Below are 72,089 nucleotides of genomic sequence, written 5' to 3' on the forward strand. Positions count from 1 at the left end.
AAGCCTTTGGGTTGCCGTGGAGAAGACCTTGATAGCAAAGGAGATTTAGGTTAGGCCATAGGACATGAGGGATTAGTTTTGAGAACCGAAACCCAAGACCCCAGTCTTTCAGGTTTCAGAAACCCCACTAGAAAGGCAACCACAGAAATGCATCGGGGTCCTATAAACCCCCTCCTCCACAGCAGTCACAACAGAGTCAGAGGCAGAGGCCCCCTTAGGGATAGCAGGGCTCTAAGCCCAAGCAGTGGCATTCACAGGGTCCTAGGCGTGACTAGAGAGCACATGGTACATACACACCTCCGGTACGGACTCAGCAGTCCTCTAGGGGTGGGTACAGTGGTTCAAGCAGGATAGGTGGGCAGCCTTCCTCTAGGCCTTAGGGCGCACAGTTTCAGGCATGCAATGCTTGTTTCACATGTGGGGCCATGGGGCACATGGCAAGAGAGTGCTCGCAGGGTCAGATGGCAGGTAGTTAGAGGATGACAACATCAAAATCTACAGTTGGAGATATGGGCAAGTCCCATAGGGTCTTCGCAGCGGTTGACAACTGCCAGGTAGAGCACCAGGCCATAGTTATTGAGGTTGCAGGTATGATCAGAGGTATTAGTATTTTTATATTGTTTGACTCAGGAGCTACTAACTCCTTTATATCTCCATTGGTTGTGGACCGTTGCGGGCTAGTGATAGTCAGGAAAGATGCCAGTCGAGAAGTGGAGTTAGCTTCAGGGGCTAGAGTGTCAGTGGATTCAGAGGTTAGGGGATGTCCGCTCCAGATTGGTAATACCACCAACTTAGTAGACCTTAGAGTTACACCACTCAGATCTTATGGCGTCATACTTGGCATGTATTGGCTTTACACCCACATAACCAAGGTGGATTGTCGCTTGAAAAAGATCGAGTGTGAGGATGATCATGGTGCTCCCATAGTAATCACTGGGATTCAGAGGCCCCTGTCCTTTAGTATGATTTCTGCTATGTAGCTTAAGCGGAGCATGTGAAAGGGATGCCAATTGTTTGCTATCACCATTAGTGATAGAGAGGAAGAAAGTGAGAAGGAGTCTACCCTAGATGATCATCCCATCCTTGAGGAGTTTGCAGATGTGTTTCCTGCTGAGTTACCTGTTATGCCACCTAGCAGAGATATTGACTTCCACATAGATCTGGTACCAAGAGCTGAGCCAGTTTTGAGAGCACCTTATAAGATGACCACACATGAGCTTAATGAGCTCAAGATGTAGCTAGAGGAACTCTTAGAGAAGGGTCACATTTGTCCTAGCGTCTCCCCTTGGGGCGGACTAGTCATCTTCGTGAAGAAGGATGGGTCCCTTCAGTTATGCATGGATTACAGATAGCTGAACAAAGTAACCATCAAGAACCGTTATCCCTTGCCCAGGATCGATGTTTTGTTTGATCTGCTTTAGGGTGATAAAGTGTTTTCCAAAATAGATCTGAAGTCAAGATACCATCAGTTGAGGATTGTGGAGAGTGATATCCACAAGACCACGTTTCGCACCAAATATGGCCACTATGAGGTCACTATGGTCCCATTCGGTCTTATGAATGCTCTAGCTATATTCATGAGTCTCATGAATGGGGTATTCCACACTTTCCTTGACTGATTTGTGATTGTATTCCTCAATGACATATTGATATATTCTCGAAATGAGAAGGAGCATGAGGAGCATTTGAGGAAGGTTTTGTAGTGTTTGAGGGACAACCAATTGTTCGACAGTTTGTCAAAGTGTGCTTTCTTTAGATCAGAGGTCAAGTACCTTGGGCATGTTATATCTGGTGATGGGATCTCAGTTGACCCATCAAAGATCAGAGCTATTATGGATTAGCCAATGCCAACTAGTGTGACAGAGGTCAGGAGTTTCATGGGTCTAGCAGGGTACTACAGACGCTTTGTTGAGGGGTTTTCCAAAGTTGCACACCCCATTACATCCCTTCAGTGAAAGGGAAAGAAATTCAAGTGGAAAGAAAGGTGTGAGAGGGCTTTTCAGGACCTAAAAAGGGCACTCACTAGTGCACCCATTCTTATTATGCCAGACCCCATGATTGATTTCATGGTATGCACGGATGCTTCCTTGGATGGTTTAGGAGCAGTCCTTATGCAGGAGGGTCAAGTTATAGCTTATGAGTCTAGGAAGCTTAAGAATCATGAGATTAACTACCCTACGCATGACCTAGAGCTTGCAGTAGTAGTACATGCACTTGTGAGGTGGAGACACTTTCTTTTGGGTCATCATTTTGAGCTTCTTTCAAACCATCAGAGTTTGCAGTACATCTTCACCCAACCTAATCTTAATGCCTGTCAGAGGAGATGGATGGAGTTTCTATGTGAGTATAATTTTGATGTCCACTACATCCAGGGGAAAGAGAACGTAATTGCAGATGCCTTGAGTGTCAGAGAGTCAAGGCGGAGCACCACCATCCAGGTGGGTTGCTCTAGTCTCATGCTATACTAGAGTGGAAGTGGGATACTATATCCATGGATTTCATCATTGGTCTTCCCATGTCATGTTGTCACCATGATGCTATCTTGGTGACAGTTGACAAGTTGACCACAGTAGCCCACTTCTCACCAGTCTAGACTACCTTCACAACACCAACAGTAGTACAGGTGTTCTTGCAAGACATTGTTAGGCTTCATGGTGTTCCACGCAAGATTATTTCTGACAGGGATTCCCTCTTCACTTATTCCTTTTGGAAGGCATTACAAGCAGCAATGGGCACCAAGCTCAATTTTAGCACAGCCTATCATCTGGAAACAAATGGATAGATAGAGCGGGTTAACTAGGTGTTAGAGGATATGCTCCACATGTATGTCATGGATCATCAGACTAGATGGGAGGAGTACCTTCATTTAGTAGAGTTTGCCTATAATAATGGGCATCACACTTCTTTGGGAATGCCACCTTTTTAGGCTTTGTATGGTAGACTGTTGGTATTTTGGTATGGTTTTGTCATTGATGTCAACACCTACTAAAACTCTAGCACTTTGGAGATCCAGCCACATTCACTGGAAAGCAAGTGACTTTTGCACAGTAACCGATATATGCTACACCGGCAGGAGATAATATTCACCGACACTTGGAATGGCATGAAAAACACCTGGTAATGTCAAAGACATTGTTTGGACATCTTATCTTGGAGAATTGTTTATTGGTATATTCGTATTTGCATATTTGTTGTTACCGACAAATAGGTCCAGGGTTACACCGATAGGTTTATCTTTTCCAGATCAACATGGAACGCTATGGAGATGATTAATTATTGTTGTAAATGCATTAAGCCGACATGTTCAATCGATTATTGCATCGAATATTGTATTGTTTGTCAAATGATTTTATTGTAATATCTTGTAGAGCCGACCTACTAAAATTGGTCTTAGGTTATGCTATAAATGTAAGATCTTATTTGTAAGATCATGTGTGGAATGCGAAAAGGATAAGTGTGAAGGTATATGCGAGGTTAAGCAGAGCTATACACGAAGACATCATTTGAAGGTGAAGCTAGGTTTTTATGAAAGCATATTAGAACTACGCTGGCACTGAATCCAACATATGAAGATGCTATTTTGTGTAGTACATTCTTATTGGATTTAACCATCCAATTGTAGTTAGTGTGACTCCCATTTGTGATTGAGTAGTGAGCTCTAGGCACTTGGCCTTTCTGCATGTGCAGACCCCATTTATGTACACTTACTATCTGTAGTAGTATCATCTGATTGTGGGTAAGGTTTCCCACTATGGTTTTTTCCCTTATAGAGTTTCCACATACAAATATTGGTGTTATGTGTTGTGGATGACTTTGTCTTTTTGATTCATGCATTAATCTTTACCGGTACTGCATTTATCTGTTAAAACTATCTACCGGTATAACAGACTGGTTCACCGGTATTAAGTAATAATTTGGTTAATTTGTTTTGGTTTAAATTATATTGGTCAACTGATTCACCCCCCCTCTCAGTTACATTCAGGACCTAACAATTGGTATCAGAGCAGAGTCCTCTTTTTGCAGAAGTTTAACAGCTTGAGGAGATCCAATGTCTACTAACTATTTCAGGAAGGATAGTCCTAAACTTGATGGAACCAACTATGGCATTTGGAAGATCAAAATGGAGACACATCTGAATTGCATTGGAAAGGACATTTGAGAAGTTACAAAGAATGGTTATATTGCTGCTACTTACAGTTAGCCTAATCCAGCTAACTTGACTAAAGATGACAAAAATGATCGCAAAGCAAGAGAAGCACTTTTGAGCGCATTAACAGATCAACAAATCATGGGATTATCAGATAGATCAACTGCTAAAGCTATTTGGGAGCATTTGGAAACACTGAATGAAGGAGATTCCACTATCAAACTTGCAAAACCTGAAAGCTTCCGGGTTAGGTATGAAAATCTGAAAATGGAAGAAGATGAAAGAATTTCTGCTTTTATGGAAAGAGTTAATGAAATTGTTTTGGGTATTAAATGTTGTGGAGGAACCTTAAGTGAAGATGAAATTGTTTCAAAAGTTTTAAGAGGATTGCCACCGACATATAAAATGAAGGTTACTACAATAAATGAGTTAAGAACAATGCCTAATACATCAGTAACTAGGGATACATTGATTGGGAAACTTTCAGCCTTTGAAATTGAGGAATTTGGTCCTGTTGCTACTATAAAGATAGATTTAGCCTTTAAAGCATCAACATCACCTGCATCATCATTTGACAAATCTGATTGGAAAACCTTTTATGCAAGAGAACTTAAGAAAAGCAAGAAAGAAAATGAACAACTTGAAGAGCTTGAAGCACTATTTGCAAGAAAAATGCCTAAAGGTCCAGTTGGAAGTAAGTATGAAGGTAAAGAACCCTTTAAATGTTTTAAGTGTAATAAGATTGGTCATATGGCTTCAAGATGCCCTGATAGACATGCTAGACTAAGAGAAGAAGCTAGAAGGACATATAAGCCTAACCCTGAATATCAGATATACAAATTTAAGAAGAACAAAGATAAAACTTGTTATGTAGCTAATGAAGGAGTGACTGATGAGTCTGATGATGATCCGACAGACAATGGATGGGTTTTTGTTGCTATAACAGAAGATCAACTGGCACCTGCAGTCCAACTGGTAGAGCAGGCCTTGGCAGCTAAGATTGAAGTAAAAGATGAATTGATCATTGATTCTGGATGCTCACATCATATGACAGGAGACAAAGGTAAATTCTTGAACTTTCAAGAATATAATGGAGGCTTAGTAAGATTTGGAGATGGCAAAGCTTGTCAAATCAGAGGTAAGGGTTCAATATCTCTTGATGGTAAGCATAACACTGACAATGTCTACTATGTTGAAGGTTTAAAACATAATCTTTTGAGTGTTGGTCAATTAGTTGAGAAAGGATTTCAGTTACAATTCAAAAATGGAAAATGCAAAATCATGAATAGAACTGGTTTAGAAATTGCAACCGGTAATCAGACTAGAGGTAATATCTTTCATTTGAATAACAGTGAAAAGACATGCTTGATTGCACACATTGATGAAATTTGGCTATGGCATAAGAGACTCTATCATGTAAACTTTGATTGCATGGTAAAAATTAGTACTACTAAGGCAGTTAGAGATTTACCTAAAATTGTAAAACCTCACAATACAATATGTAAGGAATGTCAATTTGGAAAACAAGCTAGGGCTAGCTTCAAAAGTATTCTAGAAAAATCCAATAATACTCTTGATTTAATTCACACTGATTTATGTGGTCCAGCTAGAACTAAAAGCTTACAAGGTGATAGATATTTCATGCTAATCATTGATGACTATTATAGAATGTGTTGGGTTACTTTCCTCAGAGAGAAATCAGAAGCACTTGGAAAGTTTAAATTGTTCAAAGCAATGGTTGAAAATGAAACCGCTAAGAAAATCAAATGTCTAAGTTCAGATCAAGGAGGAGAATTTACATCTAAGGAGTTTAATGCATTCTGTGAAGTGAATGGAATTAGAAGACAGCTATCAGTACCTCAGACACCATAGCAGAATGGAGTTGTTAAAAGGAAAAATAGAACTATCTTGGATGCAGCTAGAAGTATGTTATCAGAAGCAAACTTGCCACATGTATATTGGAGAGAAGCAGTATGCACAACGGTCTACACATTCAACAAAGTTATCAAAGGTGAAACCGGTAAGACCCCTCATGAACTATATTGGTAAAATGGTCAGCGCTCCCCTCGGGGTTCGTGACAAGGGACTAACCGCCTCTCACGTGATCCATATATCTATAGTTTGTATCGGGCGTTGATAGATCGGTCTTTTGACGCAATGACAAACTGAGCCAACAAATGGTATCAGAGCATTGGGTCATGGGTTCAAATCCCCTCAGGTAATGCTGAGGGGGAGATTGTTAGTAAAATGGTCAGTGCTCCCCTCGGGATTCATGACAAGGGACTAACCGCCTCCCGTGCGATCCATATATCTACAGTTTGTATCGGGTATTGATAGATCGGTCTTTTGATGCAACGACAAACTGGGCCAACAAACTATGGTTTGGTATTACTCCTACTCTTAAATATTTCAGAATATTTGGAAGTAAATGTTACATTAGAAGAGATGAGTACATTGGGAAATTTGATCTTAGAAGTGATGAAGGAATATTTCCTGGTTATTCATCTAAGATTAAAGCATATAGATGTTTTAACAAGAGATTGCAGAAAATTGTTGAGAGTACAAATGTGAAAATTGATGAACAATTCAGAGGAACTTCAAGGTACATAGATTCTAAACCGGCAATAGAAATTATAAATGAACCTACATTGAATCCACCGGTACAAAGTGAAGATCTAGTTACACCGGTATCATCTGAAAATTTCACTATGACTGAGGAACAACAACAAACAAAGACACCCCGATATATAAGACTGAATCATTCTAAAGATCAAATAATTGGAAACAAGCATAAAGGAGTTATGTCTAGAGGAAGATTGGAAAATGAAGAGGTATGTCTTATTTCTCAAATTGAACCATCATCAGTTAATGAGGCATGTGAAGATAAGTATTGGACTAAAGATATGGAAGAAGAATTAGAACAAATTGAGAAAAATAACACTTGGACATTAGTTCCCCGGCCTAAAGATAAAAAATGTAATTAGAACCAAATGGGTATTCAGAAACAAACTTAATGAAGATGGTAAGGTTATCAGAAATAAAACAAGACTAGTGTGTAAGGGATATTCTCAGAAAGAAGGAGTTGACTATAATGAAACCTTCGCACCAGTAGCCAGAATTGAGGCAGTTAGACTATTTTTGGCTTTTGTAGCACATAAGAACTACAAAGTATATCAAATGGATATTAAATGTGCATTTTTGAATGGAGATCTTGAAGAGGAAGTCTACATTGAACAACCTGATGGATTTTCCTTGACAAATAACAAAGATATGGTTTGCAGGTTAAGGAAAGCTTTGTATGGATTGAAGCAAGCTCCAAGAACTTGGTATGCAAGACTAGATAAGTATCTTTTGAAGGTTGGTTTTTCTAAAGGTAATGCTGATAGTAATTTATACTATAAAGTGACTAATGATGACATCTTGGCCATAGAAGTTTTTGTTGATGATATAGTTTTTGGAGGAGAAGATGGATTGTGTAAAGACTTTTCTACTAAAATGCAGCAAGAATTTGAAATGTCTATGATTGGTGAGATAAGATTCTTTTTAGGATTGCAAATATCTCAGAGTGATAAAGGTATATTCTTGAGTCAATCAAAATACTTAAAAGAGTCACTTAAGAAATTTGGGATGGAGAACTCCAAACCGGTAAGCACACCTATGACTACAAATGACAAACTATCCTTAAGAGATGAATCTACACATGTTAATCAAACAAGGTACAAATCTATGATAGGAGGTTTACTGTATTTGACACAAACTAGACCTGATATCATGAATGCTATATGTATTGTTTCAAGATTTCAAAGTAATCCTAGAGAAAATCATGAATCAGTAGTAAAAAGAATTTTTTGGTACTTACAGGACACCCCAAATCTTGGATTATGGTATCCTAGAGATAAAAACTTTGACCTATGTGCATACACAGATGCAAATTGGGCAGGAGACATTGATGATAGAAAAAGAACCACCAACAGAGTATTTTTTCTTGGAAGCAGACTAGTTTCTTGGTTGAGTAAGAAACAAAGATGTACATCTTTATCAACAACAAAATCAGAATATGTTGCAGCAACAACTAACTGTACACAGGTACTATGGTTTAAACAAATGTTGAAAGATTTAAAGGTAAAATGCAAGGAACCTATAACTATCTATTGTGACAACACAACAAAAATTGATATATCTAAGAATCCAGTACTACATTCTAAAACAAAACACGTTTCAATCAAATTGAATTTTCTAAGGGAGAATGTTGAAGCAAAAGAAATAAAACTGGTTTATGTGAATACTAAAGAGCAGCTTGCAGATATTTTCACTAAACCTTCTCCTAAGGAGACCTTTGAGTATTTTAGAGAATAGCTTGGGGTCATACCCCCACCAGTAGACACTTAGAGAGTTGATGTCTATCATCAACCGACAAAATTAACAGAGATATATTCTTACTCCGGCTTTGATGAGGAAGCTACTTCTCAGGGGGAGTAGTTGGTATATTGAAATTGATTGGTATTTTGTATCTAAACTTGTCTTTGTTGTAACTTTGGAATTTGATGTCAAAGGGGGAGAGATATCTATGGAAAAACACATTATCTTTTGGGAGAGATTGGTACAAAAAATTATAAGGAAACTCATGTTACTCTCAGGGGGAGAGATTGTTACTTTAGGAAGATTGTTGGTTTTTATATTTGGCATTTCTGTTTTGGCACTTTGATGGTTTTCCCATCTTGTGTTGCCATCAATGCCAAAGGGTGAGATTGTTGGTATTTTGGTATGGTTTTGTCATTGATGTCAACACCTACTAAAACTCTAGCACTTTGGTGATCCAGCAACATTCACCGGCAAGCAAGTGACTTTTGTACAGTCACTGGTATATGCTACATCGGCAGGAAATAATGATCATAGACACTTGGAATGGCATGGAAAGCACTTGGTAAAGTCGAAGACATTGTTTGGACATCTTATCTTGGAGAATTGTTTATTGGTATATTCATATTTGCATATTTGCTCTTACTGGCAAATAGGTCCAGGGTTACACCGGCAGGTTTATCTTTTCTAGATCAACATGGGACACTATGGAGATGATTAATTATTTTGTAAATGCATTAAGCCGACATGTTCAATCGGTTATTGCATCGGATATTGTATTGTTTGTAAAATGATTTTATTGTAATATCTTGTAGAGCCCACCTACTAAAATTGGTCTTAGGTTATGCTATAAATGTAAGATCTTATTTGTAAGATCATGTGTGGAATGTGAAAAGGATAAGTGTGAAGGTTTATGTGAGGTTAAGCAGAGCTATACATGAAGACATTATTTGAAGGTGAAGGTAGGTTTTTATGAAAGCATATTAGAACTACACCGGTACTGAATCCAACATATGAAGATGTTATTTTGTGCAGTACATTCTTATTGGATTTAACCATCCAATTGTAGTCAGTGTGACTCCCATTTGTGATTGAGCAGTGAGCTCTAGGTGCTTGGCCTTTCTGCATGTGTAGACCCCATTTATGTACACTTACTATCTGTAGTAGTATCATTTGATTGTGGGTAAGGTTTCCTACCATGGTTTTTTCCCTTACAGGGTTTCCACATACAAATATTGGTGTTATGTGTTGTGGATGACTTCTTCTTTTTGATTCATGCATTAATCTTTACCGGTACTGCATTTATCTGTTAAAACTGTCCACCGGTATATCAGACTGGTTCACCGGTATTAAGTAATAATTTGGTTAAGTTGTTTTAGTTTAAATTATATTGGTCAACTAATTCACCCCCCCTCTCAGTTGCATCCGGGACCTAACATAGACCTTGCAGGACACCTTTGAGTTGGGACTGTATTGAGGATAGAGTGGCCATAGGTCCCGAGATGGTTCATGATATGGAGCAACAGGTAATTTTGATTAGACAATGCCTTAGAGAGGCACATGATAGGCAGAAGAAGTATGTAGATGCAAAGAGGATAGACCGGAGTTACATGGTTGGGGACAAATTTTTTCTGAGAGTGCGGCTACATAAGAGTCCAATCCATTATGGAAAGGGTTCTAAGCTCGCACCTCACTTTGTCAGACCATTTGAGATTCTTGAGAGGATAGGACTAGTTGCTTATCGCCTAGCTTTGCCACCTAACCTGTCATGCATCCACGATGTGTTTCATGTATCAGTTTTGAGGAAGTATATCTATGATGAGTCTCATATTTTAGATTGGGATGCCTTGTAGGTGGAGTCGGATGGCAAGCTAGCTTTGAAGCCCATTCACATTTTGGCTCACCGAACGTTGGCCCTTCGAGGTGAAGAGCTGGACCAGGTTAGGGTCTAGTGGGATTGCTATGATGAGGTTACAAATTCATGGGAGGATGCAACACGTATGAGATCACAGTACCCTCATCTTTTTGATGAACTCCAGGAGGAAGTTCATGCCTAGAGGGGGAGGGTATGAGGCTCTACCTTGAGCCATCCTAGCATTTCAATGATTTTCATGTTGGAACTATTATGGATGCCTTATTTTTATGCATTATGGATATAGAACTTTATATGATCCCAGGAATTGGATAACATTGGTATATTGATGCTTCATTTCTATGCATTATGGGTATAGAATTTTATATGATTCTAGAATAGGATAACATTGAGATGATGTATGTCATTATTTGATTTGGAGGACTTTATTAGGATCTAGAAATATGATGCATATCTTATGAATGGATTAAAATTATGAGGATTATGGTAATTGCTTATGTGGATTTGCTTTGATATATGAAAAATTGAATTGTATGATGTCAATTGTATGCAGAGTGATTGATGTGTATTCTTATTTATGTGTTTAATATTATGTGAGGCTATTTGAGAATTACTAATGTGTAATTGAGATGCATAGGAAAATTATCCATGTGACCATGGAAACATTATGGAGAATCAAGCCTAGGCCTATGTACGTTCGTAAAACCAGGGGTTGTCTATTTGGAGAGACAACACCCCGTATGCATTGTATTTTATTCGTAAATGTAAATGTTGCATGTGTGTAAATTGTATTTATTAAATTATTTAAATCATTCAAGGGACAATTGCCATGTGTGCATTTGTGATGTGGAATTATTTTGTAGTGTCACTTGACACATATGTTGTATGTTGTGTTGGCAATTGTCATGTCACCTTTTTGAGAGATTTAGTTTATGTTTAATTGATATATTTCCAAATTATCCTTGAAGGTTCCAATAAATCTAGGATAGTGAGCCATAAGGAGGGTCAGCTCAGAGTTGACCCATAGGTTAACTTTAGGTGGACTTTCAAGGTTAAACCAACTCTTAGAGTCAATTTTGGGGTATTTTTATTGGGCCCCATGGGGTACCTATGGGTGAAGGCCAAATTTGGCCATGTGTCTTTCCCCTAGGACTTGTTTAACCACCCAAAAAAGGGGGTTTCCCAAGATGGACGAATTTCATCTATAGGAGTGCCATCCTTGGTTAGATAACCTCCTTGTTATGTGTCATTCCTTTTCCCCATTTCATTCCTCTTCTTGAGGTGCCTTGGTTAGGGAGTGTGTAAGACCTAGGGAAGACCAACCAATGGGAGTCTCTCACTCTATCCAAGAGGTTGGAAGGAGTGAGAGAAGTCTTCTTAGGCTAGAGATTGAGACTTAGTGAGTTAATCACCCTTTCTCCATCTTTGGAGATCTTAGCATTGTTGGAAGAAAACCAGTTTTAGAATAAGAATTTTGGCCAAGTGTTGCAGAAAAGATTTGTGGAATTGGGCTACTCTTCTCCAAGCCGTCCCTAGAAACCCCTTGGCAGATTCAAGGTTGGTGCATTTTCTTAATTGTATGTTTCAAATCTGTTTGTAGGAATGCATGAATGTAAATGTTGTATCCTTCCTTGCATTGTAATTGTGAAAGTTTTTATGTGATTCTTTTCCCATTTTTGTTATGCATTTTATTGTGTTTTGGGAGTATCCAAGGCCATCTTACCCTTGGGAGGGTAAAATGGTCTTGGGGGTGGAAGGCATTTGACAACCTTAGAGTGAGAGGGTCTCATTATGAGAGTGATCTCAAGGGTTTGTCCATGTGACCCTTGCTGCATAGTTTTGTTTATGCATTTGGGGGACATAAGGGGAGAAAGTATGGCAGGTATGCCTTGGGGGTCATAAGGATGTTGGGTTAAGAAAGATGGATTTTGTTGTGTTCTTGGTTGCCATGAATTGGCTGTGATCTATTATCTTGCAGATCTCTTAAAGGTATTTGGTCCACTTCCACCCTTGTAAACATCACATTTTTGTGATGAAGTTTCAGCTTTGGGATGGGTATGTGTTTGTTGAGTTCTTTCCCCTTGTTTGTTTGTGTTGCTTGAGTGTAACCCACCTAGGACTTGGTTCTCCAAGCTCGGGGGTGGCTTCTAGTAAGCCTAGGCTGGGAGGTGAGCACCCCATGGTCACAACCTTAAGTTTTGAATGCAAGTTGCTTGGAAGAGAAAGCTAGGAGTTGCAGATTTTACTTTAGTTGCAGAAAGAAAAAGAATGTAATATTGTATTTTGTTGAAAATAAAAGAATAGGAAATGTAATATTATATTTGAGTTGCAGAAATGTAACTGAGGAGATTTATGTTGTATTTATTTTTTGTATAAAGAAATGTATTATTTTATTTTATTTAAGTCCTAATTATTAGGAATGAGAGACCAGTTGGGGTATTTCACCCATTGTAAAAGTTGACTATTGTATTCAGATTTTTCTTGTAAAAATTGCATAATTTTAAGTGGATATTGCAAAAAAAAAATAAAAGTGATTAAATGGACATTAAAGGAAAGTTAGTTATGCATTTTTCCTCTTTAATATTTCTAACTATTTCTCTAGTCCGCGTGATTCTGTTGTCATTTATCTATCTCTGTCATATTATTAAAAAAAATAAAAATGCAGAAAGTGAAATGATAATGTTTTAAGTGTTTTCTGTAATATTTCAATGTTGCTGAATTTGTATTTACTACTGTCATTTTCTATTTCCAAAAAAAACGCAGAAAGTTAAGGGAGACAAATTTAATTTTCCCTATAGTTAATTGTTAGAAGTTAAAGAGAAAAGGAATGCTATAGATAAACCTGTTAATCTATTGTCATGTGTTTTAAAGGGAAATTTATGCATACACAAACTTAGAAAACTAGAAAATCTGCAAATAGATTTATGACTATTTTATCAAACTGTTGAAACTAACAGACATAATATTGTTAGAGCTGCATAAAAAAAAAGAGATGTCTATTTAATCTAACTAACATTGTCGAAATGTTTATCTAGATCATTTTTTGTATGCAAAAAAAAAGAGATAAGTGTGTATCTATTTTATGCTATCATTAATTTTGTATTTCCTGCATGTTTCTGTTAAAAAAAAAAAGGGGAGATTCTAACCCCAGAAAATGAGATATATATATATATATGTATATGTATATACTTATATATTTTAAAAAAATATTTAACAATTTTTTTTTTTAATTTTAAAAAGGAGACTTGTTATTCTGGGAGGGTCGGAACCCTTACCCTCGGGCGGCGCAGGCTCTCAGCGGTGCCTCCCGAAGTGGGTGGGGCCGGCGTCTGCCACTGAGGGCATCCACAGTGGGCAATGTCGGTGCCACCACTGTGGGTACCCATAGTGGGCGGAGACGTGTCCGCCACTGTGGGCATCCATAATGGGCGGCGTTGGCGCGAACACTGTGGATAACCACATTGGGCAGTGTCGGGGCCACCACTATGGATATCCACAGTGTGCGGCATGGGGTCGCTACTGTGTGTATCCACATTGGATTCCCGCGGCCTCCCTCACGTCTGTCTTGGCCTTTCAACCTTAGCCTTCGCCTCCATGGTCACCGCCTCACGACCACCAAACCCTGCACACACACACTAAACACACACACACACACAAAAGGTATAATAAACCCTAACCCAATTTCGGGTTAGGGTAAAAACAATTAAGAAAAAAAAAGGATTCTAGATGCTAAAAATGCAACCCTAACCCAATTTTGGGTTAGGGTTAGCATTTAAATAACAAGATATATTGGAAATGCAACCCTAGCCCATATTCGGGTTAGGGTTTGCATATAAAAATAAGAGAGGGAATTTGAATTATAGTCTTTAATTATAACTTTTAATTTAGGGTTTATTTATAAGTTGCAATAAAATATTTAATGGGTATAGTTGGTTCATTTTATTAAAGAAATATATACATGTATAAATAGGTATAAATATAGATTTGTTCATCTAATTGTTTATAGTATAAATTATATGGGAAATTAAAATTATAGAAATATACATGTATAAATAGGTATAAATATAGTATAAATTATAGGGGAAATTAAAATTGGTTTTAGTATAAATTATATTTATTTGGCAAATAACATTATTGATTTTGAAACCTTATTGGCTAAATATAAATGATGAATTTTGCGTGTGCTTGATTAATTAAATTTTAGGTTTAAGATATCCGCATCATTATTCAATTAGCCCGGAATAATTTAAATGCAATTGAGATATTTAATTTTTCCTCAAATTTAATTAGCAGCAATTTAATTAGGTTAATTAAATTAACTAATTAAATTGCGAGGACCCTCTTAGGGAATAATTAGTCCCCATCAATTAATGTTGCTTTTATGAGTGAGTTAATTAAGCCAATATTAGTGAACAATTCTACTTACATCTTAGTTAAGATAAAACTCAATTGATTTCATTTTAATGTAGACTATTTTGTGAGTTTATGTTGTTAAAAAAAATAAAAAATTTGTTGTTCCATTTTTGCCCAAAATTTTGGGCACGACATGTATAGCAATAGACATACAAGTAAGTTACCAAATCTAAATGTTCCTTTATTTTCTTCTTTGATTTTCTTCAAATTATCAATCAATTCATCTTTTAACCATTCACATATGTCAATCTTAGTGTTACTGTTCGCCAGGTCATAAGCACTCTTGATACATAAACTAGAAACATAGTTTAATCTGTTAGCATGTGTAGTCTTGTATCCTAGAATCATGCTAATGAATCTTACATTAATATCCTTTACATCATTTACTCTCAAGGATCTGCTATCATGTGTTGCACTACATCATAGTGTCATTAGAAACCTTCTTTCCTTTTTCTGGTCTGCTACCAGTGGAACCTAAGCCAATCATTGCCCTAACTGCTTCTTTTGTAATCTTATGGCTGGAGTCAAGCCAAAAGAATTCCCCATGAACTCTGCTAAGCACAATTCTTATAACTTCCTTGGGAAAATCAGGAATGCTAAGTATCTCCACAAAACCTAGGGTTTCAATTATCTTGTGTTCCGGTTTCACATTACCATTTTCATCACAAATTACAGTCCTATACATGTTCATTATCTCATCAGCACCAAGTTCGTCAATATGACAATGTATGTATATCCTAGGGTCTTCAGCATAAGCAAATCCTTTGGGTATTTTAGAAAATGCTCCTAGGGTATCATCCTGCTTCACAACTTCGGGTATTATCTTAAATACGGGCCTAGGGCATTTAACCACTTCAATTACAGTAGGGTTTGCAATGAATTCAGGTGCAGAGGAGGAAGCTATTGTATAAATACCTTAATTTTCCTTTAGGTTTGAATGGTTGATAGATTTTGCTTCACTTTGCTGTGGATGCCTTCGCTCAGGTTTTTTGCACTCTAAGGAAGTTTGAATGCTCGGTGAGTGAAAAAAAGTGAAAAACACTTGCTTTATAATGTCATTTCTTTCAACTACCATAATAAATGTTTGCTGGTTAAGTGAAAACTTAACTCATCTACCGATAAAGAAGCATTTCATCTTCTTACCATCAAACGAGGGTAAACTAGCATGTTTTCAATTTGTTGCCATACCCCCAAGGGATTTCTTTTTAGTTAGATGAAGAATCTCCTGCCGGTGGAGTGATACTCTGTTCTATCGGTGAAGGAATAACTTCATTAACATTCTAATCTGTCTTTCTAATCCATTGTTTTGAAAATTCTTTCTTTACCTCATCAACCTTTTCTTTGCCTTTCAAACTGGTTCCTTTATTTGCCGATGATGCCTTACTTCTTCAAAATTTTGCAATATGTCCAATCTTGTTACAAGCATAACAAGTCACATTATTTTTCTGAATAGCTTTTCCATATCCTATTCCGGTATGTGTTCTGTATTGATTAGATAAGTGTCCAAATCTTGAACAAACATAACATCTTACATTCATTCTGCAATTTTCTGAATTGTGATCAATTTTGTTGCATTTAGAACATTGACTGGTGGGTACATTAGTGTTTTGATAGTTTCTAGATCTACACTGATTTTCTCTGTGACCATACTTGTTACAGTTAAAGCATTTCCCATTAAATTTGTAGGCATTAGGTTGTCTTACCGGTTTACTGTGATCATGATTGTTTGCAGTACTGGAGCTTTCACCAACTTCAAAGCCAAGTCCATTAGTATCTCCATTAGGTTTCTGATTTTTCAGCATATCATCAAGTTCTTTTGGACTTTTCTTGAATTTCTCCTTATGTTGATTTGCAGTAGCCAACTCATTTTCCAAGAAATCTTTTTATCTTATGAGTTCAGTTTTATCATGTTCCAAGTGAATCAGATCTGTCTTCAACATATCATTTTCATGACTGAGTCTTAGATTTTCATTTCCAGCATCATTGATTCTCCTAGCCAAGTCATCTTCATTCTTCTTTTTGTCTTCAATGTCTTTACAAAACCTCATAGTCATATCTTGCATCTCATTCCTCAAGGTCATGTTTTCTTGCTTGATCTTGCTTACAAGATCATTAAGAGTTTCTTTTTCATCATCATCACTTTGTATCTTCTCATGAAGTTCTCTTCTTTTTCTTCTAGCAATGGTGATATTTTCTTGAAGTCCTTGAATGATTTCCTGTGCAGCCTTCAGATCATCTTCAAGTTTGATATTCTTCAACTTTTCTGCATCATAATCTGCAAGAGATGTTTCCAATTGCTTTCTCAAGTTTTCCATCTGTACCGGTGTCATAATCTTCCTCAAGATGTTAGGCTTTTGAAAGTAGAGGAACAGGTTCTGATACCAATTGTTAGGATTCCCAAAGATACTGAGAGGGGGGGTGAATTGGTATCTAACCGGTAGATGGATTTTTTGAACTTATTAAGTAAATTGCATTCCAAAATAATGTACCGGTAAACTAGAATTAATGTAGTAAATAAGAACAATAAGCACAACATAGAAAGAATACCATAACACAATATTTTTAACAAGGAAACCCGGTGTGGGAAAAACCTCGGTGGGATTTGTGACCCACAATATTCACTTACTGGCCAATAAATGAATATTACTTACAATAGGGGCCTGCACATGCAGGAGGCCAACTGCCTAAATCTCACTGCTTAATTATAAAAAGGAAGTCTCACTGACTTAAAAAATGGATTATGCAAATCCAATATAATGTACTGCTTTGAATCAACATCTACTATGTTAGGTTCAGTACCGGTTTAAGATCACAAAATAACCATAAAACTTACTCCAAAATCTACCTTAATATTTGCATGTTCGCATCTACCTATTCTTACTTACACAAATGATCTATAAGATCTCATACTTATATATGAGTCCTATTACAATTCACCTTCTCAGCTTATAAAAAGATATTATAATTAAATATAAAATGTAATAAACAAAATCTTGTCGACTGGGGTGCCGGTAATCATCTTTGCCATTGCCGGTAAAATATCTGCCTGTGTAGAGTTTTCCAATGCCGGTGCCATAGGATTTCAAGGTTGCCATCAATGACAATACCTTCAATCACCTACAATTTCTCATTGGAGTGTGCATTTTCCAACACCTATCTTGTGAGCCAAACTCCTATTTTGGCATCCTGATAAGCCACTTAGGAATTTTGGACAAAAGGGGGAGCAATTGTGTGTAGGACATAGTTATCCCAGTAGTTTTATAGCTTCTAGGGTGTTTTAGGAGGGGTTAGTCTTAACCCAAGGAATTAGGAGGTGAGAAATGACATTTTGACAACTTTGTCAAAAGTTGTCATAAGCAACTTTTATGCACTTTTTGCATTTTTGTTTGTTTGAACTCCTCCAACGACTCTAACCTCTTGTTTTTGGTTGAGAGTAGTGTTGGCATTTTGATGATGTTGTGATTGTTATTGATGGACACACACTTGTTTTGTGATCACTTTCTTAATGTATGAGTTATACTCAACCGATAATTGTTCCAACCAGTATTATGTATTATAGTCTTTAAACTATCAGTGTTTTGCAGAAGATGCTATCAGTCACAAATTGACTAAAGACCCAAAGCAGTATGAAGACCTCAAGCGGCTCAAGGATCTCAAGTGGTAGGAAGGAACAAAGTGGACATTAACATTTTTACAGTCTTCATTTTGACAACCGGTAATCTGTAAATTATATGAACCGGTATTACTCTGTGATGAGTTACCAACCGGTCTGGTATTTTTGTGATGAGTTATCATCCATCGACACTTTGGCGGTGATTTTGTGTCGTGTTACCAAATGTGTCTAGATGCACTAAACCTAGGAACTTGTAATCTAATCCTATTGGACCGACATGAAATCAAACTCCTTTATAAGGACATCATGTCTAGGGTTTGTATGAATGAGAGATATATGTGTATGTGAGATAAACAAGGTTATACATGATCTTTGCAAGAGAAGATTAGATCTGTGTAGACTGTCGAGATTTTGAAGATTGAAATAATGCTAAAATACATTAACAATGAGCTATCAAGGATCTAACCAAGCATACTGTGCTAGTAGCTAGATCACTCACTTGTTGATTACTCACATCTTTGGCAAGTCTAAAACCCTTAACCGGGTGGGCCGAGCAAAGCCTTTGTAAATCCTCTCATAAGGTGGTTCACAACTATGAATCTAAAATCCTCTCACAAGGTAGTCTTTAACATGACTTATCTCCTAACAAAGATCTAGATTCCTAATAGGATCTGTTCTGGTGAAGAACATTGTATGACCTTAACCGGTCTAGTTTCTATTCTGCAGATAGTTACTTGTGAGTTTCTGCTCATCATGGTTTTTCCCATTTGGGTTTCCATGTCAAAACATCTTGTGTCATAGTGATTGTGCTCTTGTGGGTGAATGCTTTGTTTTCTATTTGGTTTGCATTTATCTTAACCAGTTTATTAGTAAATCTGTTGTACCAGTTATCTGCTAAATTGTTTAAGAGTTTGTGTTCAACATTGTTTGGTATACTAATTCACCCCCCCTCTTAGTATTCATCAATTGGTATCAAAGCTAGCCTTTCTATAAGTCTAACCACTTGGAAGGAGATATGGGGGAATACACTGTGAGTGAACTTAGTCATCATCTCATTCAGACTGAGAGAGCCTATGATGAACTCAAATTCAAGTATAAAGCCTCTCTAGCCAAAAGAAGAGAGCATGCTGAGAAACTAATGGAGCTTACTGAAGATAGTTCTTCTGATGAAGCAGACATGGATGCCCTAGTTGAAGAAGTTGAAAAACTGAATGAATCTAATGCCAACCTGAGAAGGGAACTGGAAGGACTGACTATCAGAATGTGTCAAGAGCTTGAGAACCGAAGGAAAATTGAAGAACTGGTAAAAGACAAAGATCATGAGATCTCCAAGCTAAAGCAAGAAATTAGTGCCCTTACCGCTCATCTCCAAGAGAGTAAAGTGGAAAAAGAAGAAATGCAAGGTGAACTAAACATGGCTATTTCTGAGAATGTAACCTTGAAGGAAACCAATACTTCTATTTCCAAAGAACTTACTGAGAGAAAGGAGATACTTGCCAAATTCAATCAGAGTACTGCTAAGCTAGAGAAAAATCTTGAATCAGCAAAACCGATAAAGAATACCACTAGACTTGGTTTCTCTAGGTATGAGGAAGATGAGACCTCTGGAACAAAAGATATAGCATCAATGAAGCAACCAATATCAAAGGATAAAGGTAAGAAAAAGTTTAAACTTGTTTTCTTTAATTGTCTCAAAGAAGGACATACTGCTAATGTGTGTAGAAATAAGGCCTACAATAATTTTTCTTATTTTCTAAACAATAAGCCTAGATCCAATAGATTCAATGGAAACTGTTATGCATGCAACAAGTTTGGGCATAGAGCATTTGAATTCAGGTCTATTTTGCACAACATTGGGAGATACCCTCCAAGGACTCAAGGAGTTGTTCCGGAACCCTCTGTGAACTGGAATCCCAATTGGTATAATGCGTATGACCATCGGTCAGGTGGGTATCAAGCAAAAAATGGTTGGAGAGCAACCTATTTAAACTGCAATGGTAGTGGACACACTGCTACAACATGCACAAGGAAGAATGGTAGTATGAATAATGGACCATGGAGAACACCTAGAATGGTATGCTATCATTGCAACAAACTGGGACACACTGCCAGAACTTGCAGAATGAGAAAGAACCTATCGGATGATATACCGATCACTCCAGAAGGGAAGATTGATGTTGAAACTATTCAAGCGAGAATGAATAAAACTTGGAAAAATAAATCTAAAGAAGTGTCATAGGAAGAACCGATTTTTGCACCTAGTGTGGAAGTCTCTGAACCGACAAACTGAGCTACAAAAAAGCTTAGGGGGAGCATATCGGTGAAATATTTGAACCCTCAATTTATATAGGTAAAGACCTAAACCGGTATATGTTACCTGTCGATCGGTAGAATATTTTGAAGTAGTAAAAGGTAAAATTAGGGTTTTTACCCTAGCGATGGAGCATTTATTATGGTAGGTGAAAGATCATTTAAAAAAGATTTTTGACGCCATTTTCACTCATCTATTTTTGAGCGAAGAATTTTTAAGTGCAGAGCGATAAAGAGAAATTCATCAAGCAATTCATGTTGGTATTTTGGTATGGTTTTGTCATTGATGTCAACACCTACTAAATACACCTACTTTGGAGATCTAGCAACATTCACCGGCAAACAGTAAACTGTGCAACAGTTATCGGTATATGGTTACACTGACAGGATATAATGTTCACTGGTACCTGCAATGACATGGAAGACACTTGGTAATGTCGAAGACATCATGTGGACAATTTATTTTGAAGTAATAATCATTGGTATATTCTTATTTGCATATTTGCTTTTACCGGCAAATAGGTCTAGGTTATCTAGGGTTACACCGATAGGTTTATCTTTTCCAGATCAGCATGGCATGCTATGGAGATGATTTATTATTGTTGTAAATGCATTAAGCTGACATGTTCAATTGGTTATTGCATTAGATATTGTATTGTTTGTAAAATGTTTTTATTGTAATATCTTGTAGAGCCGACCTACTAAGATTGGTCTTAGGGTATGGTATAAATGTAAGATCTTATTTGTAAGATCAAGTGTGGAATGCGAAAAAGATTTAAGGAAGGGTATATGCGAGATCAAGTAGGGATATACACAAAGACATCATTTGAAGGTGAAGTTAGGTTTTTGTAGAAGCATATCAGCATTACACCGGTACTGAATCCATCATATGAAGATGCTATTTTGTGTAGTACATTCTCATTGGATTTAACCATCCAACTATAGTCAGTGTGGCTCCCATTTGTGATTGAGCAGTGAGCTCTACGCTGTTGGCCTTTCTACATGTGCAGACCCCTCTTTGTACACTTACTATCTGCAGTAGAATCATCTGATTGTGGGTAAGGTTTCCCACCATGGTTTTTCCCCTTATAGGGTTTCCACGTACAAATATTAGTGTCATGTGTTGTGGATGACTTTGTGCTTATGTTTCATGCATTAATTCTTACTGGTATAGCAATTTTCTGTTAACACTGTTTACCGACATACTTAACTGTCTTACCGGTATTAAGCATTAAGTTGGTTAATAAGTTTTTGGTTTGAATTTATTTGACAACTGATTGACACCCCCCCCCTCTCAGTTGTCTCTGGGACCTACAATTGGTATCAGAGCCTAGTCCTCTTTTTGTAGAAGTTTAACAACTTGAGGAGATCCAATGTCTACTAATTATTTCAGAAAGGATAGTCCTAAACTTGATAGAACCAACTATGGGATATGGAAAATTAGAATGGAGACATATCTGAATTGTATTGGTAAAGACATCTAGGAAGTTACTAAGAATGGTTATACTATTGCTGTAGCTGGTGAGACTGCTCCCACTACTTTAGCTAAAGATGAAGAAAATGATTGCAAAGCAAGAGAAGCACTTTTGAGCGCATTATCAGATCAACAAATCATGGGATTATTAGATAGGTCCATTGCAAAAGCTATCTGGGATCATTTGGAAACACTGAATGAAGGGGATTCCATAGTCAAAATTGCAAAACTTGAAAGCTTTCGAGTTAGGTATGAACATCTGAAAATGGAAGAAGATGAAAGGATTTCTGCTTTTATGGAAAGGGTAAATGAAATTGTTTTGGGTATCTAATTTTGTGGAGGAACCTTGAGTGAAGATGAGATTGTTTCAAAAATCTTAAGTGGTTTGCCACTGGCATATAAAATGAAGGTTACTGCTATAAATGAGTTGAGAACAATGCCTAATACATCAGTAACTAGGGATACATTGATTGGAAAACTTTCAGCTTTTGAAATTGAGGAATTTGGTCCTATTACTACTATAAAAAGTGATTTGGCCTTCAAAGCATCAACATCATCTGCTCCATCCTTTGACAAATCAAACTGGAGAGCCTTTTATGCAAGAGAACTTGAAGAAACTAGGAAGGAGAATGAAGAGCTTGAAGAACTTGAAGCACTATTTGCAAGAAAAATGCCAAAAGGTCCAATTGGAAGTAAGTATGAAGGAAAAGCACCCTTTAAATGTTTTAACTGCAATAAGACTCGTCATATGGCTTCAAGATGCCCTGATAGACATGCCAGATTAAGAGAAGAAGCTAGAAGGACATACAAACCTAATCCTGAATATCAGAGATACAGATTTAAGAAAAACAAAGATAAATCTTGTTACATTGCTGATGAAGGTGTGACTGATGATTCTGATGAGGATCTAGCAGACAATGGATGGGTCTTTGTTGCTATAACAGAAGATCAACTGGTACCTATTGCTCAACCGGTAGAACAAGCCCTAGTAGCTAAAGTTGAATCAAAGGGTGAATGGATTATTGACTCAGGATGCTCACATCACATGACTGGAGACAAAGGTAAATTCTTGAACTTTCAAGAATACAATGGAGGTTTAGTAAGATTCGGAGATGACAAAGCCTTTTCAATCAAAGGTAAGGGTTCAATATCTCTTGATGGTAAACATAACACTGACAATGTCTACTATGTTGAAGGATTAAAACATAATCTTTTAAGTGTTGGTCAATTAGTTGAGAAAGGTTTTCAGTTACAATTTAAAAATGGAAAATGCAAAATCATGAATAGAACTGGTTTGGAAATTGCAACCGGTAATCAGACTAGAGGTAATATCTTTCATTTGAATAACAATGAAAAGGCATGCTTAATTGCATATATAGATGAAAGTTGGCTATGGCATAAAAGACTATGTCATGTAAATTTTGATTGCATGGTAAAAATCAGTACTTCTAAGGCAGTTAGAGATCTACCTAAAATTGTGAAACCTCAGTATACAATTTGCAAGGAATGTCAATTTGGAAAACAAGTTAGAGCTAGTTTCAAAAGCATTCCAGAAAAATCCAATAATGCCCTTGATTTAATTCACACTGATTTATGTGGTCTAGCTACAACTAAAAGCTTACAAGGTGATAGATATTTCATGCTAATTATTGATGATTATTCTAGAATGTGTTGGGTTACTTTTCTCAGAGAAAAATCAGAAGCACTTGGGAAGTTTAAGCTATTCAAAGCGATTGTTGAAAATGAAACCGATAAGAAAATTAAATGTTTAAGATCAGATCAAGGAGGAGAATTCATGTCTAAAGATTTTCATACATTCTGTGAAGTAAATGGAATCAAAAGATAGTTATCAGCACCTCAGACACCACAACAGAATGGAGTTGTTGAAAGGAAAAATAGAACTATTTTGGATGCAGCAAGAAGTATGTTATCAGAAGCAAATCTACCACATGTGTACTGGAGAGAGGTAGTAAGCATTGTTGTCTCTACATTCAAAAAAAGTTCACATCAAAGGTGAAACCGGTAAGACCCCTCATGAACTATGGTTTGGTAATACTCCTACTCTTAAGTATTTCAGAATTTTTGGAAGTAAATGTTATATAGAAGAGATGAGTATATTGGCAAGTTTGATCCTAGAAGTGATGAAGGAATATTTCTTGGTTATTCATCTAAGAGTAAAGCATATAGATGTTTTAATAAAAGATTACAGAAAATTGTTGAGAGTACAAATGTAAAGATTGATGAACAATTCAGAGGAACTTCAAGGTATATAGACTCTGAACCGGGAACAAAAATTATGACAAATGAACCTACAATAAATCCACCAGTACAGAATGATGATCCAGTTACTCCGGTATCATTAGAGGATTCCACAGTAATTGAAGAACAACAACAGACTAAGACACCCCGGTATGTAAGACTGAATCATTCTGAAGATCAGATAATTGGAAGCAAATTTAAAGGAGTCATGACAAGAGGAAGATTGGCAAATGAAGAGGTATGTCTTATTTCTCAAATTGAACCATTATCTATCAATGAGGCATGTGAAGATAAATTTTGGATTAAAGCTATGGAAGAAGAATTAGGACAAATTGAGAAAAATAATACTTGGACGTTAGTTCCCCGGCCTAAAAATAAAAATGTAATTGGAACCAAATGGGTATTTAGAAACAAACTCAATGAATATGGTAAGGTTGTTAGAAATAAAGCAAGACTAGTGTGTAAGGGATATTCTCAGAAAGGAGGAGTTGATTACAATGAAACCTTTGCACTGGTAGCCGGAATTGAGGCAGTTAGATTATTCTTGGCCTTTGCAGCTCACAAGGATTACAAAGTTTATCAAATGGATATCAAATGTGCATTTTTGAATGGAGATCTTGAAGAGGAAGTCTATATTGAATAACCTGATGGATTTTCCTTGATAGATGACAATGATATGGTTTATAGATTAAGAAAAGCTCTGTATGGATTAAAACAAGCTCCAAGAGCTTGGTATGCAAGATTGGATAAGTATCTTTTAAAGATTGGTTTTACTAAAGGAAATGTAGATAGCAATTTATATTACAAAGTAACTAATGATGACAGAAGTATTTGTTGATGATATAATCTTTGGAGGAGAAGATGGATTATGCAAATAATTTTCTCTTGAAATGCAACATGAATTTGAAATGTCTATAATCGGAGAAATAAAATTCTTTTTAGGATTGCAGATTTTACAGACTGATAAAGGCATATTTTTGAGTCAATCTAAGTACTTGAAATAACTACTTAAGAAATTTGGGATGGAGAACTCTAAACCGGTAAGCACACCTATGACTACAAATGACAAATTATCTCAAAGGGATGAATCTACACCTGTTAATCCAACTAGATACAAATCTATGATAGGAGGTTTACTGTATTTGACTCAAACCAGATCTGATATTATGAATGCAGTATGTATAGTTTCTAGATTTCAGAGTAATCCTAGGGAAAATCATGAATCAGCAGTAAAAAGGATTTTCTGGTACCTACAAGGCACAACAAATCTTGGATTATGGTATCCTAAAGATGAAAATTTTGATCTATATGCATACACAGATGCAAATTGGGCAGGAGATGTGGATGATAGAAAAAGCACCACTAGAGGAGCATTCTTTCTTGGAAAAAGATTAGTTTCTTGGTTAAGAAAGAAACAGAGTTGTACATCTTTATCAACAGCAGAATCAGAATATGTTGTAGCAACAACAAACTGTACACAGGTACTTTGGCTTAAGCAAATGTTGAAAGACATAAAGGTAAAATGCAAAGAACCTATTACTATATATTGTGATAACATTGCAGCAATTGATATATCTAAGAATCTAGTATTACATTCTAAAACAAAACATGTTTCTATCAAACTAAATTTTCTAAGGGAAAAAGTTGAAGAAAAGGAGATAAAACTGGTTTATGTGAATACTAAAGAACAACTTGCAGATATTTTCACAAAACCTTTGCCTAAGGAAACTTTTGAGTATCTCAGAGATCAGCTTGGAGTCTTACCTCCACCGATAGAGACTTAGACAATTGATGATTGTCATCAACCGACATAATTAAATGGACAAATCTTTTATTCCAGTATTTGATGAAGAAGCTACTTCTTAGGGGGAGTAGTTGGTATATTGAATTGGTTGGTATTTTGTATGAACTTGACTTTTTGTGACTTTGGCATTTGATGTCAAAGGGGGAGAGATATATGGAAAAACATTGGGGAGATATATATGGAAAAATGCATTATCTTTTTGAGGAGAGATTGGTATGAGAGATTGGTATTGAAAATAAATCTTTGGATAAACACATGTTACTCCTAGGGGGAGAAATGGAGATTGTTGGTTTTTGTACTTGGCATTTCTATTTTGGCACTTTGATGGTTTTTCCATCTTGTGTTGCCATCAATGCCAGAGGGGGAGATTATTGGTATTTTGGTATGGTTTTGTCATTGATGTCAACACCTACTAAATACACCTACTTTGGAGATCCAGCAACATTCACTGGCAAACAGTAAACTGTGCAACAGTTACTGGTATATGGTTACACCGGTAGGATATAATGTTCATCGGTACCTGCAATGACATGGAAGACACTTGGTAATGTCAAAGACATCATGTGGACACTTTATTTTAAATTAATAATCATTGGTATATTCTTATTTGCATATTTGCTTTTATCGACAAGTAGGTCCAGGTTATCTAGGGTTACACCGACAGGTTTATCTTTTCCAGATCAGCATGGCACGCTATGGAGATGATTTATTATTGTTGTAAATGCATTAAGATGACATGTTCAATCGGTTATTGCATCAGATATTGTATTGTTTGTAAAATGTTTTTATTGTAATATCTTGTAGAGCTGACCTACTAAAATTGGTCTTAGGGTATGGTATAAATGTAAGATCTTATTTGTAAGATCAAGTGTGGAATGCGAAAAAGATTTAAGGAAGGGTATATGCGAGATCAAGCAGGGATATACATGAAGACATCATTTGAAGGTGAAGCTAGGTTTTTGTAGAATCATATCAGCATTACACCGGTACTGAATCTAGCATATGAAGATGCTATTTTGTGCAGTACATTCTCATTAGATTTAACCATCCAACTATAGTCAGTGTGACTCCCATTTGTGATTGAGCAGTAAGCTCTAGGCTGTTGGCCTTTCTGCATGTGCAGACCCCTCTTTGTACACTTACTATTTGTAGTAGTATCATCTGATTGTGGGTAAGGTTTCCGACCGTGGTTTTACCCCTTACAGGGTTTCCACGTACAAATATTGGTGTCATGTGATGTGGATGACTTTGTGCTTATGTTTCATGCATTAATTCTTACCGGTATAGCAATTTTTTGTTAACACTGTTTATCAGCATACTTAACTGTCTTACCGATATTAAGCATTAAGTTGGTTAATAAGTTTTTGGTTTGAATTTCTTTGACAACTGATTCACCCCCCCCTCTCAGTTGTCTCTGGGACCTACAATTCAAAGTGAATTCAAAATCTTGCAGAGGAATCCAGAGTTCATTTTCAATCAATTAGGTGAAGAACACCAAAGCGATAATCCAGCAACCGAAGTGGTGTGTTGTGAGTGACATTGCAAAACCCTAAATTTCAAAGTGTGAATGTATTTTTCAAAATTTTTGTCTATCATTTAATCATGGCTTCTGCGTCACACTCCAGTTCTAGTGCACCTGTAGACTCAGCGAATATTATTCAAAATAAGATGAAATACAATGCCCTATCCCAGATACCCACTAGAGTCATAGTTGAGGAAGATATTTTAGCTTATATTGATTGCAAATTGGAAGACCTAAGATCCCTAGTGATCCATTCCCAGCTAGGTCTGTTCTATGGGGATGACAAGAAAATCAAACCGAAATATAGCATCCTAGAGAGGAAGAAACTGCACAATGTGGTTTATTTTCTGGAAGAGTTCATGGAAGATCACATCCGCATCATCTTGAGCAGAGTACATGGTGATAAAATGTACCTTGAGCGGATGCATGATATCACATCGGAAGCAATTCATGTCGTCACCGGTTTCTGTAACATTGGTGAGGTGCCAGCTTTAAGGAAGGTCATCAAGATTGAAATGACTAAACTCACCGTTTCTCTGAGAAACCAATGGGGAATGACTGTCAACACCATCAAAGATGATTTGGTTAAGTATGCTTGCATGGTGATTGGCTACTGGGTGTTTTAAACCAGCAAAATAAACTTTGTCCCTGCTGTTGCGGTGAATGCCGCCTACAGAATAATTAAGGAAGACACCTCTTTTGATTTATGTACCTGTTTACAGAAATGATTACTATTGAATCTGAAGTCCATTAAACAAGATAGTGTTGTAAGGTTTAGATTTGGACAACTTTTGGTCGGCCTATTTTTCTACTTTCAAAGCTATTTTTTGGGAGTAGGTGATTTAATGGTCTGCTAACCAACCAGTCTGTAAGCAAATTTGGGAAATTCTTCAAGCGGTAGGAACCGGATATCCTGAGGTTCTGAACAAATACTTTGATGAATTCAAATGGAAAATGAGCCAGAGGATGAGAATATCTGGAGATATTGTAAAGAAATATGAAGATGACATCTGCTTTACCATAAAGGTAGATGAATGCATAATGGAAGCGGTAGAACCAAGAAAGGAGGTAGTAGAACCTATGGGATATGAAGTGATGTATGACATGTTAGATGGGTATGCCTCTACCCTGCTTGCCTCACTTCTAGATGCTTAGAAAAAGCAAACCGACACCTATTTAGAGAGGGTAACACTGGTTGAAAATCTTAAAGTGAAAAAGGGCAAGGCAGTGCCATCGGTATCAACACTGGTTACCTCAGCAATTCCTAAAGTGACCAAGCGGTCACCTGCCAAGAAGAAACCGGAAGTTGCACCCGCTAAAGTATTTGAGAGGAAGCGAAAAACCAAAAACAACTCACCAGAGTCAGAGGATATCAAACCGGAAGTGCAGCCTAAGAAAACCAGGCAATCAAGCAAGAAGGCTAAGTCTATTGGTAATGCACCTGCATCATCAACACCGGTAAATATAGACATCTCTTCTTATAAGCCTCTGACACATTGTCAAAGGACTTTAAAGAATATTAAGAGAAAGGTGCTTGATGACTTAAAAAAATATTTTGATGATTTTTCTGATAATGAGAAGGAAGAAGTTGAGCAGGAAATGATAAAATATCTATGTGTTAATAACCGGTCACCATTTGAAATTAGATTGGTAACACCTGATTCTTTATACAATTCTTTGGACAATAAATGGTGCATTGCCATTGAGAAAGAACAAGAAATAAGGGAAAAAGTCTTTGCTCAATACTTTCCCGATGCCTCCAATTTTGAATTGTTTGAGATAATGGACAAGAATAAAGGTCTCTTCTTCATGAGAAGAAGAAGAATCGGGCTTCTCGAAGGAAGAACCTCTGAAGTGGAGAAGGACACTCATCTACATGCAAAAGCTGTTGTTAGATTACATCAAGTGTCTGAGGCCAACAAGAAGGCTGAATAAGAACCTAACCTATCTGTAGCCAAACCGAATGAGGTATTTGATGGTGAAGGAGAAAGAGTTATAGAATAGGTTGACATTATTGATGTGGATGCATTGGATGTTGAAGATGTCACTCCAAACACAGGGAAGGAGAAACAGGATAGAGAAAAAGCAGAGAAGGAGAAACAGGACAAGGAAAAAGCAGAAAAGGAAAAACTGGATAAGGAAAAGGTTGATAAGGAGAAAGCGGAGAAAGAGGAAGAGAAAAAGAAAGAGGAAGAGAAAAAGAAAGCAGAAGATGAGGAAATTAGAAGAAGAGAAGAGAAAAGAAGAGGAGAAGAGGAAAGAAGAGGAGAAAAAGAAAGAAGAGGAGAAAAAGGAGGAAGAAAAGAAAAAGCAGGAAGAAGATGAGAAGAAGGAAGAACTAAAGAAGAAACAAGAAGAGGAACAAAAGAAGAAAGAAAAAGAAAAGAAAAGAGCCATAGAGGAGAAGGAAGTAGAAAGAGCCAAACAAGAGGAGACTCCCAAGGCAACCGGTGGTCAAGCCAAACTGGTTGACATTGCCAGTCTTATTGATCTCCAATTTGCAGATGAATCAGAGCTACTTCAAAGCATAAAGCTTGCATAGGAATGATTGGAAGCATTGAGGAGGAAGAAGGAACATGATGTTATTCAAACTGCAGTAGACACCCTTACTAGTTTGATTCCTAGTACTAACCTCCCCAGTACTGATTCCTCTCTGTCAAAGCTTAAATTTCTATGTACCGTTGAAGAGGACCAGGTACAGTGCCTGGAAGAAGTTGCTGAAGCAAATGCAAAGAAGAAGCATGAAAAGGCACTCAACACTGCCTTAGTCAAGAAACTGAATGAGCTCCGGTCTCAACTTCAGAAACAACAGAGGGATATAAGTGTTGCTATTGATGAGGGCAAACTACTATTGAGCAAAATCAGCCAACCCCATCTATTTTCTGATGATGTGCTCAAACAGAAAGATAAACTCCAATCGGAGTTCCGAGCATATGTCAACAACTTCAAGTTTTCCTATGACTCATTCACTACATATGGGCAAACAATTCATCATTATCAGCTTCAGATTGCCAGGATAGAGTTAGAGATCAGCAATCGGTCAAGAGATTTGTAGGAGCTTCAACTGGTCTTATTACCCAGACTGCAAATTCTTCAGAAGTGCTTTCTCAATCTGGAAGCCTTAATGGTAACTCAAGAGATGAGTACCATTGATGCCATGGAAGAACATGTATCTCAGATACAAACTAAAAGTGAGTTTCTACCTCATTACTTGAGCCATGGTCATTAACCATGAAGACTTTTATGTAGGATTTTAAATCTGTTTTTGATAAGTTTCATTCCTTATTGTCATGAACATTTTAATCAATTTTTAATGATAATGTGAAACAGGGGTTATTCTGTAGTTCTTTGTCATTGTTGGCAAAGGGGCAGTAGTATTTAAAATTTTGGTGAATGTTATGTATACTTTCAAGTTACCACTTTAAGGGAGTAGTATACATTGTAATTTCTGCAAAAAAGGATAGTGTATATGCTTAGGGGGAGTAATTTTGCTTATGGCATATTTTTTGTTGTAAAAACACTTAGATGTCAAAATTTTCCTAAGTGTTGCCATCAATGCCGAAGGGGGAGATTGTTGGCATTTTGATGATGTTGTGATTGCCATTGATGGACACACACTTGTTTTGTGATCACTTTCTTAATGTATGAGTTATACTCAACTGGTAATTATTCCAACCGGTATTATGTATTATAGTCTTTAGACTATCAGTGTTTTGTAGAAGATGCTGCCGGTCACAAATTGACTGAAGACCCAAAGCGGTATGAAGACCTCAAGCGGTTTGAGGATCTCAAGCGGTACGAAGGAACAAAGTGGACATTAACAATTTTCTAGTCTTCATTTTGACAACCAGTAATCGGTAAATTGTATGAACCGGTATTACTCTGTGATGAGTTACCAACTGGTCTGGTATTTTTGTGATGAGTTATCATCGACCAACACTTTGGTAGTGATTTTGTGTCATGTTACCAAATGTGTCTAGATGCATTGAACCTAGGAACTTCTAATCTAATCCTATTGGACCGACATGAAATCAGACTCCTTTATAAGGATATCATGTCTAGGGTTTGTATGAATGACAGATATATGTGTATGTGAGATAAACAAGGTTATGTATGATCTTTGCAAGAGAAGATTAGGTCTGTGTAGAGTGTTGAGATTCTGAAGACTGAAGTAATGCTAAAATGAATTAACAATGAGCTATCAAGGATCTAACAAAGCATATTGTGCTAGTAGCTAGATCACTCACTTGTTGATTACTCACATCTTTCACAAGTCTGAAACCCTTAACCGGGTGGGCCTAGCAAAGCCTTTGTAAATCCTCTAACAAGGTGGTTCAAAACTATGAATCTGAAATCCTCTCACAAGGTAGTCTTTAATAGGACTTATCTCCTAACAAAGATCTAGATTCCTAACAGGTTCTGGTGAAGAACATTGTATGACCTTGATTGGTCTGACCTTAACCGGTATGGTTTCTATTCTGTAGATAGTTACTTGTGAGTTTTTGCTCACCCTGGTTTTTCCCATTTGAGTTTCCATATCAAAACATCTTGTGTTATGGTGATTGTTCTCTTGTGGGTGAATGCTTTGTTTGCTATTTGGTTTGCATTTATCTTAACTGGTTTATTAGTAAATCTGTGTTACAGGTTATTTGCTAAACTGTTTAAGAGTTTGTGTTCAACATTTTTTTGTATACTAATTCACCCCCCTCTTAGTATTCATCAAGTAGTTGTGGAGTGGTATATACACCTTGTGGATCCAATTCCCAAGGAGAGATTGTACAAAGGAAAGTTTTGATGACTGCAAACTAATGAAATTCTGAGTTTTTCCTGCAATTCTGGAGTTTTGGTACTGGGTACGGCATTGTATGGATTGGGATCAATTCCCAATGATGTGACTTTGTTAGAATAGTGAGTCACCTTGGATTTGGATTTGGTTTGAGGTTCAGATTATGTGTTTTTCTCCTGTTATTCCAATTTTTCTGTAGGTGCCCAAAAAACTAGGGTTTACCTAGGGTTTTGCTTCTTCATGGCCATAACTTGCAATTTATCAATCTGAGACTCATGGGATTGGGCGAAATGCAAGTATGGCCAGTTTATTCTAAGATTTCAAAAGCATTTTTCAGGAGGAGCAAGGGAGGTGTGTGTTTGAACCAACCCTAGGTAGACATCTCTATGTGGCTACCTATTCCTTAACCAACAAAGTTATCCTAGAATGCAAATGGCGATGATTCCAGGCATGTAACCCTGGAATCCATGATGGTTTATGGTTCCCCACATGCTCATGTGGTTTTGATTGTATGGTTTTCTCATTTGGACATAGTTGCTTCACAAATAGAGACCTAATTAGCTCTTTAGGATAGTTGACCTTCATCAGTTTCAGACCTTTGTTTGTTAGACCTTAACCCTTCTTTTTGGGGAATTGTGTAAGGCCCAAAAGGGTATTTAAATCTGTGACTTGTTTTTTAGGGTGTTTGGAAAATTTTTGACCTAAGGTCCCTTTGTTGGTATATGTGTAGAGTATGATGACATGATGATATTGTATGTTGCCATTGATGTCAATATGCTAAAGAGTGAACCGGTATATTGAAGTAAGCAACTTGCAAGAGAATTGGTATATGTGATGCAAGAGAACTGCTATGATGTTGTGAACCGGTATATGTGAAAAAGTGAAGTGGTATGTTTGTCCTAGTGAACCGGTATGTTGGAATGTGAACCGGTATATGGAATGTTTTGTATCAAGGCTTCATATGGTATGACTACCGGTTGGTACTCTTAGCTTCAGGGCTTTTGGTTGAAGTACTCCAAGCCTATGTGATTCAACTGATGACATTATGTGATGAGTTAGCATTGTAATGAAGAACAGATTGTGTTGCCATGTCAGCCTTATGCGCGTGAAGGATCTTGCATGAAGGAGATTGATCCTATCTACCTCAGGAATGTCCATAGTCTTTGTAAATGGTAAAAAACACATGATGGGTTATCAGCCTCCTGGAAGCAGTGAAGAATGAATGATGGAGAACGTCTTGAGATTTGTTCAAGACTATTGTAATCAATGCATATGTTCAACGGTTAGGATTGAGCCGACTGAATTGCTTAACCTAAATATTTAGGGTTTAGGGTTTATGATATCGACCTATCTATTTCCTATAAGGTCGATGTTGATTTTCATGTTAAGGTTGTTGGCAAATGTTGTGTGTGTATCTAAGTGCAGAGATACGTGATTCTTGCCAGACTAGATAAGAGAATAGATACTTGCAGAGTGTAATTACAAAAAGAAGGAACTAAAGTGGATCTGCATTGGCATTAAAGTGCTGTTACCAGATCATTGTAATACCTGTTGACCTCTAACCACTTCAACAGTTGGAAAATCCCTTAATAGGGTAGCTTTAACTGGCTTGTTGTAAATCCTTTAACAGGGTGACTCAAAATCTTTGAGTTCTTGAAATCCTCTAACAAGGTAACCTTTAACAGAGTTTAACCATTAATCGGGTATTTTAGCCATCCCTTAACTGGGTGATCCCTAGTAGGATCGGTTCCTAACATAACCTATTTTAAAAGTCTCTAACTGGACTAGGCTCCTAATAAAGCGGACTTCAAAAGGGTTCAAAGAACAACTTGTGGGTATTCATCCCCACCGTCATTTTTCCCAGTTGGGTTTCCACGTGAAAAAATTATGTGTGTTATGTGTGATGCCTTTTCATGTGATGCTTTGTTATTTTCTGTCAAGCGGTAAAGCATGTTGAACCAGTAAGTCTTTATATTTCTGTTGAAGTGTTACTAGTGTATGCATATGGGTGAAGTGGAAATATGATGTTAGATTGTGTGGAAAGCCAAGAGTTACTGGCTTATGTCTTTCACATTCTTACTGTGTTGAACCAGTAGTAATCTGATTTAGACTGGTGCTATTGCTTGCTAGTCAAGTGTAGTGTTCTCAGTCAAACCGGTTCAGGGAAAAGTGTTTTTGTCAGTACTGATTCACACCCCCCCTCTCAGTACCAGTTTGGTACTAACTGTTCATCATTGATTCATCAATTGGTATCAGAGCATCTTCCAGGTCCTCTACGTTGTAAGCTTAACCGCTTGAGGTAAAGATCCTACTCTAATAATGAAGAGGGAAGGTCCAAAGTTTAACTGAGACAACTTTAAAATATGGAAGGATAGAATGAAGATATACATCAGAAGGATGGGTGCTCAACACTGCAGCTATTTTGAGAATGCTTATGTTATCCCCACCGGTACTCTCATCAATGATCAAAAGAGAGAGATTCAAGAGAATGGGCAAGTCATGGAAGCCCTAATCAGTAGTTTATCTGACATTGAGTTTATTGATGTTCAAGATAAAGAGAATCCCAAAGAAGTATGGGATGCCCTTGAGAATATCTATGGTGGTGATGTGCATGTGAAACAAGATAAGGAAGAAAGCCTTAGGGGAAAGTTTGAGGACATGCAGATGGTTGAAGGAGAGACCATTCAACAATATGGAATAAGAATCAAAACTGTTGTTGGAGATATCAAGAGTGCAGGTGGTAAAATGGAAGATTCCACTATTGTGAGCAAAGTTTTGAGATTCTTATTATCGGTCTATGCAATAAGGGTTGCTGCTATTAAGGAGTTGAGGTCTGTAGACAAGACAAAGGTGTCCCTGGACTCCATCATTTCAAAGTTAACAACTTATAAGATAAATAATTATGATGGCAGTATTTAGAAGACTGAATCAGCCTTTAGAGCATCTGTTGCACCATCTAGAAAAGGCAAAGAAGATAGTACCAATGGTGAACCAAGACAAAGTAGAGAAATGGATGATGAGGAGATCCTGATGGAATTCGAAGCTCTTCTTGCCAAGAGACTTCCCAAGGGAACCAGTAAATAGAGAGGTAAGCTTCCTTTGAAATTATTTTCTTGTAACTAGATAGGACACATTGCTGTAAACTACCCTAATGTTGACAACAAGGACACACTGGAGAGGTTCAAGAAGTTCAAAGGAGGAAACCAGAGAAACTATTTTGTAGCACTTGATGAAGGTGTCACTAATGAGGAATAAGAAGATGAGGAAAATTAAGATATTGTGTTTGTGGCTATCAAGGAAGATGTGTTAGACAAGAAGGCTCTTGTCTCCTGCTTTGATAATTCCAATGAGTGGATTATTGAGAGTGGCTGTTCTCACCATATGACTGGTGATCAGAGTAAGTTTCTATCTCTGGAAGAGTATGATGGTGGTGTGGTTCATTTTGGTAATGATGCACCATGTATGGTAAAAGGTAGTGTCCATCTCTGTGAATAGAAGAAGTAGTGCTGACAATGTGTATTAGGTAGAAGGTCTCAGACACAGCCTTTTGAGTGTTGCTCAACTAAATGATAATGTATTCACTCTGGAATTCAAAAATGGAGTGTGTAAAATCAAAGGAAAGAATCATGAATTGATGGCTACCGGTATACAGACCAAAGGTAACCTATTTCAACTAAATGCTAATGTCAGTACATGTCTAATGGCTAAGTTTGAGGATAGCTGGATATGGCATAGGAGACCCTGCCATGTAAACTTTGATAATATTGTGAAGGCCAGTAAGACCAAGGCAGTTAGAGGATTTCCTATGCTGAGCAAACCAGAGAATCCTTTGTGTAGAGAGTGTCAACTAGGGAAAATGTCTTCCTCAACCTTCAAAGGTAAACCTTTCACTGCAGACAATTTACTTGATCTTGTGCATACTGATTTGTGTGGTCTTGTGAAAACTAGGAGTGTGCAGGGAGATAGGTATTTTATGATTCTTACTGATGATTGCTCAAGAATGATGTGGGTCACATTCTTGAAGGACAAGTCTAAAGCTTTTGGAAAGTTCAGTGCCTTTAGAACACTGGTAGAAAGAGAAAGTGGTAAGAGAATCAAATGCCTCAGAACTGATCAAGGAGGAGAATTCACTTCTGGTGAATTCAACATATACTATGAAGAGAATGGCATCAAGAGGCAACTATCTGCCCCCCAGACTCCATAGCAGAATGACCTAGCAAAGAGGAACAATCAGACTGTGGTTGAAGTACTTAGAACTATGTTGATCCAAGGGAAGGTTGCTCACACCTTTTGGAGAGAAGCAGTGAGCACTGTAGTCTACACAATGAACCGGGTACTCATCAAAAATGGTAAGGATAAAACACCTTATGAGTATTGGACTGGTAAGACACCAGTGGTAAGCTACTTTAGAGTGTTTGGTAGAAAATGTTATATCAAGAGGAGTGAACATCAGAGAAAGTTTGATGCTAAATATGATGAGGGAATATTCCTAGGGTATTCCACAAAGAGAAAAGCTCTCAAATGTTTCAACAATAGGATTCAGAGAATTGTTGAAAGCATCAATGTTAGAGTTGATGAAATCTCTGAGAAATCTGAGGAAACCGACAGTGAGCAAGTAGGAGATAAACTAGTAGTAACCTTCTGGGAACCAGTTGCAAAACAACCTAGCACCAGTAACAGTTCTCCTACATTGGTAGATGTTGATGTTGATGAAGATGAGGATGAAGAAGAAAAGCAAGAGGAAACAACTAAGATCATTCCTCGGTATGTAAAGCTGAATCATGATCCAAAGAAGATCATAGGAGACAAGGATGTAGGAATTCTTACAAGAAGAAAGGTCAAAGAAAACTCTTGCATGATCTCTAAATTTGAGCATAAAACATTCAAAGAGGCACATAAAGATGAAGATTGGATCAAGGCAATGGAAGAGGAACTTGACCAGATAGAAAAGAATGGTACATGGTCTTTGGTACCCAGACTTGAGCATAAAAATGTCATAGGCACCAAATGGGTTTTCAGAAACAAACTGAATGAAGATGGCAATGTGGTTAGAAACAAAGCCAGACTGGTTTATAAAGGATATGCTCACGAAGAAGGAGAAGACTATGGAGAAACCTTTGCTCCAGTAACCAGATTGGAAGGAGTTCGTATGCTTCTTGCATATGTAGGATTCAAGGGATTCAAAGTATATCAAATGGATGTAAAGTCTACATTCTTGAATGGAATACTAGAAGAGGAGGTGTATATAGAGCAACCAGATGTGTTTTCCCTATCAGAAGACAATGACATGGTGTGTAGGCTACATAAGGCCTTGTATGGACTAAAATAGGCACCTAGAGCATGGTATGAATGCTTGCACTCCCATCTTATGAAGATTGGATTTGAGAGAACAAGTGAGGATAGTAATATCTACCTAAAGTCAGAAGGGGATCAGATTCTAATCTATGAGGTATTTGTTGATGACATAATTTTTGGAGGAGATGACAAGAAGAGTCATGACTTTGCAGATGAGATGAAAAAAGAATTTGAGATGTCACTTATAGGGGAGATTAAGTTCTTCATTGGACTATAGATTCAACAAATGAAAGATGGAATCTTTATCGCTTAGTCCAAATATGTCAAAGAGGTGTTAAAGACCTTTGGCATGGAAGACAACAAACCGGTTGGTACACTGATGGTGACCAGTTGTAAATTATCAAAAGAGGATGACTCAGGGTTGGTAAATGAGAAGGAATACCGATCAATGATTGGTAAATTGCACTATGTAGTACATAGCAGATCAGACATTGCACATGTAGTGGGCATTACTGCATGGTTCCAGAAAAGCCCAAGAGAATCCCACTTGGTAGCAGTCAAGTGGATTCTGAGATATCTGAAGGGAATGATTGACTATGGATTATGGTATCCATACAGTAATGATTTCAACCTGAAAGTGTTTACAAATGCTGATTGGGCTGGTAATGTGGACGACCGGAAGACCACAACCGGTGGTGCATTCTTTCTTGGTGGTAGACTAGTCTCATGGACGAGTAAGAAGCAGAGGTGTATCTCAGTCTACAGCAGAAGCAAAGTATGTTGCAGCATTTATGAATTGCACCCAGACAATCTGGATGAAGCATGTATTAAATGGCTTCAAAGTTCCTATAATTGAACCGGTAAGTATATTTTGTGACAAAACAAGTGCGATTAACATCTCCAAGAATCCGGTTTTACATTCTAGAACAAAGCACTTTGAGCTTAAGTATCATTTCTTAAGGGAAAAGGTTCAAAAAAAAAAAAGTTGTACTGGAACCTGTTTCCAATAAGGAGCAGTTAGTAGACATATTCACCAAGCCTCTACCGAAGGCTACCTTTACCTATTTGAGAGGTAAATTAGGGGTGCTACCCCTTCAAGAGGTGAACTAAAGGTTTGTGCTCCACATCAGTCAGGAAATACATTGATATATCTTTTTTAGGATTGGTTTGATGAAGGATGCTACTCCTTAGGGGGAGCAGCATAGTAGAACATAGATGTATATGCCTCCACTTTGGAATTGCTATCAAAGGGGGAGAAGATGTGAAGCAGAGAAGATATCTACAGTATTGGGGGAGAAGATGTGAAGTAGAGAGATATCTTTGTATATTGCCATCAATGCCAAAGGGGGAGATTGTTGGCATATGTGCAAAGTATGATGACATGATGATATTGTATGTTGCCATTGATGTCAATATGTTGAAGAGTGAACTGGTATATTGAAGTAAGCAACTCGCAAGAGAACTGGTATATGTGATGCAAGAGAACTGGTATGATGTTGTGAACCGGTATATGTGAAAAAGTGAAGCGTTATGTCTGTTATAGTGAACCGGTATGTTGGAATGTGAACCGATATATGGAATGTTTTGTATCAAGTCTTCATATGGTATGACTACCAATTGGTAGTCTTAGCTTCAAGGTTTTCGGTTGAAGTATTCCGAGCCTGTGTGATTCAACCGATGACATCGTGTGATGAGTTAACATTGTAATGAAGAATAGATTGTGTTTCCATGTCAGCCTTGTGCGCGTGAAGGATCTTGCATGAAGGAGATTGATCCTATATACCTCGAGAATGTGTGTAGTCTTTGTAAATGGTGAAAAACACGTGATGGGTTATCAGCCTCCAGGAAGTGGTGAAGAACAAACGATGGAGAACGTCTTGAGATCTGTTTAAGACTGTTGTAATCAATGCATATGTTCAACGGTTAGGATTGAACCGACTGAATTGCTTAACCTAAATGTTTAGGGTTTAGGGTTTATGATACCGACCTATCTGTTTCCTATAAGGTTGATGTTGATTTTCATGTTGAGGTTGTTGGAAAATGTTGTGTGTGTATCTAAGTGCAGAGATACATGATTCTTGCCAGACTAGATAAGAGAATAGATACCTGCAGAGTAAGATTGTAGAAGGAAGGAACTAAAGCGGATCTGCATTGGCATTGAAGTACTGTTACCAGATCATTGTAATACCTATTGACCTCTAGCCACTTCAATAGTTGGAAAATCCCATAACAAGGTAGCTTTTACTGGCTTGCTATAAATCCTTTAACAGGGTGACTCAAAATCTTTGAGTTCTTGAAATCCTCTAACAAGGTAACCTTTAACAAGGTTTAACCCTTAACCAAGTATTTTAGCCATACCTTAATCGGGTGATCCCTAGCAGGATCGGTTCCTAAAAAAACCTATTTTAAAAGTTTCTAACTAGACTAGGCTTATAATAGAGTGGACTTCAAAAGGGTTCAAAGAATAGCTTGTGGGTATTCATCCCCACCGTGGTTTTTCCCAGTTGGATTTCCACGTGAAAAAATTATGTGTGTTATGTGTGATGCCTTTTCATGTGATGCTTTGTTATTTTTTGTCAAGCGGCAAAGCATGTTGAACAAGCAGGTCTTTACATTTATGTTGATGTGTTACTAGTGTATGCATATGGATGAAGTGGAAATATGATGTTAGATTGTGTGGAAAGCCAAGAGTTACCGGTTTATGTCTTTCACATTCTTACTATGTTGAACCGATAGTAATCTGGTTTAGACCGGTGCTATTACTTGCTAGACAAGTGTAGTGTTCTCAGTCAAACCGGTTCAGGGAAAAGTGTTTTTGTTAGTACTAATTCACCCCCCTCTCTTAGTACCGGTTTGGTACTAACTGTTCATCATTGATTCATCACCCTTTACCCATTTCAAAGGGCTACTAGCAAATAGGCCTAATTGTGAAGGTGTTATAAGGAATGGTGTTGAATCCTTACAACCAGTGTTTAATCTAGTCCAGGTGAGTCATATTTGACCCAAAAAAGGTGTGGTAATGGTCAGTAACTCTTGGAGGCTTCAAAGTGTATGTTGGAACAAATTACCCAATTTGAGTAAGTATGAGTCTTGGAGATTGTGAGGTGTTGAACTAATTTTGTAGAGCCTTGCCTTGATAGGAACCCTTTTGTTGTTTTGAGGGGTTAGTTTCATACATCTTGGAGTGTTTGGCAGGATACCAGAAGGGCTCTGTATCAACCATAAGCTTGTCAAACAAATTGCTGATGCCATGAATGCTATGGCAAACAACTTTAATAGAATGCAACATGACATAACTATTGTTACCATTGGAGATGATACTGATGTGATCCAGGTTGATGAAGGACCCAATAAGAGAGGACACGAGGTAGTATGAAGAAGAAAGAAGCCACTTAAAATGAGGACTATAAAGAAATTAAGGCTATAGCTAAAAAGATGAGTACCCTGGAGGCGAAGGTGGTTGAAACCCTCAAGAGCCTCATGTAGCTGGTTTGCTAGTTCTTTTTGTTTGTGTGTTCGGTCTTTCTTTTGGATTTTTGCTGCGAGTTTGGGCTTTTTCTATTTTTTAGGCTATTGTTTGTAATGTTGTATACTTTGCAACCTGTTTTGTTTTGGATACTTTTTTTTCTTTGATTCTAAATCTTTTAGAATCCATTTTGTAAAGGGTTTCAGGGCCCCTTCAAAACCTATTTTTTCCATAATCCAAAACAATCTAACTACACAATCAACAAGGAAAATAATCAAGAATGGATGATAAAAAGAAAGCTAAAAATACAATTAATGAGCAAAAAACTGCAAACTTAATAGCTCCTTTTGATGAGGATTTGTTCTTCGATTTGGTTTGGTGTGTGCTTGCTATGCAATAAATGCTTGATTTCCCTTCATGATGGTAAATACAAGATGCAGATTAAGCTAAAATGGGATGCAAGGATGCATGCTAAATGGATATGAATGTGCAAAAGGTGAGTAAACAATTATGCATTACAATGGTATGAAAATAGAAGTGGATGGATTGTGAAGGAAAATGAGGGGATTAAATAGGCTAGGATGGGAGATGAGGATGCATGAAAAAGAGACACTAGTCCCTGAGAAGGGCAAGTCTCATGGATGGAAATGACATGTCTTTGAGAAGGACAAGTGTCATGGGGAGGAATGATATGTGTCCTTGAGGACACATGCCTATCAGGAGAGAGACACCCAAATAGGAAGGTTCTATTCCAAAATGAAGTTATTTCCACATATTAGGAATTTTGAGATATTTCCCCAAATTTTATTTTTCCAAATTCTAAGAAATTTGGGATATTTTGGGAATGTGCACACATATGGTGAAGGAAAGAGGATAAGGTTGACTAAAACTTGTGGTTATCTAGGTGGGTAAGATTAGAAGAAGGGTTAGAGTTAGGAGACATGTGAGGAAATGAAATTAATTAATTTAAGTAATTCCATAATAGAAAAGGAGGAAAAGGACAAAAGGTAAACTAAATGGTCAAATTATGCATTCGATGTATTTAATATAAGAAAAGGGGTGGATTTAATTAATTAAATGATTTATGATTGTGAAATAATTAATTAAAAGGGGACTATAGTGTAATTAATAAAATTAATTAGCTAGAAGGAGAAATATTTAATTAATTAAATAATGTGTAATTATTTAATTAAAGACATCCAGGATAGCTAAATTTAATTAATTAAATTAATCAAATTTAGGTGTCTACACTATTATATGTGTACTTAGAATTTTATTTTGACTAAAAGTTATAGTTTTCTAAATTTTATTTATTCTTTTTTGTAGATAGGAATTCAGAAATCATCACAAGCATTTATAAACATTAGTCATTAGCTCAATCACGAAAGCTCATTGCAATGATCTATCCTAAACACATTCAATAGAGACATGAAATAAAAAACATTCAAAACTAGAAATTAAGCAAACCAAAGGTATGATTTGAATGCTCCTTCATGCGGCTCCATTGTTCTTCTTTCTTCTCCAAATAGTTTTATTGTAGATCTCACCTTCAAGTGCATAAACCTAATTGTGAAAGCAAGATTGACATTGACACAAGAATACTTGAAGCGTGATTTGACAAAGTGATTAGAAATTCAATAGTCTGATTAGGGATCAAGAATCAAGGGGTTTGATTGAAGAAATTCATCCAATTTATAGACAAATTGGAGAAAAAGATCAAATTAGCATGATTCAATCCAAATGGAAATTGCAAATCAATATGACAAATTATGACAAATTATGCACTTTCTATGCAAAATTGATTGATTGATAATTTATAACAAAATTATGACAACTTTCTATGTCAAAATTGATTGATTGTCAATTATGACAAATTATGACAAATTGAAATGTCATTCCCATGAAATTAGGAGAAAAATAGGAGGAAATTAGAAAATTGGAAAAATAGGAAATTAGAGAATTAAGAATTTAGGAATTAAGAAATTGATGGAAATTAGAAATTAGGTAAATTAATTAATAATTTATCATTTGTTAATTAATTGACAAAGAGGAATAATTAGCCAATTAAATGAACATTTAATTGTGACAAGAAAACTTAGGATAAATAAATAATTTATTAATCCTAAAGGAAGAAATGACACACAAGGTTAAAAGATTAAATCATGAAACCCTAGAAGATGAATTAGCAATGCAAAGATGACAATTAGGTCTTGATGAAAGATAATTGATATCGATTCGATTTGATTTTGGATTGATAAATGACCAATGTAATAAATCATTTGATTGATAAAATGCGCCAATTGACGAGGAACAATGACTAATTGATCCAAATTGACATAATTGAGACAGACAATGATCGATGATAAATTTATCGCAAGATGACAAAATTGACAAGAGGATAAGGATTGATGACAAAATAGATTGCAAGATGACAGGATTGAAAATGACCATGATTGATGACAAATCAATCGCAAAATGACAAGATCGAACATGACAACGACCGATGACAAATCGATCGTTAATCGACAAGATTGAAGGATTGATAATAAATCGACAAGATTGATAAGAGGACGACGACCGATGACAAATCGATCGCAAGATTGACAGGAGGACAAAACCCTAATTAGGATTGACGATGTCCAAAATAATGACAAATGAGCATGCACATTGATGCAATAAGATAGAATCGATTAAAATCATGACTGGATAGTGTTGTTGACAAGACCAAATTCGAGAGCGAGATAACTGAAGAATGTAGAAGAATGACTCGATGTTCGCAAATGATAAAAACCAAGTACGAATCATAGGAGAAATGTTAATGCGATGCAAAAACATAAAATGAGGCAATGCGCAAATGTTAAAGTATGACTCCGCAAGCGTTGACCTTTTTTAGGTGTCTACATTTTTAATTAATATTCTTAAATTATTTAAAATTTCTCTATAAATATTTTTGGTGTTCTCCTTTATCTATGAGTTGATTTTTTTTTTAAATAATGATTTAGATGATTGGATTTTAATGTCTTAAAGTAGAAAACTATTATATATATATATATATATAGTTAAAGGAGTTACAATATAATATTATAGATCTGCAAATTTTTAATTTCAACATTTAGAGTCTTTCAAATCCTCTAAACCAAAATTAGATGCTTATAAATAAAAATATGTTGTGATTAAATGTAGAAAGGTATGCTTTGTAGAACATTAAAGGTGAATATGAAACTAATTTTAAATTGTAGTTGATGGAAGAGAAAATATGTACAATATAAATGCAAGTATTTTAAAATTTGTTGCTAAAATGTTACAATCATACAAAGCTTTTGATTCTAATCCATTTTTTTGCTATGAAAAGGGCCTTTAATGTATGAAATCATATTTGATTGGAATGTTAGGTAGTCTAAAATGTTGACATTATCTATTTTGCTATTATTTAAATGTAGAGAAAGGTTGATATTTACTTTCTTTATATAGAAATACACACACACACACACACACACACACACACACACATACATCTATATACATATACATATATATTGTCAGACATAATGCACCACTGAGAGGGGGAGGGGGTGAATCAGTGGTTCTCAAATATTTTCCCTTTAGCTATCATATGTGAGAAAACCGGCTATTAGATCTAACTATGAATAGACTTACCAGTTAGTGAGGAGACTAACTCAAATGCAAACACTCACAAGGGGACATCACATAACTCCAACATATACGAGGAAAACCCAAGATGGTAAAAACCTCAGTGAGCAATGCTGTTGCAGTCTACTGCTCCAATCCAACCTCACAATGAAAAACTATTACAAACTTTAGGGCACCAACCCAAGGAACACCAACCCATGACTTTGTGAGCTACAAACAAAGGAGCTAAAACCCCTGCACTGAGCTACAACTCAGTGTTCTTAAAGTAAACTTCAATTACAATAGTAGTTATCTTGTTACTAGTGAATCTTGCAACCATTTCATATACCTTACTCTACCAGTGAGATACCTTCTCTACTACACCGAATCACTCTTCTACTGCTCTTATCTACTACTTATCTATCGATAAAATCTACTGGCACACCTCATCTCTTCTTCTTCTTTGCTGGATCTCCTCCTCAACGCTCAACACTTTACCAGTGCTGAACTCTGCAGGTTCTATTTCTGCCTTCTTTGCAGCTTCCTTCTCTTCTGCTCTGCCGGTATGAACACTACTGGTTCTTCTCTCCTACTGGTTGAATGCTTCAACCAGGTTCTCCCTCACTCTCACTTACTTCTTAGATGCTCATTTATCACTTGGCTGATTTTCTCTCACATGCATAAGTAATACACTTTGTAGTAGCACAATATGTTTCTACTTTTTAGCAACACGTCACTATCTCTTAGGCTTGCATATTTATAACCCAGACTTCCCATGAAAAACCATTTCAAACTTGACGCCTTAGGGTTTTCTCCACTGATCATGAGGAAGATTGAATACAATCAGATCTAATTGGATCACTACTCTGTGATAACTGTCTGCACATTTCTACCAATATCGTGTCTTCCAAAGCATGCCTTCCTTATTCAACAACCTGCAACTAATCTGTCAACTTTGCTCAGTCAAATGCCATAAATGGCCCAGCTTTGATCTGCACAATCAATCTATCTTGGATCTCGAGCTGAACAACTCTGCAACTCTACCTCGAGCTTTGCAGTCACCATTAATGTTGGACCAATCAAAACTACCTCTTTGACACCAGAATTCACCGTCTTCTACACATTCACGACCTTAGTTCCACATGGCATCACGGTCAGTATCCTCCTCATCACATTACTCTGTCAGTTTAGCTTGGTCACCAACCACACACATAACTGGTATGCCCATGTCAGTTCACCAACCCTACTGGCACTAACCACTTTGCTGGTTGTCCTTCTTGTCATGAGCTTTTGTAATCTGCTGGTGTAACCCTTGTGTCAGCACTTCACCGCTCTACCTATGTATCACACTCTAATGGTTACCTCACCATGTCTACACTGTGCTGAACTACCAGTGGAGCACTCAAACCAGTCTTCAGATACGTCAATCCAAAACATGCACATTCTTATTAGGTAGGAGTCTTCAGCACCTGCACCTTGTCCATATTACCGGTGGGATTTCATAGTGGTAACCATTCTTGATGACACCATGTCATCAACCTGCAACGAAATCCATCTTTATTAGGTGAGAACATTATCTTCCTTGTCTCTTTTTTGCCGTTTCACCGGTTGACATAACATGTTAACTAATGTAAACTATCACCAATGCAAATTCTGGTAGATGTGTCTGCCAGGGGACAACATATCAACTCTTCTCCCATACCAGTCCATCTTCTATTCCGGTTGTCATGAAACTTCTAATGCTAACAATCTCTTGTTCACTAGTTGACATCAATGTTAGTGATACAAATGGACTTGGATTTGAAGTTAGAGAAAGTTCTAGTACTGCAAACAATCATGATCACAGTAAACCGGTAAGACAACCTAATGCTTACAAGTTTAATGGTAAATGTTTCAATTGCAACAAATATGGTTATAAAGCAAATCAATATAGATTTAGAAACAATCAAAACATTAATTCACCCACCTGTCAATGTTCCAAATGCAACAAACTTTGTCATAATTTAGAAAACTATAGAATGAATGCGAAATGTTATGTTTGTGGAAGATATGGACAGTTATCTAATCAATGTAGAACACAAACCGACATAGGATATAGAAAAGCTATTCAGAGGAATAATGTGACTTGTTATGCTTGTAACAAAATTGGACATATTGCAAAATTTTGTAGAAGCAAGACTTCACCTGCAAATAATAAAGGATCCAGTTTGAAAGGCAAGGAAAAGGTAGATGAGGTAAAGCAAGAATTTTCAGAATAATGGATTAGGGAGACAGATCAAAAGTTGATGAGACTATCTCTATATCGGTAGAACAGAGTAACCCTCCACCAACAGGAGATTCTTCATCCAACTGAGAAGTAACCCTTTGGGGGTATTGCAACAAATTGAATATCATGCAGATTACCCTTAGTCGATGGTGAGAAGATAGATTTCTTCTTTACCGACATATGTGTTAAGTTTTCACTTAACCGATGAGCATTTAATGTGGTTGTTGAGAGAAATTTCATTATAAGTCATTGGATTTCCCTTATTTTTGATTCACCGAGCATTCAAATTAGCAGAGAGTGCGAAAAAGAGCAAAAGAATTCAAGGCGAAGGAGTGAAGTGATCTTTTCAAGCATTCAGAATACTCTAAGGTAGCTAAAGGTATTTTTCAAATGGCTTCTTCTTCTGCTCCCAAATTTATTGTGAACCCTACTATTGTGGAAAACGTAAAATGCCCTAGGCCCATGTTTAAAATAATTCCCGAAGTAGCTAAGCAAGATGATTCCATAGGGGCATTTTCAAAAATTCCTAAAGGTGTAGCTTATGCTGAAGACCCTAGGATTTATATTCATTGCAACATTGAAGAATTAGGTTCTGAGGAATTGTTGAAAATGTTTAGAATGATAATTTGTGATGAAAATGGCACTGTTAAACCTAAACACAAGATTGTGGAGACTTTAGGTTTTGTTGAGATATTGAATATCCCTGAATTTTTGGAAGAAGTAGTAAGAATTGTCCTAAGTAGAGCACATGGAGAATTTTTATGGTTCGATTCAGTCTGCAAATTTACTCAGCAAGCAATTAGGGCAGTAACTGATTTACCCTCAACCGACAACAGACCTGAAAAAACAAAGAAAGTTCCTAACAACAAAGTAATGACCCTAACTGGAGCAACGCCTAACAGTAGATCACTAAGAGTGAATGACATCAAAGACATCAATGTGAGATTCATAAGTATGGTACTAGGTTACAAGACTACACATGCAAACAGGCTTATTTCAATTTCTAGTGTTTGCATTAATAGTGCTTATGAGATGGTGAACAAAAATAGAATGATAGATGTGTGTGAATGGCTGAAAGATGAACTCATAGATAATTTGACTAATAAAATCCCCGGTATAGGACCGAAAGACTTTGGATATGACATACTGGTAGGAAAAAAATTATAGGAAGCTTTTACTGGCATGAGAAATGTAAAGGAAAACAACATAACTGAATACTTTAAAGCTTTTCAAGCTAAAATGAAAACTAGAGAAAGACTACCGTAGAGTGTAGTAGAAAAATATGACAAAGAAATCTGTTTTGTCATCAAAAAGGATGAGACATGGATGGAAGTTGTACTCCCTAGGACTGTATGGGTAGCTAAAATGGGATATGAGGTAGATCTCAACATTATTGAGACTTATGCAAAAGATTTGTTAGATACACCAAGAGAACCAACAAAACAAGTTTTTGGCAGTGCAGAAACTATTGACAGTGATGTGAAAATAATGAAGAAAAGGAAGAGAAGAGAAAAACATATTAGAAATTCTTCGAAGAAGGTACAAGAAATCAAAGAAAATGTAATGAAAATCAATGGGATATCGGCTAGTGAGCTAGAAGGACTGCAACCGGAGGCACACATTTCACCGGTTGGGACATCTTCTAATAGTGAGAAACCAGCAGAGTTCAAGAGAGTTAAGAGGAAGAGAAAACCTTCACCAGTACCCTCTCCTTCACCCAAAAGAACAAGGAATTTAAGGAAGAAACAACACGCAGTAAGGGGACCACCAAAGAAACTATCTCCTAAGAAGAAATAGAACCTGTCACCCCTTCATTGGATGATTTATTGAATGAAATAAGTGATAATGGAAATATGGCCAATGTGAGTAAATTGTATAACACATTCAATGATTTAGACAAGGAAAACATTGAGAACAATATTATCTTATACTTGGACATATATAAGAAAGTTTTAATTGAACTAGTGGATGACTTACCAAATGATCTGTATAGAAGATTGGATGCAAAAAGGATTGTAGTAATGGAATTAGATAAGAAACTAAAAGTTGAAAAACTTCTAGCTGTACATCCTGTGAACTCAAAAGAGGAAATTTATTAACTAAGCTCAGAGGCTAGCCAATCTGTTTTTGCTAGTGGTCACCGATAAGTAAGTTTAATGGCAGGTAGAGTAAATGAGATTGCATAGGAAATTGCTGATAAATGGGATATCTTTTTTGTGGAAAAAGAAAAATAAGAGGAAATGAATAGGCCAAAGAAAAAATTCAAAGTATATTAGAAGGATAAGGTTAAAGGAAAAGGTAAAGTTGGTGGAAATATGAACAACAAAATTACTGATAATATACCGCCACCACCTTTGGATACTGCACCAGTACATACTAATGATACATCGGTTACTGACACTGAAGGTGTCACACATGATGACACTAATCCTGAATTTGAGATACTATTCACCATGAATATGGACACTCAGAAAGTGAATATTGTTGTGGATAAGGACACTACATAGGTTAAGGATGACAATGTTGACTGTGGCAACATGGCAGAAAAACCAGTAGAGATCGTTGAGGTTGAGATCCCAACCCAAATAGAACAATCATTGCAAATAGAGAAACGATTGGATACTGGGAAGAATACTGAAGGTATAGATTTTGACATAGGGCCACCAAAGACTGAGATACCAATAATAGAGCATATAGAGAAACCTATAGAGGCAAAGGTACATACTGAGGCAGAGAAACCGACAATCACTGAGAAACCTTTACTGGTTTAAATGTAAACTTAGACTGATCCACCGGAGGTAAACACAAGCAAGATGGTTACTAATGATGGAAGCACAAAGGTAATAAAGGCAATTGGTCAGACATCTGAAACATCATCAAGTGAATTTAAACCTACTAATGTAACAGAGGTACTCCTGGATTCAATCAAGAAGTTAATAGGTTGCAATGCTTTGGATTAAAAAGTAATTGATGACACCATACCAATTTTTAAATTGATTGCACTGAAATGTAACATAGATCATGTTAAGGATTCTTTAGGTAAATTGGACACATTTTCCAAATTTATTGCTGACAATGTAATAACAGTTGATAAAGTAAATGAGGATTTAATAAAGGACGGAGTTGAAAAGGAGAAGAACAAATTCTTTGATGACACCATAAAGAAGTGCACAAAACACATGAATACATTATTACCGGCATTGAACTCTACAATTTTGGAATACAAAGAGTTGTACAGAGAAACATGCAAACCACACATATTGACAGAGGGTATATACAAGGAAATCAGTAAAATTCAGAAAGAAATTGAAGACATAGCTGATAACATAATTGGCTCATCTAGCCACATATTAGTTTTTGAGCAAGAAATGGTAGGCTTTGAAGAAAAAACTGGAGAAAATTGAGAAAGAAAAGGCAAGGATTAGGTCTAATACCAGAGAACTGAAAAATAAACTTGGTCCAAAACTGGACAATCTTATATCTCAGAGAATGGAAGTATCCAAGGCATTACTTCAAGGAGAACGATCATCGGAGGAGCACATGTATCATCTCACCAACACAATCCAACAGACTGAGGCATCCCTGACTGAAAACAAAAGGTTTATACAGAGTCTTAATTTGGTTTTAGCAGATATCTTTCAGTTGTAACCAATCGGTTACAAACCTTAAGGTGAGATTTTGGCACTCATTTGACTATTTTCGACAACCTTTGTCATTGATGTCAAAGGGGGACTAGTGGAGAGAAAATGATTATTCAGAGGAGATCATCTTCTCAGGGGGAGCACATCTTTTTGGATACTTTTTTGGACTTCAATTTTTGGAACAATTTTTGGATTTTTCTCATTAGTGTTGCCATCAATGCAAAAGGGGGAGATTGTTGGCATTCTACACTCTTATGAGAATAGTTGATGTTGTCATTGATGGAAACCAACTGACAACCAACTGGTATTCATCTGGTAAGCCACCAACAGTTACTGACACTGACAATAGACTTCTACATACATCGATAGGCACTTCATCGGCAATGGCAACAATGCATATCGACACCCCAGCTGACAGGGAATAAACTTTTGTTTATTGTATTTTATTGTAATTATATTTTGTAAAAGCTGACATGGCATATTGTAAAAGACTCATATATATGTATGAGATCTTATAGGTCATTTTGTGTAGTAGAGTATGAGAGAAGATATGGATAATATTTTTGTATAAGGTCATATAGTTGACAGTGAAGGTTTTGGTAATAGACTAAGCTTAAACTGGTACTGAACCAGACATAGTTGATGCTAATTTGAAGTAGTACATTGTATTAGATTTCATAATCCACTCTTGTAGTCAGTGAGACTCTTGTTGAGAAATGAGCTCTAGGCAGTTGGCCTTCCTGCATGTGCAAGCCCCTCATTGTAAGTAATATTTATTCATTGGCCAGTGAGTGAATATTGTGGGTCACAAATCCCATCGAAGTTTTTCCCACACCGGTTTTCCTCGTTAAAAATATTGTGTTATGGTGTGTTTTCTATGTTGTCTCCATTGCTCTTATTTATTGCATTAATTCTTATTTACTGGTACACTGTTTTGGGATGCAAAGTTCTTAATAAAGTTAAATCTTCAACTAATCGGTTAGACACTGATTCACCCCCCCTCTCAGTATCTTTGGGACAGTCATTGATTCTAATACTACAACCCAAAGGAGCTACAACCCCTACACCGAGATACAACTTAGTGTTCTTAAAGTAAACTTCAATTACAATAGTAGTTATCTTGTTACAAGTGAATCCTGCAACCATTTTATATACCTTACTCTGCCAGTGAGATACCTTCTCTACTACACCGAATCACTCTTCTGCTACTCTTATCTACTGCTTATCTGCCGGTAAACTCTATTGGTACACCTCATCTCTTCTTCTTCACTACTGGATCTCCTCCTCACTGCTCTGCACTTTACCAGTGCTGAACTCTGCAGGTTCTATTTCTGCCTTCTTTGCAGCTTCCTTTGTTAGGTCCCAGAGACAACTGAGAGGGGGGGGGTGAATTAGTTGTCAAATAAATTCAAATAAAAAACAACTTAACCAACTTAATGGTTAATACCGGTGAACTAGTCTTTTATACCGGTGGACAGTTTTATCAAATAATTGCCATACCGATAAAGATTAATGCATGAAACAAAATGACAAGGTCATCCACAACACATAACACCAATATTTGTACATGGAAACCCTGTAAGGGGAAAAACCATGGTGGGAAATCTTACCCACAATCAGATGATACTACTGCAGATAGTAAGTGTATACAAATGGGGTTTGCACATGCAGAAAGGCCAAGCGCCTAGAGCTCACTGCTCAAACACAAAATAGGAGTCACACTGACTACAATTGGATGGTTAAATCCAATAAGGATGTACTGCTCAAATTAGCATCTTTCTATGCTGGATTCAGTAGCGGTGTAGTTTTGCTTGTTTTCACAAAAACCTTTCTTCAACCTTCAAATGATGTCTGCATGTATAGCTATGCTTATTCTTGCATATATCTTCACACAATCCTTTTTTGCATTCCACATCCAATCTTACAAATAAGATCTTACATTTATATCATAACCTTGGACCAATTTTAGTAGGTCGGGTTTAAAAGATATTACAATAAAATCAATTTACAAATAAAACAATATCTGATGCAATATCGATTCAACATGTCAGCTTGATGCATTTACAACAATAATAAATCATCTCCATAGTGTGTAATGCTGATCTGGAAAAGATAATCCTACCGATGTATAACTTGGACCTATTTGCCGGTAACAACAAATATGCAAATACGAATATGCCAATAAAGAAATCTTAAAGACAAAGTGTCCAAATATTGTCTTTGACATAACCAGGTATTTTCCATGCCATTCTGAGTGTCGGTGATCATTATATCTTGCCGGTGTACCAGATATTGGTGACTATACATAAGTCATTTGTTTGTCGGTGAATATTGCTGATTCTCCAAAGTGCCAGAGTTGATAAGTGTTAGTAGGTGTTGACATCAATGATGAAACCATACCAAAATACCAACAATCTCCCCCTTTGGCATTGATGGCAACACAAGATGGAAAAACCATCAAAGTGCCAAAACAGAAATGCCAAATACCAAAATACCAACAATTATTTTCAAAAGATAAGTAATCTCTCCCAAAGTAACAATCTCTCCCCCTGAGAGTGACATGTGTCTTTCTTGTGTTTTTCCATATACCAATCTCTCCCCCTTTGACATCAAATGCCAAAGTTACTATAAAACCAAGTTCATATACAAAATACCAACCAATTAAGTTTACCAACTACCCCCCTGAGAATTAGCTTCCTCATCAAAGCTGGAATAAAAGATTTCTCTATTAATTCTGCCGGTCGATGACAAACATCAACTCTCTAAGTATCTACCCGTGGGGGTATGACCCCAAGCTGATCTCTAAGATATTCAAAAGTCTCCTTAGGCAGAGGTTTAGTGAAAATATCTACAATCTTCTCTTTAGTATTCACATAAACCAGTTTTATTTCTTTTGCTTCAACATTTTCCCTTAGAAAATTCAGTTTGATAGAAACATGTTTGGTTTTAGAGTGCAATACCAGATTCTTAGATATATCAATTGCCGCAGTGTTATCACAATAGATAGTTATAGGTTCCTTGCATTTAACCTTTATGTCTTTCAACATTTGTTTAAGCCATAGTACCTATGTACAGTTAGTTGCTGCTGCAACATATTCTAATTTTGCTATTGATAAGGATGTACAACTTTGTTTCTTACTCAACCAAGAAACTAGTCTGCTTCCAAGAAAAAATGCTCCGCCAGTGGTGCTTTTTCTATCATCCACATCTCTTGCCCAATTTGCATCTGTGTATGCACATAATTCAAAGTTTTCATCTCTAGGATACCATAATCCAAGATTTGTAGTGCCTTGTAAGTACCGAAAAATCCTTTTTACTACTAATTCATGATTTTCTCTAGGATTACTCTGAAATCTTGAAACAATACATATTGCATTCATGATATCAGGTCTGGTTTGTGTCAAATATAGTAAATCTCCTATCATAGATTTGTACCTAGTTGGATTAACAGGTGTAGATTCATCCCTTAGTGATAGTTTGTCACTTGTAGTCATAGGTCTGCTTACCGGTTTAGAGTTCTCCATCCCAAATTTTTTTAGTAACTCCTTTAAGTACTTGGATTGACTCAAGAATATACCTTTATCAGTTTGTGAAATCTATAATCCTAAAAAGAATTTTATTTCACCAATCATAGACATTTCAAATTCTTGCTACATTTCAATAGAAAAGTCTTTACAGAATCCATCTTCTCCTCCAAAGATTATATCATTAACAAAAACTTCTATAACCAAGATGTAATTATTAGTCAGTTTATAATATAAGTTAATGGCAGCATTACCTTTAGAAAAACCAATCTTCAAAAGATACTTATCCAATCTTGCATACCAAGCTCTTGGAGCTTGCTTCAATCCATAAAAAGATTTCCTTAACCTGCAAACCATATCTTTGTTATGCGTCAAAGAAAATCCTTCAGGTTGTTCAATATAAACTTCTTCTTCAAGATCTCCATTGAGAAATACACATTTAATATCCATTTGATATACTTTGTAGTTCTTATGTGTTGCAAAAGCCAAAAATAATCTAACTACCTCAATTCTAGCTACCGGTGCAAAGGTCTCATTATAATCAATTCCCTCTTTCTGAGAATATCCCTTACACACTAGTCTTGCTTTATTTATGATAATCTTACCATCTTCATTAAGTTTGTTTCTGAATACCCATTTGGTTCCAATTACATTTTTATCTTTAGGCTGGGGAACTAATGTCCAAGTGTTATTCTTCTCAATTTGTTCTAATTCTTCTTCCATAGCTTTAGTCCAATGTTTATCTTCACATGCTTCACTAACTGATGATGGTTCAATTTGACAAATAAGACATACCTCTTCATTTGTCAATCTTCCTCTTGTCATAACTCCTTTATACTTGTTTCCAATTATTTGATCTTCAGAATGATTTAGTCTTACATACCGAGGTGTCTTTGTTTGCTTTTGTTCCTAAGTTACAGTGGAATTTTCAGATGATACCGGTATAACTGGATCTTCATTCTGTACCGGTGGGTTCAGTGTAGGTTCATTTGTTAGAATTTCTATTGCCGGTTCAGAGTCTATATACCTTGAAGTTCCTCTGAATTGTTCATCAATCTTCACATTTGTACTCTCAACAATTTTTTGCAATCTTTTGTTAAAACATCTATATGCTTTACTCTTAGATGAATAACCAAGAAATATTCCTTCATCACTTCTAGGATCAAATTTCCCAATATACTCATCTCTTCTAATATAGCATTTACTTCCAAATATTCTGAAATATTTAAGAGTAGGAGTAATACCAAACCATAGTTCATGAGGGGTCTTACCGATTTCACCTTTGATGTGAACTTTGTTGAATGTATAGACCGCTATACTTACTACTTCTCTCCAATATACATGTGGTAGGTTTGCTTTTGATAACATACTTCTAGCTGCATCCAAGATAGTTCTATTTTTCCTTTCAACAACTCTATTTTGCTATGGTGTCCGAGGTGCTGATTGCTGTCTTCTGATTCCATTCACTTCACATAATGCATTAAATTCCTTAGATGTAAATTCTCCTCCTTGATATGATCTTAGACATTTGATTTTCTTACTGGTTTCATTTTATACCATTGCTTTGAACAGTTTGAACTTCCCAAGTGCTTCTGATTTTTCTTTGAGAAAAGTAATCCAACACATTCTAGAATAGTCATCAATGATTAGCATGAAATATCTATCACCTTGTAAACTTTTAGTTCTAGTTGGACCACATAAATCAGTGTGAATTAAGTCAAGAGCATTATTGGATTTTTCTGGAATACTTTTGAAGGTGGCTCTAACTTTTTTTCCAAATTGACATTCCTTACATACTGGATTGTGAGGCTTAACAATCTTAGGTAGATCTCTAACTGCCTTAGTAGTACTGATTTTTACCATGCAATCAAAGTTTACATGACAGAGTCTCTTATGCCATAGCCAAATTTCATCAATATGTGCAATCAAGCATGTCTTTTCACTATTATTCAAATGAAAGATGTTACCTCTAGTTTGATTTCCGATTGCAATTTCTAGCCCAGTCCTAGTCATGATTTTGCATTTTCCATTTTTGAAATATAACTGAAAACCTTTCTCAACTAATTGACCAACACTCAAGAGATTATGCTTTAAATCTTCAACATAGTAAACATTGTCAGTATTATGTTTATTATCAAGAGTTATTGTACCTTTACCTTTGATCAAACAAGCTTTATCATCTCCAAATCTCACTAGACCTTCATTATATTCCTGAAAAGTCAAGAATTTACTTTTATCACCAGTCATATGATGTGAGCATCCTGAATCAATGATCCATTCATCCTTAACTTCAATTTTAGCTGCCAAGGCCTGCTCTACCAGTTGGACTGTAGGTGTAATGCCCATACCCTAGCTAGACTTGTAAAACCCGTTTGACCATGATTGACTTCCTATGTGGCATTCTTGAATGGTAGGTTAACCATGGTGAAATGTGTAGTTTAGATAATATAAATAACTATGCATACTTATTATTGTGCTTTTGCATCGATTCTCATGTAAATGTAATTGTTCCTAACCCTTGTGATAAATCTTGAGCTAACACCTTCATTGAATATGTATTTGTATGTGCATGCTTGTATGAATTCATGAGTGCAGGAGATTGCAGGTACAACACCGCTTAGGGCAAGGTCCATCTCCTTTGGAATTTGCAAGGTTGAGTATGCTCCTTCATCTTTAGAATTCGGATTTAGTGGTCATATAACTCTCGTCTTGCCTTAGCCATGGTTAGGTGAGCATCGTGTGTGGATTCGTGGGGCTTGCTTTTCATTGGGATGCGTGTTGAGAGATTTGGAGGACTTCCTCGATTTGCATGCCTTGCACGAGGTAAGTGGAGTTTGTTGTTCTAAGTATTAAATTCAAATTTATGAGTAAACGTACACATTAGAGATATAGAAATTTAAATAGGTAGTTTCTTTTATATGATTAATCATTAATTTAAGAGATTTGCTTTAAATTATTATTGTAGCAAGCTTAAGGTATTTAACGGGGGTTAGTGTGCTCATTTACACATTTGCAACATTTATGCATTTGTAGTTGAGAAATTAGAATAAATAAGACTCTTGCATTAGATTAGTCATTTATTTAAAAATGTCGCTTTATTATGTTATAGCGAGTTAATTTAATAGCTAATTTTAAAATAACGAATTTATTGAGTTATGCGTTTTAGAAAGGAAAAATTTTAAAGTCATTTGGGAGATAGAAATAAATTACTCATTTCCACATTTTGAAAAAAAAAAAAGCGGTAAATTATTATTATTTAAAAGGAATTATTTCCTTTTTACATGTATAGTTGATATAGTATAAAAAAGATTGATTTTTTTAGAAAATTAAATTAATCAAACGCCTTACCCGATCAATAGTTTCGAAATAAGAAGTAGGCCTAAAATTTGTAGTGAGAAATTAAAATTTAAAAAACGCAATAAGAAATGGAAGCTTTTTAATTTTAAAGGAAAAATGAATAAGAGGGATTGAATAAGAGGTTTCCATTTTTCATCCATTTTATTTTAAAAATAAATGCCTAATTTCGAAATTGAAAATTAGGGCAAAATTAGGGTTTCTCTTTTTAACCTAGTTTTGTAAGCATTTTGGGGGTTCTTTTGCTTGGGAGTTTTTTTGGAAAAAATGGGGGGATTTGCATTTGGAGCAACAGATTGGGGAAGCTCTTCATCAAGATTCATGCCCGGAATTGCATTATGAGATAGGATTCGAATCTACTCCTTTATTTGTTTGTTGAATACAAAAAAAATAGTATCACCCATGAATGTTTTGAGGCTTAGTTTCAGTTTTCTCCCAATCTTGGTTGTTCTTGAATCAAACCCTCGTTCTTGATTGATTTTGTGATTTTAAACTTGTTAGCAAAATTTTCTCCCATAATGGAGATTTTGGTATAAATCTAGAAATTCATTTTATGGCTGTTAAAAAATGGGTATGGGGTTTTTACATTCCTTTTGGTTTATTTCAAAATTTAAAAAAAAAAAAAAAAAAGAGAAGCTGTTGGAAAAAGAAGTTTTACAGACTGTATTTCATTTTGCTGTGTGACCCTTTTTACTTTTGACAGTAGAAAAGAAAATTGTTTTTAAAAAAAAAATTTCAAAAAAAAATATATTAAACAAAAAAAAATTGCAGAAACCCCATGGCGGGTATAAACCCCCACCACGGGGTGTGAGGGTAGCGTCTGCTACCATGGTAGCAGACTGCTACCAAATGGTAGCAGCGCTACCATGGCAGCCGCTTGCTACCCTTTGGTAGCAGCCGCTACCCATGGTAGCGTGAGCTGCCTTGGGGGCCACGTGGAGTCCACGTGGAACCCCCACCCAATGTAAATTTAGTTTTTTTTTTGTATTTGTTTTTAAATTTATTTTAAATTAAAAAAAAAGAAATAAATAAAAGTCCACGATATAACAAAATAATTAATTTGGGTTTTATTAATAGTTTTTTTATAAAGTTTTTAAATAATAATTAATTTTTATTAATATATATTATACATGGAGATTATTATATGTATGAATAAATAATAAATTTGAAATTCGAATGTTATTAGATAATACGATTAATATATATATATATTTTTGAAGGAAATTTATATGTAAATATTGAATAGCTTTTTAACATTTGGTGATTTCACTTTTTAAAATATTACGATATTCAGGAACAACTTGTGATTCGATCTGATCATTCTGTGAACTTAGAAATAGGAAACTAAATGTTAAAGTGTTTTAAGTTCATCATGATAGTCTTGAAGAACTCAACTGATATGCTAACAAGATCATCAGAAACTTAATAATGTGTCAATTTGAGGTTCGAAAGTAGATGATACCTTCTTTTAGTAAAACAAATAGTTTAGTCATTCCTCCCCCGATGAAGTGAAGTAGATAATGGTAAAGGAGGCAAGTTCTTGCTAGGTTTGTTTTTGGACTTTGTCACCGGTTTACTTGTGTTGGTCATAGCCAGTTACGTTCCTAGTCAGAGTATCGTCAGTCATTAGTACTTGTAATTTGCTTGAAGTGTTCAGTTGGATCCGCTTCAAAAGGGATCATTATGTAAATTCCGACCGAGACGTCTGTTGTATATTGTTTTTATTTGCCTAAGTGGCAAGATGTAAAAGACTTATAGATCATGTATTCCTAACGATATAATACCAAAGGGGTCTTGCAGTTGAGCAGACCCGGAGACGTAGCCCTTTAGGGGTGAACTCCGAGATCATATCTGTGTTATGCGATGTTTTAGTTTCCTTTGTTTCATGCTTTAAGTTATCATGTATGGTTGTTATCTTGTATAAGTGTATGATGGAAAAATTAACGAATTTAAATCAAATGCACAAAATCAGACTTCTTGAGGAACGTAGTAAATTAGTTTTATAAAACATTGTAAATTAGGATTATGGCAAAGTAATTAAAATATGTTAATTTAAATCGTAATAGTGGAAAGAATCTTGCTAGAATACTTCATTGGATTAATTTGTTAATAAGCATGTTAATGGAATGAATGTAAAAGGGAAACAAAGTTAAAATTTATGTCACAATTCCTAGATTGAAATCTAAAGGATGCACATCATATAAATATCTACTTTATTTACCCTAGTAAATGAATCACGCCATGTTAATTATGTTTCATTACATTGGATGAATTTGTTAAGTTATTTCACGCTTTAATCATAACCAATAACCCTCACCAGATTAATTTGATAATCGTGTGGACTCAACTAGGCATCCATGTTGTTTATTGGATGGATATACTTAATAATTCATGTTGTAATTATAATCAATAATTCTCACCAGATTAATTTTATAATTGGGTGAACTCAATTAGATATCCCTATTTTAATCCTTATAAAAGGAATCCCTCATGATTGCTAAAATTGATCTTAAATGGGAAAGTGATTGATTTGTTGTTAATACATTAAATCTTAGTAAAAGTATCTCTCGCATATTAATTCATTTAACAAAAAGAAAAAAAAAAAGAGTGATGTGCAATAAGATAATTGTATTTCAATCCTAATGGAAGAACATCACTATGGTCTTATTATTCAAATCTTGAAATGATGAATATCATCTTGCTAACTATATCTTAAAGTTAAAGGACGAACTCATGTGGCTCTAATACATTTTCAACGTAATGATTTTAGCCATCTAGTAGTATTATTAAAACTTCAAAGAATTCGATGGCTTCTCACACTTTATCCTCCATAAAGCAACTGTAAACCTTTAGCCTGGTTATGCTCAAACCTCAATGAGGGAACCACACTCTACTAATGGAAGTTTAATCCTTAAGGAACAAATTTTTCTTATTAACCATACCTTTTAATATTTAAAAAGAGATATCAAATGTGAGTGTATATTTTAAAATCAAATGAAGGAATCCTCGTTTTATTAATCGTAGTTTAACCCTAAACGAATGAATCTCGTTAAGCATATTTATAGCATTAAAGGATGATGTCAAGTGTGGATGGTTATCTTAAAACCCTAATGAATGAACTTTGTTATATTTAAAACGTTTGAACCTATTGGAGGCCTCTAAATGAAATGATGAATTTAAGTGCATGGAATAAATAACCCCTCAATGGCCTCCTAACCACCCAAAGTAATTGAACGCTTCCTAAAGTTATAAGATGTCAAACCATTGAACACATATATAAACAAGATCTATGCATTATCTCGTAATTTAAATATCCAGTTTAATGGATCTAATGACGAAAGTTGAGTTAGGTGTAAGCTTATGTAATCGCGTTGGGAAACTCCTTAGGATCGTTTTAGCCTTCCACTGTGATATCTAAGTTTTCAGATAACTCCAATGTATCTTAATGTTGTGTCTAATTATGAACACTCTTAATTATTACTTAAAAAAAAAAATTTTACACTCTAATTGAGTGTTTTTAACTTAAACCCTTACGGGTTTCCTGGTGGGGCATTAGAGTAGGTGTCGGTTGATCTTCTGTTATAACAACAAAAACCCATCCATTGTCTGTCGGATCCTCATCAAAATCATCAGTCACTCCTTCATCAACAAGATAACAAGATTTGTCTTTATTCTTCTTAAATATGTATCTCTGATATTCAGGGTTAGGCTTGTATGTTCTTCTAGCTTCTTCTCTTAGTCTAGCATGCCTATCAGGGCATCTTGAAGCCATATGACCAATCTTATTATAGTTAAAACATTTAAAGGGTGCTTTACCTTCATACTTACTTCCAACTAGACCTTTAGGCATTTTCCTTGCAAATAGTGCTTCAAGTTCTTCAAGTTCTTCATTTGCCTTCCTGCTTTCTTCAAGTTCTCTTGCATAAAAGGCTTTCCAATCAGATTTGTTAAATGATGGTGCGGATGATGTTGATGCTTTAAAGGCTAAATCTGTCTTTATAGTAGCAATAGGAACAAATTTCTCAATTTCAAAGGCTGAAAGTTTTCCAATCAATGTATCTCTAGTTACTAATGTATTAGGCATTGTTCTTAACTCATTTATAGCAGTGACTTTCATTTTATATGCTGGTGGCAATCCTCTTAAAATTTTTGAAACAACTTCATCTTCACTTAAGGTTCCTCCACAACATTTAATACCCAAAACAATTTCATTAACTCTTTCCGTAAAAGCAGAAATCCTTTCATCTTCTTCCATTTTCAGATTTTCATACCTGACCCGGAAGCTTTCAAGCTTTGCAATTTTGATTGTGGAATCTCCTTCATTCAGTGTTTCCAAATGATCTCAAATAGCTTTAGTAGTGGACCTATTTGATAATCCCATGATTTGTTGATATGATAATGTGCTCAAAAGTGCTTCTCTTGCTTTGTAGTCATTTTCCTCATCTTTAGCCAAGTTAGGTAGATTAGGCTGATTTTGAGTAGGAGCAATATAGCCATTTTTTGTAACATCCCAAATGTCCTTACCAATGCAATTTAGATGTGTCTCCATTTTGATCTTCCATATGCCATAGTTGGTTCCATCAAGTTTAGGATTGCCCTTCCTGAAAGAGTTAGTAGACATTGGATCTCCTCAAGCTGTTAAATTTTTGCAAAAGAGGACTAAGCTCTGATACCATTTGTTAGGTCCTGGAGACAACTGAGAGGGGGGGGGTGTGAATCAATTGTCAAATAAATTCAAATAAAAAACAACTTAACCAACTTAATGCTTAATACCGGTGAACCAGTTTTTTATACCGGTGAACAGTTTTATCAGATAATTGCAATACCGGTAAAGATTAATGCATGAAACAAAATGACAAGGTCATCCACAACACATAACACCAATATTTGTATGTGGAAACCCTGTAAGGGGAAAAACCACGGCGGGAAACCTTACCCACAACCAGATGATACTACTGCAGATAGTAAGTGTATACAAATGGGGTCTGCACATGCAGAAAGGCCAAGCGCCTAGAGCTCACTGCTCAAACATAAAATAGGAGTCACATTGACTGCAATTAGATGGTTAAATCCAATAAGGATGTATTGCTCAAATTAGCATCTTTCTATGCTGGATTCAGTAGCGGTGTAGTTCTGTTTGTCTTCACAAAAACATTTCTTCAACCTTCAAATGATGTCTGCGTGTATAGCTCTGCTTATTCTCGCATATATCTTCAAACAATCCTTTTTTGCATTCCATATCCGATCTTACAAATAAGATCTTACATTTATATCATAACCTAGGACCAATTTTAGTAGGTCGGCTCTAAAAGATATCACAATAAAATCAATTTACAAATAAAACAATATCCGATGCAATACCGGTTCAACATGTCAGCTTGATGCATTTACAATAATAATAAATCATCTCCATAGCGTGTTATGCTGATCTCGAAAAGATAATCCTGTCAGTGTATAACCTAGACCTATTTGTCGGTAACAACAAATATGCAAATACGAATATGCCAATAAACAAATCTTAAAGACAAAGTGTCCAAACGATGTCTTCGACATAACCAAGTGTTTTCCATGCCATTCCAAGTGTTGGTGATCATTATATCCTACCAGTGTACTAGATACTGGTGACTGTACATAAGTCATTTGTTTGCCGGTGAATGTTGCTGATTCTCCAAAGTGCCAGAGTTGATAAGTGTTAGTAGGTGTTGACATCAATGACAAAACCATACCAAAATACCAACATCCTTCTCTTCTACTCTGTCAGTATGAACACTACCGGTTCTTCTCTCCTAATGGTTGAACACTTCAACCAGGTTCTCCCTCACTCTCACTCACTTCTCAGATGCTCATTTAGCGCTTGGCTGATTTTCTCTCACATGCATAAGTAATACTTTTCGCAACAACACAATATGTTTCTACTATTTAGCAGCACCTCACTATCTCTTAGGCTTGCATATTTATAACCTAGACTTCCCACGAAAAACCAATTCAAACTTGGCGCCTTAGGGTTTTCTCCACTGATCATGAGGCACATTGAATCCAATCAGATCTGATCAGATCACTACTCTGTGATGACTGTCTACACATTTCCGCCAATATCATGTCTTCCAAAACACACCTTCCTTCTTCAGCAACCTGCAACCAATCTATTGCCTTTGCTTAGTCAAATGCCATAAATGGCCCAGCAGTCTCCTTTGCCTACTTTGATCCACACAATCAATCTGTCCTGGATATCGAGCTGCACAACTTTGCAACTCTACTTCGAGCTTTGCAGTCACAATTAATGTTGGACCAATCACAACTACCTCTTTGACACCAGACATCACCATCTTCTACACATTCACCACCTTAGCTCCTCGTGGCATCACGGTCGGTATCCTCCTCATCACATTAATCTATCAGTTTAGCTTGGTCACCGACCACACACATAACAGGTATGTCCATGCAGGTTCACCAACCCTACCGACACTAACCACTTTGCTGGTTGTCCCTCTTGTCATGACCTTTTCGAATCTGCCAGTGTAACCCTTGTGTCGGCACTTCACCGCTCTGCCTTTGTTTCACACTCTAACGGTTACCTCACCATGTCTGCATTGTGCTGAACTATTAGGGGAGCACTCAAACTGGTCTTCAGACATGTCAATCCAAAACATGCACATTCTTATCAGGTAGGACTCTTTAACACCTGCACTTTTTCCATATTACCGGTGGGCTTTCATATTGGTAACCATTCTTGATGATACCATGTCATCAACTTTCAACAAACTTCATCTTTATTAGGTGAGAACCTTATGTTCCTTGTCTCTTCTCTGTTGTTTCACTGGTTGACATAACATGTCAACTAATGTAAACTATCACCAATGCAGATTCCAGTAGATGTGTCTGCTAGGGGACAACATATCAACTCTTCTCCCATACCGGTCCATCTTCTATTCTGGTTGTCATCAAATTTCTAATGCCAACAACCTCTTGTTCACTAGTCGACATCAATGTCAGTGATGTCGGTAACATCCTATACCAGTTGACATCAATGACAACACAATGCCAACATATCTATATATATATATATGTATGTATATATACATACATATATATATATGTATTTATATATACATACATATACATACATACATATATGGATACATACATACATACATATATATGTATACATATATATATATATCTATATATACATATATATATATATATATATACATATATACATATATACATATATATATGTATATGTATATCTGTACACACACACACACACACACACACACACACACACACACACACACACACACATGTATGTATATATGTATGTATATATATAGCTAAAACTTATGCAACAGTGAAAGCAAAACTAGTTTAGCTAAATAATATTTATAAGGCTTTCAAAATTTTAAGAGTAGTTGATGTTTGAAATAGTTTTGATAAGTTTCTAGGACCATTTTGTAAGAGTAGATAAGTTAGAAAGAAAAAATAAACATTTGTGAGTAAAAAGAAGAGACGCTTGTATAAAAATTGTGTACATTTAAATGAAAGTTAAAGATTGAAATATTGTTCAAGTGGCACTATTGATTTGTAATATCTCAAATAATAAATTGGAAATACAAAGTATTTGAGAGAGGCACTCTTAGAGTAAATAAATAATCAGCAAATGACTAATTAATTATTAGGTCCTCTTTTACTTTATTACACTTATGTTAAACTTAAGAATTATTTTTATTATTAGATAATGTGCATTTTTACCTCATTGCATAGAATGACACTTATCATAATATGATTTTATCCTCATCTAGGGTTTCTTTCCTTTTCATAGAGATTACAAACAAATCACAAACCTAAGATCTCATAGAGATTACAAACAAATCGGTTCATGTATGACCGTTAGATTACATAGCAATCATTGCACATGATTCAAGACAACCTTGATCACTCCGTGATCACCGCTTCATCGATCCCTATAACTCATCACATGGTTTTCACTTCATGCAATGTACTCATTCATTCCTAAGATAAAAATATTATCTCTATGTGCCAAAAACTATTTGAAACTCTTCACATACAATATGAATATGTGGCATAATCATTACCACTCATCATATGATCATAAAACAATACAACTGATTCACCAAGTTCCATCGGTTAGGGTTTGGCACATCAACTGGTAGGGTTACCGGTTGATCTCAGTTCTTCTCAAGTAATACCGATGTCTCAAGTTTACATTTTACCATCATGGTACATAAAATGGATTGACTAAATAAATGTGTTAGTAAATTTTCATTGCAAGATCATGTTTGAATTTAAAGAAATCAAAGTTTTCATTTTTGAAAGTTAGAAAGTCAATTTTGAAGGCCTTAGAGGCATTTTTTGGTCCTGAAAGTGGTTTTAATAGGTGTAGTGGGTTATATTTTGATAGAGAATTTCATGAGCTTTTTGGTGCTTTAAATAATTCATCAATCAGACTCCTGGATCTAAAGTTATGGCCTCGAAAAGTTGGGTCTCCTAATATGAGAAATTTAAAAATGTGTTGCACACATAAATGAGCTATAAAGGGGATTTACACATGTTGGTGCATGTTTTGACAAATGATAGTGCATTCTAGATTGGAGAAAAGTTGGGCACCACTTTTTTGGTGGTTTTAGCTCATAGTTTTTTAATACCATTTGACGGTTTCTTGCATTGTATCTCCTATTTATTAGGTGCATGAGATCGAGGTTGAGTGTCTCTTATAACTATTGAGTTACCTCTAGATCTTTGGTTGGTGATACTCATATGAGTAGCTTAATCTACAAGTATATTGTATTTTGTTGTTGATTTTTGAATAAAATATTGGGCAACTTCTAGAGTGTGGGGTTTTTCTCCTTAAAGGGGTTTCCCCATGTAAATCACTATGTTATGGTAAAGATGTTATTTGTGTTACTTATGTTTAATTTTTGTAACTATTGTAAAGATATGAAAAGTTTTGTATAATACTCCTCTTAAGATTAGTGTAGGAAGTTGTTTCACTATCCTAACTTCCTTTCACAAACAAGATCATTTGTTTTGGAACAAGTGGGAAATTTTCTTGCAGTGTGGAGGTTATATTGTTGTATATATTTAATTTTTTGTATATAAAAAAAAAATGGATCCAACCCACATAAACCCACTCACTCTATATAATTTCTATGGGTGAAAAAAATGGAGATTAATTTGAAAAAATAGTATAGAGTGACCATGGGTATATAAATTGAACCAACAACTATAAAGAAGATAATGGTATAACAAATGTGAAGAGGATTTTCAGGTGTTATGCATGTTTATGTCCCATATTCTCCTATTTCATGTTAAGTAGATTGCACTTTGTTTGGGAAGAAAGATACATTGAGAGGTTTCAACTAGAGAACAAAATTATTGGTTTGAATCCTATAGATTTTGATATCATCTAAGACTTCTTCACCAAACTCAAGTCTCTCAAATTGCAATCATCATAGTGTTGTATTGAGAAACATGATTCCTATTTGATTCTTTCTATCCTTGCCAAGCTTGGCATTGATTATTTAATGTTTGTTTATACCTTCTATGCTACTAGAGATGCACTCGGTACTAGATTTGACATGCCTTTCACTCAATGATTTTTCTACCTTGCTCACTAGGGAGTAGACAAAATTAGTATAGATAGACACATTGAATTATTCCAAATGATAGGCCGTTATTGCAACACAATGTAGTAGAGATAAAAAATATTCAACTAAAAAAGATAAGAAACACAAACACAAGGATTCCAAGAATAATGAGAAAGAAAAAGAATCACATTCACAAGATACCTTTGTATCCTATCCCTCTTGCAAGGAGGAATCATTTAAGGAGAGATATAAATGTGTATATTGCAAAAAGTTAGGATATGATGAGAAACAATGTTATTGAATGCAAATTGATGAGATGAAACACCTACAAAAGAATAATATTTAGTTGACTTCATCCATGTAATCTAGTGCATCCTCTTCTTTCACATCATTACCTACACAATTAGGGTTAACTAGCATGGAAAATATAGTAGATACAATGAAAAAAAAATCACTCTTCCATTATTATTAAATCTAGGTGATGACTACTTGATTGAAAAGCCTTACATAACATGAATTCCTCTTAGGGTATGCTCTCTTCATATGATACTTATAAATTACCACACATATTCATGGGGAACAAGTGATTTTGTGAGAAATAATCTATTACTATTGATTATGATATATTTTATGATGTGCTTTATATTCCAAGTCAATATCCTATAATCTCCTTTCCATATATGACATTGCACACAATGTGACAAGGAAGATAGTTGAGTTCAAACCTAATTTATTTCTTATCAAAGACTTGGAGACTAGAGAGATTATTGTAGTTGGGAATAGTAATTAAGCATCTTTATTTTGTGCCTTCGCACATTTTTCTCCAAATGATCCCATAATACCATTGGCTAGTTTACACCCATGCATTTAGAATGGATCAAATATTTGAGGAGAAGTTTGGTTACTTGAAACTGTGTATACTTTCATCATTTGGCTTGGTCCATGAGACTTGTGCTAAGATTCCATCTGCCCCATCTCTTGAATATTGAGCGATCGGTTTAGTTTACCAAAATGTCACTATTCTTTTAGTTTTAGCCTCATGGGATGATTTTTTGCCTAATATTGTAAAGTTATTTATTGAGTCACAGATTGAAGACATTGGGGCCATGATCGAGTATATTCAATTCCTCTTTGAAAATAGCTACAACACACGTGTTATCACATCATCATTGCATTTGGAGTTTTTTTGATGCGGATCTTCATAGTTGTTTGGATTTGATTCATCTCATTTGACATGTTTTAACTTAGACATGTGAACACTTGAACAATTTTTCAAGGCACACATAATAAGAACTTTTATCCCATATATCTTGAGGATGTTTCTTATATATTTTCCATTAGATTTATTTCTTATTAAGAGGAAGAACATTGTTTGTCATTTTTGGATCATCATTGACATTCTTCTTCATGCATTCACCTTGGCATTGGAGCTACTTCCTTATGGGGGGTTCATCATCTCTTCTTTTCTCTTCTATGGGGCATCTTGATTGTAATTGTGTGAACAACGTGGTGCTTGAGGGGACATGTTGAGTCCTACATTCTTTGTCACACATGTACACTTTTGTTTCTTTTTTTCTCTTTTAGAGAGGAGTTTTTTCCCATGAGGTTTTTTCATTTCACTAGTTATGAGATATTTATTTGTCTGTACATGGGTATCTCATCGGGCCTTGTAATTGGGGACTCATTCATGCATATACTTTTACATTCATCATTAGGATTTTAGCTTCTCCCTAATTTGTACTTAATGGGGGTATTAGAGTAAATAGATAATAACCTAATAATTAATTTATTATTATGTCTCCTTTTACTTTGTTATATTTAAGCTAAACTTAGGAGTGCTGTTTATTATTAGATTATGTATTTTTTGTCACATTGTATTGGATGAGGACTGTTAGCAAGAGTTTTGAGGAACACAAATCAATTTTTTAGCTCCAAAGACTTTCTTAGTGTTTTAGTTTACACCTTGGACTCAATCCTATTAAGAGAATAGGGAATTATATCTGGATAAGGGGCTAAAAATTAATAGAATATTAAAAATGTTGGATAACACATCATGTATGGAACCAAAAGTATTTGTATTATTTATGTCAATTCAATACATCATATACATATTTATATCTTCTTATACTCTTCTACACATTCATATAATATCTATTCATATACATTCATCTCTATCTTCTATTATATACTACTCTTATAGTATATCTCTCTCTCTCTTTTGAAATTTACACATTATCATATACTTATATCTAGAAAATGGGATATGACCCATACATAGTATCCCTAGTCTATATGCTATCTTCATAGTCTTTTTCTTTGAGGAATTGGGGCATAAAGATGTAGAATGTTATCCCAAATTGTACTTGGCTACTAATATTCCTTTCCAACATCATCCCTCCTTTGAAAACCTTGACTTGTCCTCAAGTCAATTCTTCTCTGCAAGGAGAATATCCTTCTATATTTATTTTAGGCTTTCAATATTGTTGTTCCATTGAGTTTTGGTTAACTATAGTTGCTGGATGTGTACTTGGATTCACAACAAGAGCTCTTTTGCTTTTGAGAATGTTGTAGGTATTTTTATTGTTTAGGTCAATTGTTTAGTTTCTTGAAGTACTCTGATGACATGGGTAAACCTTAAACTTACCACTTCTCAAAGATGATGGAAGTGATGTTGGATTTTGTTTCTTCTCTCTTAGAGGTGTTGAAATTGTCCATGTAACGCTTCTATCTATACCTAGGCTTGTCCATCTAGATATTTTAAGGCATCATAATCATTTGATCTCTGAAGTATTTGAATTTATAGTTGATACATTTGTGCTTTTATTGGTGTTATTACATTCAACCATTGCAAGAAAAAATGATATAGACTTTCCAAGTATCCCTCTTATTATTCATTGTATTAGTTAGATTCTCCATATTAGAATGTGCGGTAGCACATTTTTTCCTTTCTTCATCCATTCTAAGTTTTTGGATATTTGTTGCCAAAAATTTGGTTCATTGTTTTCTTTTGTAATTCAATATATTTTACTATGAACCATTAATCAAACTCCTTAATTACCTTGACAGTGATTAAGATGAATGCTCTTTGATCTCAGGAAGATTTCATTGTATATCCTTCACCATATATTCTATCTACCTAGATCTCTCTACATGTTGCTTTAATATTACCTTCCTTGCTATTTGATGCAGTATGTATCCTAATTAAAATTTATGAAGGGGTGAAATACTCCCAAGATCTACTAGGTACCCTACTAAAGGCAAGTGTAATAACTAAGGAGAGACTGTTGGTTGAATTTATTTTTGTTTGGCCAAAAATTCCTCAATGGAATGCATAGGAGAGGTGGCAAAGGAGAAAGGCGTCTCTAATTATTATGCTTGACCATATGGGAGGTGACCAGATTTTGAAGAGATTGCTTTACATTTTGATTGTTTCTCATAGAGTTGTTGATGTGCATTATATTTGCCTCCCTAATTTTTGTTTTTGCATTCTTTGTTATTTTTTGCTTCTTTAAAATTAACTTATCCAGCCTTTGTTTAGACCAGAGATTCTTTACCTAAATATCCACTACCAATTACTTTTGTGGTGGTGTGATTGCAAAGGCTACTTTTCCAATTTCTAATTCCCTTGACCTTTCCCCTTCCTGAGTTTCTTTTCCTCTCCACAACTTAAGTGCTATGGTTAGGGTGTCTAAGAATCTATCCATTAGGCCCTCTATGTTTGGTTAGATGCCACCATGTGCTCATATGTACTTTTTCTATGATTAATCTATTGGGAAGCATCATATCAGTATATTTTTTTAGTGTCACGTTAAGGACTTCCTTCAAAAATAGGCCTCTATGTAACTGATCTTCATTAGGAGACTTTGGGGAGTGACATGCCCTTTGATAGATAAGTATCTATCAACCCTACTTCCTCTTCTTCCTCTACATCTAGTGCTTGTGGAGATACCCATCTTTGTTCTTTTTCCTTCCTTCTCCTTTGCTTCTTCTATGTGATCATCTTTTAGTGTCATAAATTATATACCTCTAAAATTTCACACTCACTTGGGACCCACTTTGGTGGTCATGCTTGGCTTATGTTTGATTGTGCTCACTTCTAGGCCATTTTTGGAAGCTTAGTGTAGTCCCCTACTTAATGACCTTTGTTTCAACACAAACTGCTAGGACTAGGGAACCTAGTGATCCTATCCAAGCATTTTTGCCCCAAATTTAAAATTATAATTGTCATCTTTTCAAGTAGTAGGAAAGTGCTCCTTTATGTCAGCCTTGATAAAAAAATAAACTAAAAAAGGTGTGAGTTGTGTATAAATGCAACTCCCTCTCTCATTTGAACATGTGTCCATTATTAATTCATATCTTTTACATCAAGCATTCTAATTGAGCATTAAATAAAGCATCTTTGAGGGAATTGAGGAGAAAACTACATACAAGATCAAGCATTCAAGTTTCATCTATCATGATTAATCTTCAAGCGTTCATCCATAGTGAAAGCATACATTAACATCCATTACAAACTTCATGTTTTTGTGTGATGCTTCAAGGCAAGGGGTTTCACATAAAAGGTACCATTTTTCATTTCAAGCATTTCCTTTAAGGTTTTCAGCCTCTTCCCTATTAGGGATAAGATCTCTTTCATAACATGATTTTAGTAGAGGTGAAAACACCAACATGGGTTTTAATTAGGAAAGCACCTATACAACACAACATTTTTCCTATCTTCATGTGTGTAGGTTTAGATCTAACAA

Source organism: Cryptomeria japonica, chromosome 9 (genome assembly GCF_030272615.1).
Source record: "Cryptomeria japonica chromosome 9, Sugi_1.0, whole genome shotgun sequence".
Taxonomy (NCBI): domain Eukaryota; kingdom Viridiplantae; phylum Streptophyta; class Pinopsida; order Cupressales; family Cupressaceae; genus Cryptomeria; species Cryptomeria japonica.